The 61,734-nt window shown below is 43.7% G+C and overlaps 2 protein-coding genes and 1 long non-coding RNA gene across 3 annotated transcripts; all 3 read right to left on the bottom strand.

Annotated features, from left to right (window-relative positions):
- Positions 1–1,618: 1,618 nt before the first annotated feature.
- Positions 1,619–44,605, bottom strand: LRP11 (LDL receptor related protein 11). Its single transcript, XM_068551148.1, has 7 exons — positions 43,892–44,605; positions 38,042–38,199; positions 24,379–24,520; positions 19,897–20,022; positions 18,837–19,043; positions 6,139–6,234; positions 1,619–2,039 (listed from the first exon to the last, which is right to left on the bottom strand). Exons 1-7 carry the CDS (start codon positions 44,520–44,522, stop codon positions 1,885–1,887), a joined length of 1,515 nt encoding a protein of 504 aa, XP_068407249.1. The 5' UTR covers positions 44,523–44,605; the 3' UTR covers positions 1,619–1,884.
- Positions 44,606–49,425: 4,820 nt separating this feature from the next.
- On the bottom strand, positions 49,426–56,002 carry LOC137769264 (uncharacterized). The gene is made up of 3 exons (XR_011074933.1): positions 55,460–56,002; positions 51,577–51,717; positions 49,426–51,151 (listed from the first exon to the last, which is right to left on the bottom strand). It is a non-coding gene; the product is annotated as an uncharacterized lncRNA (long non-coding RNA).
- Positions 52,369–53,331, bottom strand: RAET1E (retinoic acid early transcript 1E). The gene is given in 3 exon segments (XM_068551723.1): positions 52,369–52,511; positions 52,514–52,676; positions 52,939–53,331. Coding segments are annotated over 3 exon segments (699 nt in total).
- Positions 56,003–61,734: the final 5,732 nt, after the last annotated feature.

The following is a 61,734-nucleotide window of genomic DNA, read 5'->3' as shown; positions in this document are numbered from 1 at the left end:
TTTGCACCATCATGAAGTAAAAAAAAAAAAAAATGTAAGTCGAAGCAACGTAAGTCAGGGACCATCTGTACTAGCAGCTATGATTGATTATATTAAAAGTTGTAAAAAAGGCTTAGGAATATAATAAAATTTATTAAAGAATATTGTACACATAGATATGGGACATCTTTTATCAAGTGCTTCAACACCATAGCAATACTAAATTGTGTTTAGTTTCTTCATGTATAAAAGATGTGCTGAAAGATGCATGCCTCATCAGTTTTTATTTTATTGGATATGGCTATAGGTGACATCCTTCTATATAAAAACAAACTGCACAGCATCACATATAGAGTACAGACATCTTAAGTTCATTCACACAGTCATTTCTCTAAACTCCTTAAGGAGAAATTTAAATCTTTGCTCAATTCTAAAATTCATGCTTGAGTTTCTTAGGAAATAAAAATAACCAATTTCTTTGTTTTCCTAGAACTAGCTATCATTTGTTAATGTATATCTCTGACCCAAATTAAGTCTTTGCTAAAGGAACAGCTTACATCAGGTCCAGTCTAAAAATAGTTTTCTAGAGGGTTTTCAAGTATTTTTAAAGATTTGCCACTTATGGTAAAAAAAACAAAAAACCTATTATGTGAATAGGAACATCACATTATACATTCCTCTCAGTAGAATAATTTCTAGAATGTGCATAGTCCCAGCATTAAGCAATGGTGGAAATAATATGCCTTTAAAATCCTACAGATTAAAAGGTAAAAGATGCTAAGCTAGACGCTGGTTTTCTGTAAAGATGAATTTGTGCAAAACTCCCTTATGCTCTGGGAGTACATAAGCCTGGCACTAGCTGTGTGCACATTATAACATTTTAGAGCATTAAATAAATAACGGAAAAACTGCATCACTCCACTGAATGGAAGAACCGCTGATACTTAAACACGTGACATTTTTACAAAAGCTGTACCCAGAAATCCATTCAGTGTTCTGTTTTTCAATTTGAATGCAGTTTTTTTCTTCCATCAACACATACTAATGCTGAAAACCAGTGACTATATAAATGAGCTGCTGTGTTCTGGACCATCGAGCAGTGTTGAGCAGATACAAGAACTAATCATCCTCCTTGCTCATTTTTCCCTCAGCTAGGTTTCTGTTAAAATTTTTGACCTGCCAGGTTCTCTGCTTCCATGACCATGTTAGAGCTATTTGTAATTCAAAGTCTGAGTCACTCTCCTTTTGGAGAATGAAGGAGTCACCTACATGACACGATGTCAGGCATTGGGAAGAACTCATATTCACCTTCCCTAGGCCTTATTGACCTGTTCATTGGGTTTATAACTTAGATATTCCTGCCGTGGATAACATCTCATTGAAGATGTACACTCACTTGAGCTCCATCCTCAGAAATAGGTTTTGAAGAGGAGAAGAAAAAGGAGAACACTGGAAGCTTAAAGTGAGAAATGGGAGGGCCACAGGACAAGGGAAGTGGGGTGGTATAAAGTGCCAATGGCTGGCTTCTAGAAAGTAAAGAGTTAACACTGCCTTTCTCAGGAACCTCTAGAGACTCTGAATTTTCTGCCTTGGCTAATTGCAAATTTCTGTTTTTAGGGATAGCTTATGTAAATCAGAATTAGATTTGTAAAAGTCTTTAATCATATGGACTCCTCTCTAAATTTCAAAATATTTCACATACTTCCCAAGGAAAATCAATAAATAAAAACAAAGGTTTAGTAGTTGCAGAATCTTCAGCGTTTTCAGTAGTTTCCTTAGTTAAACAGAAGAGGTTAAAACCAAAACAAAACAAAAAACAGAAGAGGTTATAAATATCAGAACCCAAAATATATACAAATTATAAGTGAAACATGTCCTTGCCCTCAGCTATTTAAATTACACTTCTTATAGATACATCCCATTTATGAGGTAGTCAGACTCCTCAGATGTAATGGGACGAGCCTTTTTAAGCTTCTGTTTCACCAGCCGTAGTCGACAAGCAACCATGAGAAGCAGCAAAGCAGTGATAGCCAAACCCAGGGCCAGGGGTAGCACTGCACCTGTGCAAAGGTCGGAAATGAACAGGGTAGGTCAGTGGTTAATACCAATAACAGCCACAATCCACTATATGATAAGCACTGTGCATGCACTGTTTTATTTAATCTGAACAACTCAAGTAGGTACTTACATTACCTCCCTTTTGCAGATTAACTGAGGTGCAGAAAGATTAAGTAATTGGCCTAAGAGCACATAGCTTGTAAGTTGCAGGTCTAGGTCTCAAACGAAGAGTTCCTTAAAACCAAATTGTGTACCCGGTTCCTATAAAATTTATATGCCATCAGCGGGTACAAACGTTGCAGTCAGATTACCCTTATATCCAACTGTAATAGACAACTGTAAAGACATTGTGACCATAGGAAATAATCTTCATTGCAGTCATAGCTTACATCTATGGATTCATACATGATCATTCACCATTAAAATAAGTATGGACTAACTCCTGATTTTTTGCTCTGGTTAGGGCTTTAAGAAATTTTTGTTTCCTAAATCCAGAGAACCTACTCTCAGCCAGTAGAACCATTATTGAAAACTTGAGGAAAAAAAATCTCTAGTTCTCCTTCATAGGTTTTCTTCCCTGTGGGATTGATCCTAGACACCTAGACTAAAAGCAGCTTTTACTCCTCCTTCAGGAGTCTGGAAGGAACAGTGTGTACCCCAGATCAGTCTTTCTTTCTTATCAGGCTCAGCAGGGTCTATTCTTAGTCTGATCTGCTCTGTAGTCAGGCCAGGCTTGGAGATGATATGGTGGAACTATTTTTAGCTACAGGGGTCTTGCCAACTGGTGGAACTACAGGAGCAAAAACCTCCATTGCATAAGCTGATTTCATAACATTTTCTTTCATTTACTTATTCATTTTGCATAAATTAACAGCCATGTGCCTGACACTGGTAATCAAAGATAATAAAGAGCGCTTTATAGATTAAGTAATTTAATTCTCACAACCACCACATGAGTTCGTACTTTTATTATCCCCATTTTACAAATGAGGGAACTAAGCACTGAGAATTAAGTGACTTGATTTCTCTCAGTATGGAAGAGTCAGGATATGGCCCCAGACAGTACTGTTCCAGAACTACTATGGTATACCACTTCTCCAAAAGTTAAATGAGATTGTTTTTTAATGACTTCAAGTCTGGGTAGACAGACATTTACATGAAAAGATACAATAAGGTATTACAGTTACTATGGTAGAATTATATACAAAGTACAGATATAAAAAGGAGTGGTCCATGTATCTCGTTCCTAGGATTTTTGCCCGAGTGACTTAGATGTATGATGGAGCTTGCTTGGGGTGGGTGAGGGAGATCATTTTTCGACAGTTTCAAATTGAGATGCCGACAGCCAACCCAGGTAGAATTTTCTCTAGGCTCTTCAATGATTTGGGCCTGAACATGTGGGGACCTTCAGCGTTAAGGTGATGGTTGCAGGGATGAAAGTGGGTGAGACCGCCAGAGAGGAAGGGAGAAGGGGGCCAGGGACAAGGCCCCAGGGAGCACCAACATTTCAGAGGGCGGACAAGGAGGAGAACCAAGGCACACAGGAAGAGCCAGGTCACAGAAATGGTCGGCAGCCAACAGAGAAGGGAGTCCTTCTCTGGAAGCAGAGGGACGAGGCTATTTCAAGAGGAAAGTGGTCAGCGGAATCAAATCCTAAGGAGAGGTCAAATGAGGTGAAGCCTGGAGAGGCCGCTGCACTTAGCAACTGGGAATTCATTTACAGGGAGATTGAAGGCTGAGGGATGCTGTTTTGTTTTTTGTATGTTTTTAGAGATCTGAATGCGTCTAGGGGAATGAACCAGTAGAGATTATAAACACTGGGAGTTAATGAATGATGGAGAAACAGGCGAGGAGATAAGGAGCTGCATCAAGGTCAGGGGGAGAGACTGACCTTGGAAAGAGGGGACACCTTTTCCTTCAAGTGCTGGAGGAAAAGAAGAGAGGGTGGGTACCGACAGGTGTTTACATTTGGGGGTAAGTAACTGATGAAGTTCACTCCTAATAGCTTTGATTTTCTGAGCTTAAAACCAGTCCCAGGTATAGCTGGCCTTCTCTCCAAGACAAGAGGGCCTGGAGCTGAGTACATACTAATGGCATTTCAACCTCTGGTTTATTTGTGGAATCCTAGGTAAAACTCCTGAAGAAGATTCTCAGGAACAGTCTGAGAGTTCAGTCTGGGTTCAGGAGGGTGGGATGAGGAAGTTGCATTAGTGACTCTTGGTACAAGACAAGTCTTTTGGGTGAGGCCAGTATTCCCATAGAGAATTATGAAAGATAAAAATCTGTGATAAGCCAACAGTCTATAATTTGATTCTAGAGCTGGCACATACATTCCAGTTTCCTAATGGCGACCTTGAGGAAAGAAGTTTTGAAAGGGCTAAGTTTGGACCTGAGGGTGCCAGTTCCCCCTGCATCTTCCTGTACTAGCCACAGAAGATGGATACGTTACAAAGGAATTGGGCAAAAAAAGAGACTTTGGTCAACCCCCAAAGAAACCCTGGGAACCCCAAACCATTTCTTACCAACTGGAACCCAATACCCAGCCCCAGTTCTGCTTGTTCAGGGTAGGAAAATGATTAGAGGCTGCCCTTCTAAGTGCGCGCAACTTGTTAAAAACACCAGCATTTAGGCTGCAGGGGAAGAGAGCTGTGGCTGAAGACCCCAGTCCCAAGTCTGGGGCTCAGAGGTAGCTATGGCAACAATAAAACCGCATACAATCTAGGGGAATTTTCTGTTTGCCAAAGTCAGATATGAGGTTGCTGAACTGTCAAATCTGATTCCTGATTAATGCTTTGATGACAAAGAAGATGAAGTCTCCCATAAAGTACTTGCTAGGATACTGAAAATTATTCTTGACTTTTAAATACTCAGTTGGCATAGTTTCTTCAGTGTTTTTAGTTTAGGTAATTTGAGATTTAAAATTTCCCAACCCCTTCTAAAACACATCACGATAGTTTTCTTAGAAACCAGCTAAGGGGATGAATTCGGCATTCTGTTCCTAAAACTGGGAGTGACACTCAAATATGTAACAATTAGGACAGGCACCGGGCAATCAGAACTGAGGCTCTCTGGATACATCTGGGCATGGGGGTAAGGGGCAGGCCCGGTTCTCTCTGTATGTCGACAGGGGATGGGTGTTTTTATTCAAACATCCTGGGACAGGCCAAGTCCAGCAGGCCAGCAGCCTGGGCAGCATCTAGGTACTTGATACCTGGGTTATTTTAGCCACCTATTATTTAAGAAGACTACTACTAGGGTAAAAAGAAAGTTTTCTCAATGTTTAGATCCATAGCTTAATAATCATATTTTGTTCTCCTAAATTTTCTTTTACTAATTAGCTTGTGAGATTTAGGATTAAAACTTACCTTTCTACAGGACTATCTTGAAAGTATTTTCTTTCTAGTTAAAAATAACCAAAATTATGAAATTACAGTGTTCTTCTTCCACTTACTAAATATCCCCTGTACCACCTACACCCTTTCCCCATTCCTGTTGTCTTCCGTCTTTGTCACTGGAGCACCTGGAGAGAGAACTGGGTACTCTAAGACCTCTGCCCTTGTTGATCACAAATAACAATCACAATAGCCATCATTTATATGGCTTATTGCATGAGCCAAGCAATATGCTAAATGTTCTATAATGACTGTCCCATTTATTCTCCCTAACAGCTCTGTGAGGCAGGTATAGTTATTATGTTCATCGACCAATGAGGAAATTGAGATCCAGAGAGAGAAGATAACCTGCCCAAGGTCATCGAGTTAGTGATGGACAAAGGATTTGAACCTTGGCATCTGGTTCTTAACCACTATGTCCTGAGTATCACTCGTTCCACACAATGTTACACCTGGAAGGGACTGTAGTGATTATCCAGTCCAATCAACTTATAGAAGAGGAAGCTGAGGTCCAAAGATGTGAAGATACTAGTTCAAGAGTCCCAGGATGAAGTATGATATAGGAGATGAGAATATACTAGTTCTTCTGACCTACAGATCCCTGTTCTTATCATAAACTCTTGCAGATTCATCTAATAACCTCAGCTACAGGATATGTGGTTCTGTAAATGTTTCTACTCTGCAATGAATTTCCAAGGTAAACGTTTACCTGCTTCTGGGGCTGGGTGTTCCCCTCCTCCTCGATTGCTCTTTGACTCAAAAATATAATTTTCCTCTTTTCTGTGCTTCCCTGAGGAACCACTATCTGTGGAAAATAAATAAAACATATTGAAGGTACATCAGAAACTTCAGGGAACAGACATGAAAATAGATCCTTATTTATTTTTTAAGGATGGACTTAAAACCACTGGACAGAGATGGGGGAAAAAGCACACTGTCCCAGAACTCCCTCCCCGACCCAGAGAAGGAAGGAAAGACTTCAGCTAGAGAAGTCAAGGGTAGTCTTGGACTTTATACCATGGAATGCAGAAACAGTCCAGAAACGTTTTTCTTTAGAAAATGAACGGTGAGCATACACAAGGCACTCAGACATGCTACTTCACTTTCTTACCTCAACGCTGCTTGGCAGGCATTAATAGCTGCATTTTTTTCTGGTCAGACTCAGAGAGGTTCAGCACTTACCCGGTTCATTCAAGTAGTCAGTGGATCATAGGGCTGAGATTTAAACTCAGGTGTGTCTAACTGCTTGTTGGTGGAAACCAGCACTTCTGATTTAATGACAGGCTGTTAATTGTTTAACTGTTCTATTCAGTTATACTACTGAGAGCAAATATAAAGAAAGATCAAATCTCAGGATTTTTATCTCAGGTTCTGAGGAGCCATGGCTGTGTCATTCTACTATTTGCCATCTAGGAATTCATGGCATTTGTGTGCTTATTATATTGACAGTATGGTAATTAAGGAGTTACCCTCAGGCTGTAGTTTAATTTCAAGTGAGATTTTTGCAAAATATGTTGCTTAATGGAAATGAACTGGAAGTGATCTGCTGACATGAGGAATTTTATGAAGAAACAAACAAAAAAATTAAAGCTTCTTTACTCATTTGGCATCAACAGAAATGTTCATAACACCTGCAACTAAAATAAGACTATTCAAAAGTAGTACCTAAAATTCCTTGGTACTTTGTAATAAGACGTATACATGAATTCACTAAGGATCACAAAATCAACTGCAAAATGGAAAACTGCGAAGTTATTCCAGATACCTACTAGAGCCAGAAAAAGCAATGATTTAAAATGATCATTGTAGTCACGTGTTAATGCTGTTAAACAGAAGGGGCTGTCAATACCTTTATTTCATTAAGGCATCCTTAATGCTCCTTTTCACTCAGCCCTTCATGCTATCAGTCACCACAGCAAGCAAACCTCTTCTCCGCCTCTGGGCCACACGCAGCCTTAGGTCTCCACCACCTATGCCTCGGGAACTGCCAGAGCCTCCTCCCTGGCCTTTCTGCTTTCAGACATTCCTACTGGAGTGTGTCTGCAAAGGCTACTCATCCCACTCACTCAGCATCAGTGCAGTTAGATCAGCCCATGTTTGCCTCTCTCGGCCAAGGCCACAGCAGGTTCACTGCATTCTACTGTGCCTCTAAAAGACCATGCGTGCCAGCCTAAATAGAGCCGATAATTTGGGCTTCCTTCGTAAACTCGAGCCCAACGAGGAGAGAGATGAGTAAGGCATAAGCAATTTCCTGTACGCTAGAGAACCAGATGTATCTTTCAAATTGAATTCTACCCTTGTCTACTTTACTGTAGTGGTGGAAACCCCACTCCCTCCCAAAGAGGGAGGGGAGGAAAAAGAAGAGGAACATCCAGGGTGAGACTGTAAAAGAAGACAGTGACCATCGAGGAACCAAAGGGGAAAGAGACAGCCAGGTAACTGCTATTAGTGGCTGGGCTTCTCAGTCCACGAAGGAAAGTGACTGTCACCTGAGGCTGTGGATACCTGTGTCCCAGTAAGATGGGGACAGGGAATATTGAATCTAAATGACAGGGCTGCTGTAGCACTGGGGCCATAGTAAAGTTAGGCTCTTGTCCACATGGCAAGGTGTTTTCAACACCTTCGGATTTTGTGGACCAATGAAAATTCCAAGTAATTTTGGGGGCCAATTTAGGGTTGTCAATTTTTAATTTTGCCAAGTAAAGACATTAAAAGAAATGACCATTTACTAAGGCTATCACCTTCACTTCATTGTAAAGTAAGGATATGTCTAAAAGCCCAAATCATGAAGGATTTAATACATAAAAAGGACAGTTCTTTAAACTGAATAAATTTAGCCTTATAAAAAACTCATTACATTGTGCTTACTTTTCTCATTTTGTCATGGGTGGATGAAAGCTTTATCATGGATGGTACTGTTCCTTCTCAACTAGCTTTGGGTACTGAAGTCGCTAAATTCTGTTATTATCCTTTTTGACTCAGCCTGTGCAAGAATCCTTGGTCAAATCGTCAAGGGTCTCCATGTTGCCTTCTCTTCCCGACAAGCACTCATCAGTTTGGGCAGCTGGGGTACCCTGCTTAAGCAATTTTCATTCCCAATTCCATGTGCTCACGCCATTAATTGAAACCTTGGCTTTCCACTTATTCAGGTTCTTTCTGCCCATACCTTGGAGCATGACTGAATGCCTACAACCATCACAAAGCCAGGGCTGACCTGTCCCCTAGGCACAATGGGCACAGAGCTCAGAGCCCATGGTACTTTTACATTTAGGGGCCCACAAAAAGGTTTTAATTTCTTTTCTTTCCTTTTTTTTTTTTTTTGGCCACGATGCAAGGCTTGCAGGATCTTAGTTCCCTGACCAGGTACTGAAGCCAGGCCACGGCAGTGAAAGTGCCGAGTTCTAACCATTGGATCGCCAGGGAATTCCCTTTAATTTCTTTTAAAATCACAAAAACCAGGAAAGTCCCTGGTAGTCCAGTGGTTAGGACTCTGCACTTTCACTGCCAAGGGCAGTGCAGCCAAAAAAAAAAAAAAAAAAAGAAAATCACAAAAAACAGGAATATAATAATAATAAATATATAATAGTGAATCCAGCCGGTGTCATATTCATCTCTATACCAACACAGTAATTTTACACACACACACACACACACATACATATACGTATATATGTGTGTGTGTGTGTTTATATATATATATATATATATTTTTTTTTTTTTTTTTAATGGAGGAAGGGGCCCATGAAGTGCCTAGGGCCCAGAAAGTCATAGTACAGCTCTACAAGTAGCCAACCCAACTACTCCAGTGCTCATGGATCTCTTTCTTCTGTGTTTCTAATGCCCTAACAGAAAGTACATACAAACAGGGCTCAATGGCGCTGTAGCTGCTTCCTGGCTCTGTAGCTAAGAGAGAAGGTCCTCGAGCACACAGCAAGGCTTGCTGCACAAGCCATCCTCCCGCTGGGGCTGGTATTAGACTGTTAAGTTAAATCCTGGCTTCATCATTTACTAGCTGTGTGACCTTGTCTGAGGTCTGAAACCCTCTGTGCCTCACTGTCTTCATCTCAAGATGTGGATAACGATCTGAACACATCACTAGGTTGCTGTAAAGACCACAGGAGTGCACAGTGACAGGCACTCAGTGAGTACTGTCACCAGTGATAAATTTGGAAGTGGAAAGATCACATGGCTGAGAACTCATGTCTAATTTTTTAAAAATAATGAGCCAGAAATAAAAACACCAAAATGTACCAGTCTCCAATTCTTTTCAGAAGATTAACTGGCTTGTCTTTCATCCAATGGAAAAATATAAAATACAATCATACCCCGAATATATTATGGGTTCAGTTCCAGACTACTGCAATAAACTGAGTCACATGAATTTTTTGGTTTCCTAGTGCATATAAAAGTTGTTTTTACACTATACTGTAGTCTATTAAGTGTATGAAAGCACATGTCTAAAAAATCAATGTACATACCTTAATAAAGAATACTTTATTGCTAAAAAATGCTAACCATCACCTGAGCCTTCAGTGAGTCGAAATCTTTTTGTGATAGTAACATCAAGATCACTGGCCGTATATACAGATGGCCAAGAGGCACATGAAAAGATGCTCAACATCGTTAATTATTAGAGAAATGCAAATCAAAACTACAATGAGGTACCAACTCACACCAGTCAGAATAGCCAACAAATAACAAATGCTGGAGAGGGTGTGGAGAAAAGGGAACCCTCCTACACTGTTGGTAGGAATGTAAGTTGGTGCAGCCACTATGGAAAACACTCTGGAGGTTCCTCAGAAAACTAAAAATAGAATTACCATATGATCCAGCAATCCCACTCCTGGGCATATATCCGGACAAAACTACAATTCAAAAAGATACATGCACCCCTATGTTCATAGCAGCACTATTCACAGTAGCCAAGACATGGAAGCAACGTATATGTCCATCGACAGATGAATGGATAAAGAAGATGTAGTACATATATACAACGGAATACTACTCAGCCATAAAAAAGAACAAAATAATGCCATCTGCAGCAACACGGATGCAACTAGAGATTATCACACTAAGTGAAGTAAGTCAGAAAGAGAAAGACAAATACCATATGATATTAGTTATATGTAGAATCTAAAATATGACACAAATGAACCTGTCTACGAAACAGAAAGAGAATCACGGACATAGAGAAAAGACTGGTGGTTGCCGAGGGGGAGGGGTTGGGGGAGGGATGGAGTGGGAGGTTGGGGTGAGCACATGTAAGCTCTTATATATATTGATAGAATGGATAAACAAGGTCCTACTGTATAGCACAGAGAACAATATTCAATATCCTTTGATAAACCATAATGGAAAAGAATATTTAAAAAAAGAATGTATTTATATGCATAACTGAGTCACTTTGCTGTATAGCAGAAGTTAACACAACATTGTAAATCAACTGTACTTCAACTAAAAAAAATGGATCACTGGTCACAGATCACCATAAATATAATAATAATGACAAAAAAGTCTGAAATATTGCAAGAGCTACCAGAACGTGACACAGAGACACCAAGTAAGCAAATGCTGTTGGAAAAATGGCACCAATAAACTTACTCAACGCAAAGTTGCCATGAACCATCAATTTGTACAAAATGCTGTATCTGCAAAGTGCAACAAAACGAGGTATGCCTATAACTGCATTCACAATTTCCCCCCTCTGTCTCTTTCCAATGGAGATGAGAGATCGTTCATCTTAATTCTGGAGAGGAACTCAGGACTGGGACCACCCCTACACTGTTTCCATTTTTGATTTGAATTAACGGTCTTATAGGCTCGTAGCTCTCTTGCCACTGGACTTGAATGTTCTAGCAAAAATTCATATAGCGCTAGCAGTTACTGAGAGACATAAATTATATTTACACATAATATCTCATGCAATCTTTGTAGCAACACTGTGAGAAGATATTATCCTCTTACAGGTAAGGAAATGAAGTTCAGTGATGTTAATTACCTGGTTGCTAATTCAGTGGTACTAGAATTAGAACCCAGGACTGATCCAAAGCAGGAGCTTTTCCACTGAACCATACTGCTCTCAAAGTCACAGCTCTGAGAACTGATAGTCGATACCATATTTATTTACTCATATCTTAGCAAACTAATACTCAAATCTAGGCAAAATCACAAATCTATGTTTCCTTAGGAAGGTCTGGGACAAGGCTCTACTAGGGATGCAGTAGAGAAATAGGTTAATTGTTCTTGGAAAGGAGACCTTGCCTCGGAGATGGGTTCATTTAAAAAACTATGCAAGTTCATTTTGAATCTTCAGTTGTCACATTTGAAAAGTATTTTCTTAAATGCCTTCATTCCCTGGGGAGAGAAAGCCAGTGATACAGGATCTGGGAGAAATCAGGTATTAGGGAGAGGGCAGTGCACACAGGAGACTTCAGAAGACACAACCATCATGGACTCTAGAATTTCCTAGGGGACTTTCCCTGCCCTCTTGGTATTTGAAATGTGAATTTCTGTTTTCTACATTTTTGAAGGAACTGACCATAATTTCCCAGACTGCCTGATTCACTCTTCCTAGACATCAGCATATGGAACGGCACAGAAAAATGCCTCACCTCCATACATCCTATCATAGGCTCTAACCAACGCAGCAGTCAGAACAAAACAAGAAAATTCCATCATTTACTTATGCAAATAATCCATTTTGGTAATGATCCTTTTAGAAGGGTTAGGAAATTATTTTTCCCCTCTTCTGAATGATCTATTGTGTTATGTTTATCATGCATAGCTACGCATTCACAGAGAGAGCTGGAAGCTGGATGGAAGTTATTTTAATTTCATTTTCAGTCACCATAGAACAGGCAGGCATGTTCCAGAGGGAAGTTGGAAAACCAACAGGGAAAGTGGCTACCATATGGGCCTGCCTTCCAGAATGTTCTATAGCTTCCTGTGACCCCTGCCAACTAACACAGACCACAGAATTGTCCTTTCTCACTATTCACTGGTAGACCACACTGCATGTGTGCAAAACAGGTAAGAGGAAGCTCTCTTCAGGAAATGCTCTGGATTGTCCTAGGACGAGATCACAGCTAACCAGTGACAGCTGGTCTGCTCATACTGGAAATGTTATTTAGGCCTCATTATAGTCATAAAACTCATTGGCATTCTCTTTGCTCGTTTTCATATTGTTTGTACTAGGCAGCCTTGAAAAAGCCTCTACAGCTTGCCAAAGATTAGTTTAAAGGAGTTCCAAGTTCATTCTTGGAGGCAGGCTAAGAAAACTATCAGTGTTTACGAACATATTTGTATTTGGCTGGAGGGTAATATTTTAATCCTAGCAGAATGCTGCAGGTATTCAACTAACTTCTAGATAAAATAAACCGTGTCATTTTGTTTAAAACCAAGTGGTTCCTTGGGACTGACCCAAGTGGGTCAGATGTCACAAAATAGAATTTACCGTATAAACCATCTATAGATTTCAAATAATAAAATTATGTAGTCCCCACTACAGTGACCAAAGCTTTTAGACTGATACCTCGTAGAAGGTAGGAGGTGCCTTTTCCAAGACCAATGTTTCTCTCAGTGCCCCAGAATACTTGGGTATGCTTAAAGGCATCTGCTGATTATAGCTCATTAGATGACATTGTCCAAAGAAGTGAGTAGGTCAACAAAAGAGGACGACTCCCTTCAAAATAAGTTTGTGGAAATAACCATCTGATTATCTTCATTTGTGATAAGTACATTTCCTTTAACTGGATTTCCATTCATTTGAGAATCCAGTTGATTCCTGCCACCATGTTGGAACATAATAGACTATTCAGCTGTGCTGCTTAATAGGCTTCAACACATTCAAACCACCTTCCCAGAAGTGTTGCTAGATAGTTTCAAAATGGTTTCTCAATTAGAATAAAGATAGTTCAACGGAATGAAAATATGAAATATGGGGCATGTGAAAAAATTCCTTTAAATATCCTTTGTGAGAATGTCCTCTCTGAATAAAATACTTTCCATAGTAACGCAAAGGTAGAAGTTGCTCGCTCATTACCTCCAGAGATAAGGCAAACAGCGAGGCTTTGGCATATTTAGCATGGGAATCCGAGAAAGTGCAGGCAGAAACCCTCACCTCTATACAGAACGTTGTGCGTTCTACTAAGTCCATGCCTTAATCTGGATCCTTAAAGAATCTGGCTAACCTGCTGGGCTGAACATGAATTCTCATTTCGAAAACAAAAACAAACAAACAAACAAAAAAGCAGATTCAGTGTGAATGTGGATACACTGCCAATTTTCTAGCACTCTGCAGAGCTGGAAACCAGATTTCTTTCCTTCGGCTGGGTCAGATACAAGGGGACAGACAGCCTTTGAATGGATGACTTGGGCCATGCAGGCAACAGGCCCTGTAACTGCAACCATCTTCAACAGCACAGCCGCTGTGCTATTGCATCCCAAGCAAGCGCAAGCCCCGCTGCAACGCTGTGATCCGCTCCGACGATTCTAAGAGGCCGGAGTGTGTGTTCACTGGTGGAACTGAATATTCGCACACACCCTTAACTTCATCCTTAGTAACATGCTTGGGATAAATTCCCAAGGGCAGGATAATTGGGTCAAGGCATACATACAAAGCTTCAGAAACTGCCCTCTGGAAGACTATACTAATTTGAATCCCACCAAAAGTATGTGAGACTTGTTTCTCTGTACTCTTTTCTTTAAAGACTTTTTTTTAAAGGTCAAGTCTTATTTATTTATTTATGGCTGCGTTGGGTCTTCGTTGCTGCGCGTGGGCCTTCTCTAGTTGCGGTGAGCGGGGTCCACTCTTCACTGCAGTGGGTGGGCCTCTCATTGTGGCGGCTTCTCTTGTTGCACAGCACGGGCTCTAGACGTGCGGGCCTCAGTAGCTGTGGCGCACGGGCTCAGCAGTTGTGGCACACGGGCCCAGTTGCTCCACAGAGTGTGGGATCCTCCCGGACCAGGGCTCGAACCCGTGTCCCCTGCATTGGCAGGCAGATTCTTAACCACTGCACCATCAGGGAAGTCCCGTACTCTTTCCTTTTTTAAAAAATATTTATTGGCTGCATCCGGTCTTAGTTGCACACGTGGTATCTTTTATTGCAGCGCATGGGCTCTTCATTGCAGTGCGCGGGCTTCTCTCTAGTTGTGGCTCGTGGGCTCAGTGGCCCCGTAGCATGTGGGATCTTAGTTCTCTGACCAGGGATCAAACCGGCATCCCCTGCATTGCAAGATGGATTCTTAACCACTGGACCACCAGTATCTCCCTCTCTGTACTCTTATAAGCATTATTATTATGTTTTCGCCTTTGCCAATGTGATACATGAAAAACTGCATCTCATTACTTTCTGTACACATTATTAGTATTAATCTTAGTATCTCTTTAGCGTCTCTTCAATGAGTTAAGTGTTATTTATCCTCACAAGTCTGCGGGGGAAGGAGGCAGCAGAAAAATTAACTTGTTCATATTTACTGTACTAGCTGATGATCCTTGTAAAACTCAGGCATAGGTCACGAACAATAATGCATTTTTAAGTCTACTATGTTATGCTGAATATAACATAATTTCAAATCACATGAAATTGGAGGCTGGGGATTCCAGTCTGGTGGTCTCAGGGATAACAGAAGAGGAGGGAGAAGGGGGATGCTGTCCAAACAGAAACCACATGTTGTGGGAGCCCTTTCTAACACTTTCAAGGTTCTGTTCTTTCCTTCCCACTTTCTTTACCCTGGACTTTTTTTTTTTTTTAATGTAATATTTTAGCTGTGCTGCACAGCATGCGGGATCTTAGTTCCCCGAACAGGGATCAAACCCGTGCCCCCTGCAGTGGAAGTGCAGAGTCCTAATCACTGGACCGCCAGGGAATTCCCACCCTGGACTTTCAAAATTTGTGTTTTTGATGGACATTTAATAACGTATAAAAATACTCACAAGTGAGAAAAATAAAAGTTTTGTAAAAATAATATCCTAATTTTGTTAAAAGTGAATAAATGTATGTGTGTATGTATATAAGTAAAAGTAACTGGAAGAAAATGCAACAAAATGTTAATGGTGAGTTTTGCTAGATGATTTAAATTTTCTTCTCTATAGTTTTCTATATTTTCCAAATTTTCTACAGTAAATACATATTACTTTAGTGATTAGGAAAAATAATACATAGTATAAATAATAACTGGATATTAATCTCTCTGCATCTGTGAAACTCCATTCTTTACATCTTCATAGCCCAAGTCAAAGGCTTATTATCAAAAAGAACAAAAATAGAGATGCAGGGACTTCCCTGGCGGTCCAGTGGTTAGGACTTCGCACTTCCACTGCAGGGGGCACGGGTTTGATCTCTGGTCAGGGAACTAAGATCCCGCATGCTGCTGCGCCATGTGGCAGGGCCAAAAAAATTTTTAAAAAATAGAAATGCAAAAATATTTTAGATTGGGTGTCAACTATCATTAACTGGTGGTGGCAGCCTGGAGCATTATTTGCAAAAGGGTCCTGAGGCTGAGTCCTCAACCCCCAGGAGATAAAGCTGGGATCACAGAGCAATATCTAGCACGGACAAGGGCTAATGGAGGCATGCGTGAGCGTCAGGCTTTTCATATTCCCCAAAACAGATACCAGGCTAGAAGGGCCTTAGGGGTCATCTGGTTGAAGCTTTTATTAACTGATGAGGAAACTGAGGTCCAGAGACATGAAGCAACTACTCAGGGTTCTAAAGGCAGAGCCATGACTAGAACCTAACAAAGGAGACTGGCCTTTGGTCTCCACTCTGCCTTCAGCTAATTCATTCAAGTTCATGTGTGCCTCTCGTCCACAGTGACGGAGCAAGAGTTCACCCATTGTGGCCTCCAAGAACTCAGTTCTCTCTGTCAACTTCATCCCTGCTGCCCAAAACACCAGGTCTCCCCTTACTCTGTTTCTTAGGTGACTGTCTTCTCCATACAAACATTCCATATGGAGAAAATGGATTCAAACAAATCCCAAGGTTTGGAGGGAGTGGCAAAATTCTCCCATTAGGTGGCAGTACCAGCAAGGAATAAACAAAAGCAGGCATCCGAAGGGCAATTAAACTAAACTGTCTGAAAGAAAAGCCTTTTGTAGGATATTTTGTAGACATATTTGTATCGAAGCACTTTAAAATCTACAAGGTCCGGGGGTGTGGTGGTGGTGGTGTGATGAATTGGGTGATTGGGATTGACATGTATACACTGATGTGTATAAAATTGATGACTAATAAGAACCTGCTGTATTAAAAAAAAAAAAAAAATTATTCAAGTCATCCAATGATGGAATGACCCAGTTGATTGTATGACTGATTTGACCAATAACAGAGTGATGTGAGTAACAAAGAGATCTGTAAGTCATTTTACTTATAGAAAATTTTTAAATTCTAAGAACTATTCTGAAGACTGATCATGAAGTTATCTTGCTTACTTGGTGAATTTAGATCTATTTTTAACAAATCACAAACCTGTATAGTGATAGTACACATTCTGAGGGCTTTAAAAAGATCTTTCTTATGTGATTATTTAGGTGATTTTTCCCTTTACTTACTGAACGTTTGTATGTGCATCTGTATGTTGTATGTGCATCTGTATGTTGTGTGTGCATCTGTATGTGAGCATGCACATGTGCTGGGAAATATAAGTAAGAATTTAATACATTTATTTTACAGGAAGCTTTGAAGAGACAGAGCATCTCAAGTTTTCCATTTCTAACATAAATACATTTTATAGATAATATATTGTTTCAGGGAGTAGAACAGATATTCTTCTTTGGTGATTACCTATTGATTTTCTTTTGTCTATAACAATTTAAAGTACTTTATTGCTTACATTTAAATAAATGCTAAATCAATAGTAAGTTATACAACCATATAGTGAATATATGTATAGAGATATTATCCAGAATACATGCCCTGGTCCGAATGGAGACTTGTAGAAATACTCACTTTAGATGACTCTTACAAGAGCAGAAATGTGAAGAAATAAAATTATCTTACATTTCATCCTCAATGCTCAATTTTTACAAGTCATTTTTGTGATCTAACTTTTAAATAGGACAACCTAAGGCAATTGTATTTTTTTCAAATTTTATAATGGATAACATTCATGGTCAAATTTTGAGATAGAGAATTAGTAATGTTAATGATGAGTCCTGACTCTGGTATTGACCTGTTTCTTTTTGAAAATTATTTGACCTTTCTGACTTTCAAAATTCAAAATAGAAATATGTCTGTTTTTGACCACATCATGATATGTAATTTAAATCAAACAAGACAAAATGCCTTGAGAACATAATATATATAGGAATGAAAATGTCTACTACTTGAGTGTTTTTAGAGTATCCTTCCTGATTTGGACAGAAACAGAATAGTTCCTAAAGAACAGAAATATCAGACCATATCTGATGGCTTTTCTTCCTTTTTATGTTTATGTGCATTTCATCTCTTTGAAAATCCCAGTGACTCTGATTCTTATTTTTCTCAGTGACTTTTATGCACAATAAAGGATGCTCTTTGTAAAGGGTGAAAAAAAATTTAAAAACTAAAAAAAAAAATCTACAAAGTAGATAAAAGATTGGAAGGAAATATACCAAAATATTAAAAGTTGTTATCAATAAAGGGGTGGTATTTTAAGTCATTTCCTTTTTAATTATTTGCAAACTCTGTATCTTCTATAATGAACAAAAAAGTTTCATAAAGTAGTTATTGAAATAGTGACAGATTATTTCAGTAAAATGTATGCAGAGTTTGAGTACTGAAAGACATTCACAAAAGCATACAGAAATGTGATAATCTATATTCTGTCTCCTATGTCATACAATCATGCAAATATAAATGTGTAAAAAATTTTTAAACAATAGAATCCTGTAATGCTTTAGGAGTATGCATGTATTTTAAAATATTATTAGCCATATTTTTAAAAAAGCAAAAGATGATAGATTTAGTTAAATTGGAGGCATAATACTGAGATACTAGCACATGCAACCATTTCAACATAATACAATATTTTCTTCACATTCACTTGCTTGGTGTGAAGAGGATTTACATAAATAGGTAGGGGTTATGCTGCTTCACCTCAAAATCACCTAAAATTTAACACTTAGGGCGTTAGTTTCCTTAACATAGGTGTTGAAACTTTTAAACTCTAACTTATTTACAAATAAATGTATTGATACCTCTGGAGTATGTATATATGTACGTATGTATGAACGTATTTGGTAGGTGTTCCTTACTATAAATAATCAGAGAAAATGTCATTTTTTTTCTTTTTGGCCAAATTCTTCATTTTAACTCCGTCCTTTCTTTTAAGATATTTCCTTAACACTCTTCAAATAGAACCTTATTTTGAGCCAAGTGTCATTATAGAAAATGAGACTCTTTGTGAAAATCTGCCTCAAGTCCTTACCTGGTATCCCAGGATCAATGAGACTCTCTGGTCCCCAAGAGGCGGAATGATTCCTCTTTTCTGTGGTTGATGACGCAGGTGGCTGTTTTGGGGCGGTGGCTTTCTGGGACTTTTCCCGCAAGGAGCCCCTGCCTGCATCTTTGCTTGGTCCGGTGGGTCTAGGCTGTGCCATAGCCGTGTGGGTCACCATCTTGCGGTCAAGGCTCACTGAGGGTGAAAGAGCTACTATCAGTTGTTGGGTTTCTTTTCTGAACTTTAGCTAAACTTTAGCTAAACCACTAAATTTGCAGTAGATTTAAAGTCATGGACATTTGGGAATGATAACCTATTCATCTACGATATATCAGAGCCCCATAAAGACTATTTGTTCTTGTTTTCAAATGAGTAATCAGGTCTCTTCTAATAATTAGCTTTCTGAAAGTTCACATAAAGAGACAAAGACACAACTTAAACCTAAGGTTTTGAGATTCGTCATCCTTGCTCAAACCAGTACTTTATTAAACTTTCCACAGCTCTTCGTTTCTTGCGGTGAGCGTTTATATACATGGCATTATAAGACTGATTTACAGCTCTGACTAACCACACCCTCCTGTCATACATTTTCTAAAAAAATCTATCAAAAGAAAACGTTAGCTCATTTCAGTTTTTTTTTTTTTTTCGTTTTGTTTTGTTTTGGCCGTGCAGCATGTGAAATCTTAGTTCCCTGACCAGGGTTTGAACCCGTACCCCCTGCATGGGAAGCACCGCATCCTAACCACTGGACCACCAGGGGAGTCCCTCATTTCAGTATTTAAAAAAAGCATGCGCTAAACAGCATTTTTAGGATGGGGAAGAATCTTTTAGAAAATTGAAAAGAATCTCTTAAAAACGTAAGTAATATCAAACTTTGACATCTGTAACGCGCGTTAAAGGCATAGTAAATGCTCATTTCATTTAAGGCGTAGCTCAGTCACATGAAGTTATACCTGAAACAAGGCAGAAAAAGAGCACTACTGAGTTTGCATTTATTGTGACAATACAGACATCCCTTCTACCCCAAAATGTGATGCGGTCAACTCACGATTTTGACAGAAAGCTTCATCAGACCCATCAGGACACCGCTCCACTCCATCGCAAGCCAGCGTGATGTCAATGCAACAGCCGTCATCACAGAAGAAGTGGTAGCGTGAGCAAACATTCGAGCATCCTGTTCGTAAACAAGTCTCAAGTCACAGGAGTGCAGGAAAGAAAGACTTCCACCGTGTCAAGATTAACAGAGACTATACATATGATGAAATGCATTTGGATAAAGAGATGCAGATAATGAGGGAACACCTAACAGTCTGTGCTGGAGCAATAGGTTCTGGGAAGGTTAGGGGGTTTCTTCTTGACCTTCCTGACTTAATTCTTAGGAATCACCGTGGACTCTTCGGCTTTTTTTTTTTTTTTTTTCCCCCAGCCTATTTATTTATTTATTATTATTATTTTTAAACATCTTTATTGGAGTATAATTGCTTCACAATGGTGTGTTGGTTTCTGCTTTATAACAAAGTGAATCAGCTATACGTATACATACGGCCCCATATCTCCTCCCTCCTGCGTCTCCCTCCCACCCTCCCTATCCCACCCCTCTAGGTGGTCACAGAGCACCGAGCTGATCTCCCTGTGCTGTGTGGCTGCTTCCCACTAGCTAGCTATTTTACATTTGGTAGTGTATATATGTCCATGCCACTCTCTCACTTCGTCCCAGCTCACCCTTCCCCCTCCCCGGCTCTTCGTCTTAGGGCCCTTCTCTAAGCCAATGATACTTAAGAGGTGAGAACAGAGAAGCAGCAGCTCTGGTCTTCCCCATCCAGCCCTGGGTTTCCTCCCTCAGGTGACCCACTCTGCATTCATTCGTTCGTCCATCAGCTCCTCAGCAGGCCACCTAACACCGGTTCACCCCTTGCACAGTACTTGGCTGGCTGACTGTGTTTTATCAGAGACACCACTTTCTACATGCTATTCTTGCATTCACGTTTCCTAAGTAATAATTTTTACTGAGATCCACTTTCTACTATTGAACCCTGTTTGCTGGCCACCATAGATCTATGGTGCTGTAAAGAATAAACAGAATCTTTAGCTACTAGCTGGTGAGAATTTATTTTCTACAAATAATGAAATTCCCTTCATTTTGGAGCTCTTAAGAGTTTTTAACCCTCAGAGCTACATGTATTTTCTTGAAAGGCATTCCCTGCACCCCCCAACTCCAGATTAAGCCAACTTTACTTTACAGTTGTTAGCTACATAACAACTGCTGACACTAGTGATGTAGACTAAAGGTATCAGGCTAAAAGTAGGTCTTAAGGATTCTGTAATTCTCCAGGGACAGATGGACTAGACAATTGTCTCAGCTCATGGGAGAGTGGTACCTGATGATGTTTCTGAGACAAATGGCTGAGCATAGTATACACACCCAAGAGAGTCTTGGAAACGTTCTACTGGAAAGAAGTTCAATTAAAATGCTGGGAGAGGAGTCCATCTGCGTGGAAGGCAATTCGAAGATACCTTGATTATGGAGGAAGAAGAGGTAAAGAAAAGAAATGGTGGCAGAAAGAAGAGGACACAGGAAACCAGCAGTTATGGCTGAGAACTTGGGCCTAGAAAGGAGAATCTGCTTCGGACACAGGGAAGGGGTTGGGAGGAAAAGTAAAGGGAAACTCTGTGGACACCAAGCAGGATACAGCCTCTGCTTACATTTCTTAAACTCATGACATGAAAATCCTAACTATCTCGAGGCTTTCCTGACTCCTTGGTAGTTTTGGAGCTAGATCCATATTAGTAATTTAGCCATCTATTTCTAGATTAGTGGTCTCCAAACCTTTTTGACTATACTTATCTCCAATCTATAAATCATATGCATGTGCCACCATATTAACATATTTTACATCTTATAAAATAGATTGAAAATTTAAAGAAGATTAAAAATTAATAAAAATATAAGTTCTGGGGCTTCCCTGGTGGCGCAGTGGTTAAGAATCCGCCTGCCAATGCAGGGGACACAGGTTCGAGCCCTGGTCCGGGAAGATCCCACATGCCGCGGAGCAACTAAGCCCGTGCGCCACAACTACTGAGCCTGTGCTCCAGAGCCCGCGAGCCACAACTACTGAGCCCACGTGCCGCAACTACTGAAGCCTGCACGCCTAAAGCCCGTGCTCCGCAACAAGAGAAGCCACCGCATTGAGAAGCCCATGCACTGCAACAAAGAGTAGCCCCCGCTCACCGCAACTAGAGAAGGCCACGCGCAGCAACGAAGACCCAACGCAGCCAAAAATAAATAAATAAATAACTAAAATACATAAGTTCTGGTATTTTCTTTTCTGTCTTAAAAATGTCTTGACAGTCTGTTTGGGATTCTCTACGGAGACCACACATCTGGATCATCTTAGAGGTGTTTGTTGGCTTGTTCTGCGAATAGCTTATTTTTTGCAAAGCTGGAAAACATGCAGCCTCTATATCCAAAACTGAAACAACTTATCACAGAAGCAGGGGTGTGTGCTTGTCTGTTTACCCCAGAAAGTGTCACCCTTGGTTATCATGAAAGCTAGTCATTAACTACAAGATCCGTATATATAATAGAGGGAACAGAAACCCTCTTAATCCCCACCTCTTGTTTTCCATGTGTCGATGTAGTATCTTATTAACTTTAATTCATAGTTGGTTATTCCAGTCTAACCAGTGAGTGATTCCAGACAGCAGTTAATACAATAGCATTCTTTTTATTTTCTGTAAAGTTACATACGTAAGACCTATACCCAACTGGCCTTTCAGTAACCAAAGGTGAATCACATCACTCACTCTCTGCATCTTCAAATACACTATATCGTCATCTTGAGAAAGGCCGGAAATGTACAACTGGCAACTGGCCTTGGGAGCCCCAGAAAACTGGCCTGAGTAAGTAAACCAGAGCAACAGGCAGCTGGTGAGGTGTCAGCCCTTTGCCTCCATTAGCTCAGGCCGTTTCTCCCTCCGATGCACCTCAGTTGTACAAAAACAACCCTTTTCTAATTTCTGCAGGGGTGACAGCTTCCCAGGAGCACTTTTCTCCCAGAACCAGCAGCTGACTTGGTCCTTGCCCAGGGAGCCCTGTTCCCAGGAGCACAGCCCTCGGGGCCCAGGAGTTTTCCACTGCTGATGATTTCAGCTGTTTGCAGCGGCCCTGGCACATGGTCAGCTTTCCAAGGTATGTTCTGGGTAACTGGCTCTTCTGTGCAGCTGCAATGAATCAGCAAGCAGGGACTGCCTGAATGTGGGCTGTGCTGCAGGGCTGGCTCACTCCCCGTGGCTGACTCACGGTGCTGCGGTGAGTGGACTGGAGTTCGGGGTCTGGCCTGTCCGTTGGCGGTCACCCCTCCTTCCTCATGGTCAGCTTAAACCTTGGCTGGACGGGAGTCAGCCAACCTAATTGTGAATGTTCCTAATGCGCTGTATCCTTGTGGAAGGCACATTATCAAGGTGGCGGAGTTCTTAGGATTCTAAAGTCTCCTTCCTCATGTCCAATATGCACACTGACCCATGTCTTTGACGGAAGATCAGTCAAAGTACAAGTAAATCCAATCTTTTTATTCTTACTCTCCCGACTGCTGGCTTGATTACCATCCAAATACTGAGGAATCAAGGACGTAGGAGACAGGCTACAAGTCTGCCAGAGCCACGGCTAGTGAAGGGTCCCCACACAAGGCCAGGGATCAGGTCTGTGGAGCGCAGTACCCACGCCCACTGCCTTGCACACAGTTCCCGTTCACTGCAGATGCTGGGAAGGTGTCCGCTGACCGAGTGACAGGACCCTCACACATACACTATCTCAGCACTTCTCCAGAGTGAATTGGGGGTGGGTTCCCTCTGCCATACCCCTGTATCTTTAGTGCTGCTGAGTTCCATGTAAGTTTTTTTTTTAACTTGATGAGCTAATCTTAGAAATGTAGATGTTTGGGAAAGTAAGAAACAGGTAAATGAGAGAAATGAGTTTACACTGGGCAACAGAAGGTGAGAAGCATTACATATATGTCGAGCTATGTTATCAACGTATCTGTGCATCTGTGTAAAGTGTCCATGAAAGTTTTTAAACAGTCCTTTTAAATTGACACATGCCCTGCATATATTTTAACTTGTTTTAAATGTACTCCTTGGCTGCATTCTTTGAACGTACATATCAAATAGACCACCCTCCTTTAAACAAGATCCTCTCCTGGAAAAGCCAGATGTCTTTTCCGAAACTGAGTCACGGAAAGACGGAGCATCTCTCGGGTCCCGTGGCTCACACAGCCTACTCTCAACCCCTGGGGTGTGGAGTGCTACCCCCCACCCCAGTTCAGCAGTCTCACTTAGCCCAAAATATAATGCAGCCTATTTTTGCAATCATATTTGTAGTAAAGGTTTCCCCATTCAACAACAGCCAAAATAAAATGAAAGGGCTCCTGTAATGCACAGTCAGAATATAAAATGCCAATTTAGTACCATCCTTTCGTCGATAACCCGGTTTCTGTCGGCCACTGTGAATGTGAGGGAAGGACTTTCTTCTCACCTCCTGTGGAGAAGACCACGGGAAGCACGGTCACCGAGACGTTGTCAGAGCTCCTCTGCCCAGCAGTGTCCATCACCGTCAGCTGAAAGGTGTATGTCCCTTCCTGTAGGTGGGACAGCTTCAGGGTTCCGGACTGAGGCACCTGATACCCAAACAGGAAACATCGTATTTAGTTAAGAACCTGAGGCACAGAGTCCAGCATCATCCTGAACTGGAAATCGGTGTCATCCTTGGAGCAGTCCCATGACCCACTTTTCCACTCCTGGTCCAAGGTTGCAGAATACTAATCACACACAATTCTGGCAGATTGGTCAGAAGACTTGAGCTCCGGTGGGACTGGGGTCTGACACCCCCTTTCTCCTGGAAACTTCCCCTCTCACGCCCATCCACATGGTTGCATTGGAAGGGTCAGTTATGACCTCTCCTTTGGCCGCGGGGGTGCCAGGCTAAGCTGAGGGGAGCCGGTGGCCGTGCAGGTGCTAAAGCATGGATCTGCCTAAGTGGAGGTGGCAGGGCGGGCTCTCACTTTCTCCACCTCTGGCTCAGAATCAGGCAGGCTGTGCGAGGTGGCAGCTATGCGACAGGTGACACCACTGTTTATCGCTTCTTGGCACTTAAGACAGGAATGCCTGGGAACATGGGAGCAGATGATGACCACACTGGAGCGTGCTGACGTGAAGCCCTGCAGCCTTGAGCAGGGTGGTGTGAGAGAGCAGCTCTGTCCTCTGTCCCAGCTGGTCTGCCAGAACATAGACCTAAGACTGCCGAAGGCCAGCAGCCTTGGGGTTTGCTGCCCTGGATGTATGAGAGGAGAGGGTAGATTGTAGGACTGAGTCAGAGTAGGGATTTAAGGTGGGTGCGACAGGGGGATGCTGAGTGGGGCCATAGGAGTGAGGTTGAGATGAAGTTAATGAAGATTTTAAGAGACCAGGGAAGCCTTGAGGCTGGAGGCTGGGGGGGCCATCCACACAAGACACATCCTCACCCAGGCCCCAGTAACATCTCTGGGAAGGCGAGTAAGGTACTGGGCTTCTGGGTGTCAACACTCAGCATGCCAGTGTCAAACTAAACCTCTGCGGGCCGAGCCTTCCCTGGGAAGCCTCTTTCCAACGCTGGGGCTGGAAGGACGGAGCACCCCTCGACTAAGGGGCCAGTCCCTCCACCTGGGCTTTGGATGCCTCCCTCTAGCCTTCCTAGGTACCTCTTCTCTGACGCAGGAAACACCGTATCCAGATCCAGACCATGGTAATCACCTTCAACATCTTGGGTGCACTCAAATTTAGGTCTTTTCAAATTAAATATCCCCTCCCTGGTGCCTTTTTTTGTGGGGGGGGGGGAGTTGGTTGATGATCTTTATTAAATGGCCACTCTGGTCGTCCTTATTCATTTGGCAGAATTAATATGGTTTCCAAAGAGCCAAATTTCCACCTGGCCCTTGTGGGGCAAAAGCACTCTAACAAGTATAGCCGAGGTGTGTAGAAGTTTGTCTCAAAAACTTTTTAAGATAAATAGAGTTTGAAAAATCTGCTTATAGGGGAAGGATAGCTCTGTCAGATTTTGCGGCTCAGCTATCGAAGGGTGTAATGACGATCAACTGTCTCGATGGGAAAGCTCTGAGAGCTGTTGGATTTGGACACCAACAGAAAAGGGAGATGCTGACAACTGCTGACAGAGAATGGATCTTGCCCGAAGGGCCTCCAAAGAGGGCTTTGCGTTCGGCACCGCCACATCTGCAGGCCTTGCCTCTATGAGCAGAAACTAAGTACAGTAACTTAATACCAAGGTCTTTGTTTGAGGCTTATTTTGATAACTGAGAAAGTCAATAAGATCCTATTAATCTCCTGTGAAATTTCTTCTACAAAAGGCTCCCCTCCCCTTCTTCTGCAGTAACTTGTTTAAAGCTTTTGCTGTTTCACCTTAAGTCTCCCACAGCCAGTGAGAAAAGGAAGTAAACACTTTGATTTTTGGATTTCGTCATTTCAAGATATTTTTTTCCCTCTGTGTTTTTACTTCCTGGATGCAGAAAACTCTTTCAGGTTTTGAAGCCATAAGAGATAAAACATTAATCTGATTTGATTTTTTAATCCCTTTCATAACACAGCTTGGCATGTCCTTTTTTTTTTTTTTAAATTGAGGTATAGTTGATTTACAATTTCAAGTTAAGTTTCAGGTGTACAACATAGTGACTCAAATAATTTTTAAAGGTTATACTCCATTTATAGTTATTATAAAATGTTGGGTATATTCCCTGTGCTGTACCATATATCCTTGTAGCTTATTTATTTCAAACATAGTAATTTGCACTTTTAATTCCCTGGCCCTTTTTAGTTTAGTTATTTGGCTAACAAAGGCTATCTTTCCTCAAAATCAGGTATTAGAATATATAGAACTGTAAGGTGGACGTTTTCCCTTTAAGCACCCAGGTCATCTTTTTGAACATCTCCTCACATTTATATGACACTGGAAAGGATTTAAAGTATTTTACAAACATTTCCCAAGTGTCAGGATAAAAAATACACACACACACACACACACATAAATGTATATGCAACATACCCAATTTGTAACTTGGAGAGAGATATTACCTTTAATAAAACAAAGAGCTTCTAACCTCTGCCCAAGATCTCCTATTCAGCAGTAACAGAGCCTTTGATGGCTGGCCTCTGGCTAAATCAATGTATAACTCACTCTGCTATTCTGGCTCAACTGCACGTCCCTAAAATAGTAATTTAGTGGCGAGGAGTACACGTTTGGGTTTATTTATATACCACACACACACATACACACATGATTTTATATATACTGAGTTACAAAATGAGTACTGCCTGTCTATTCCCCTACCCACACAGTTGCTTCTAAAGTATATAAGGCATTGGGCATATGTCAGTTACAAAGTAGTGACAAGATAACGTGGTACAAAATATTTCAGTAAGAAACTCCATTGAACCAATGAACCCAAACGCATTCTAGCCTTCTGCCTCGTGTCAACTAATCCAACTTGCAAAACCGGATGAGAGCTCTATAGTGATTTGAAGGCCATTACGATTCTTGTTATAATCCAACGCCATCTCCCTGCACACATACAGAGTGAAGGAGACACACGGGGCAGCTGTCCTGATCAGCAGAGGCCAGAACATAAACTGGCACCACAACTGTCTAGAAACTTCAGGTGAACATGCTTAGGTTCTGTTCTTCAGTTATATGTTCCTTTTTCTATTTACTTTTCATCATGAATATGACCCAAAGTTCCATAGAAAAAGAAGCAAAATGAATTCAACTGTCTGTACTTTCCTAGTTATATATGCTCAAATGAATGCAGTTAGATCATAGTCACAAAAAACTCTGATGTGCCCATCTTTCCCAATTGTGCAGGAAGGTGATTTTAAGAGTGTTTCCTCAAGAGTTGGGGATTTCTCTTATCCTCACCAGAGGAGGATCATTCTCAAAAGAACAGAACCAAAAAGGCAGTAATTAAGACAGAATTACATTGCTTATCTTGAGGTTTCAGGAATCAAAGGGAGAAATATTTTTGGACTGGGGCTTTTCTCCTACTTTTCAAATTCTCTCAAAATGTTATGTAAATCGTGCTCCACTTATAAAACTAGCCATGATTAGAAGCCTCTAGAAGTAGAGTACAGAGAGGAAAAAGGAACTTATTCTTCCTGTTACAACCCAATTTTACCTCTGTGTTATTCATTTTTTTTTCTTTTTCATTATGCATTTCTTTTTTTTATAAATTTATTTATTTTATTTATTTATTATCTTTGGCTGAGTTGAGTCTTCGTTGCTGTGTACGGGCTTTCTCTAGTTGCAGCGAGCGAGGGCTATTCTTTGTTGCGGTGCATGGGCTTCTCATTGCAGTGGCTTCTCTTGTTGCGGAGCACGGGCTCTAGGCACGCAGGCTTCAGTAGTTGTGGCTCACGGTCTTCAGTAGTTGTGGCGCACGGGCTTCGTTGCTCCACGGCATGTGGGATCTTCCCGGACCAGGGCTTGAACCCGGGTCCCCTGCATTGGCAAGTGGATTCTTAAACACTGCGCCACCAGGGAAGTCCTATTCCTCTTCTTACCTCCAGCAGTCTTAGAACCTAAGTTCTAAGACTAGAAACTTAGTGAATATTTGATGAATGAATGAACGAAAGAGTGAACAGAATGGCAAATAACATAAAAGATGAGAGAGAGCTGGAACAAGAGCAGAGAAAGAGAGTAACACTAAAGTTCCCATCCTTCCCACCAAGAGCAGGACATTCCCTGAGAGCGTGAGCCAATCTTCTTGCACCTGGCCATGTGCAGTTTCTACAGACAAAAGATCAGCACTGCTGCCCTCTTGCTTCTTCTCCTACTGCCCTTCCCTTCTTTCCAAACCAAGGAAGTTTGTAGAAGTATGTTATTGCACAGACCACTGGGCAAATGGGCAACTGTCCTCCAGGGAAAGCCATACCTGATTCTCATTTTAAAAGGATACTGATTTTCATGGTCCTAGGTTACTGTAATCAGAGGATATACATTGAACTTGAAAGCCCTCACACATGTTCAAAATTTTTGCACTATAGAATGTGGCTCTTTTCAATCCGAAATTTTCACGTCAATATAATTATGAGTCCTATTGTCAAAATATTAAGAGTACAGAGACATGTACCACAGGGCTCGCATCTGCAAAGTCTTCTCTGATGTCCCTCAGCTAGATTATCATCTCTCCCTCCCTCTGAATTCCAGGGGCACTTTATCTACATTCTCTTTTGGCCTTGCCACCTTCTATTTGGTATTATCGTTAATTAGGGGCACATCTAATCTCCTCAATGGGAGGCAGCTCCCTGAGGGCAAAATACCCTACAAATTCTTCACAGGGCCTTACTCCCTGGCTCCTTGCCAGTAGAAGGCTCTCATAATTTTTGTTTGTTTATATACAAATGAGTAAATTTATTCTGACTGTAGTTCAGTTAAACTATTGGTCAAAGAGACCCCACAAATAGTTTACATCCCAAGATGTTTAGAATTAGCTATAATAGTTACCTCTCCACGAGTGCTCATTCTGTGCTGTGCAATGTGCTAAGCACTTTACTTGCATTTTCCCATTTTAACCCCCAGTGGAACACTCTCAGGTAGTATTATTTTCTGTACAATTGAGGAAGCTGAGGCTTAAAGAATGAAGTAATTTTCCCAAGTTCACCCCATGACGGAATTGGCAAAACTGGGTTTGAACCCAGGCCATATGATTCCAAATTCCATGCTCGTAGCCACTGTAGAATTCTACCTCCGAGTTAGCAGAGCTCTAGGCCTTCCAGGTCCTTATTCCAAGAATCATTTCCTAGAAAGCACTGAGTCACAGCTTATACACAAACCAGCTAGCTGTTGTGGTCTGAAAAAGCAAGATACTTCCTCATACACACACACAAAGTCCTTCAAAACCTCTAAGAGCGCTTCTCCCACCCACATCCCCACCCCATTACCCACCCCCAAATACAAGTGCCAGGACCTTTGAAGGGACAGTGACAGGAAGTCAGGTTTAAACCCAAGGGGACCTGGAAGCCCAGATTGACTGCAGATTCCTGTGATGCCGGAAGCCTATTGTGCTATAAATTTATTGTCTGGGAAGCTGAGTGTTTCTGAACAGGAAAAAGACTTCAAAGCTTCTGTTGCTATTGGAATAGAGCTTTCACAACTCAATTTACCCAGATTTATTTTTCATGAGGTACGTACTTTTTTTCCCCAGGGAGATTATTTTTCATCATTTCCTTATAAGTAGTTTTCTTAAAGAAAAAAATGCAGTTAAACATTCAAGGCCCTGAGCTATTGCGTAAAAGGAATTCATGCTTAAAGGGCAGTCTACATCAAGGCTCACGGTTAATTCTGAAACACAACTGGTATGAATTATTCATCTATTATGCTCTCATGTGTCTTCCTGCTTAATTGGAGCAGTAAGTCCTAGGATTTGCTGTTGTTTTTTTTTTTTTTTCCTGACTAATAACACCCTTCATTCTTTTTTCTTTATACTTTTTTTTTTAAAATTATTTTTATTTATTTATTTGGCTGCGTTGGGTCTTCGTTGCGGTGCGCGGACTTCTCATTGTGGTGGCTTCTCTTGTTGAGGAGCATGGGCTCTAAGCGCGTGGGGTCAGTAGTTGTGGCTTGCGGGCTCTAGAGTGCAGGCTCAGTAGTTGCGGCACACGGCCTTAGTTGCTCCGCAGCATGTGGGATCTTCCTGGACCATGGCTCGAACCCGCATCCCCTGCACTGGTAGGCGGATTCTTAACCACGGCACCACCAGGGAAGTCCACACCCTTCACTCTTGAAGCAAGATACAAAGAAATACTTAAGGCCACAACGGAATATTCATTCGTATGCACCAACTTTTTTTTTTTTTCCAAAATAAATTTATTTATTTATTTTTGGCTGCATTGGGTCTTCGTTGCTGCGTGCGGGCTTTCTCTAGTCGCGGTCTTCGTTGCGGCGTGTGGGCTTCTCATTGCGGTGGCTTCTCTTGTTTCGGAGCACGGTCTCTAGGCGCGCTGGCTTCAGTAGTTGTGGCACGTGGGCTCAGTAGTTGTGGCACACGGGCTTAGTTGCTCCGTGGCATGTGGCATCTTCCCGGACCAGGGCTCGAACCCACGTCCCCTGCACTGGCAGGCGGATTCTTAACCACTGCGCCACCAAGGAAGCCCCATATGCACCAACTTATCCCCAGATATTACTCAGGAAATTTGCAGCCTTGATAATCTTCTGTGTCTCAAAAATGTTCTGTGGGCTGCCATAACTTTTTTGTCCTTTATTCAAAGCTTCAGGTGAATAAAATAACTGACGGGCAGTGATGCAGGTGAAATTTTGCAGAGGTTCAGATTTGTTTTGGTGCCCTGGGGTATGGTGTTTTTTTGCTTCTCCTGCTCTCCTTCTGCTCTCACCTCCGGGAAACAACTAGACCCTCTGGCTTTTCAGTGTCAAAAAAATACATTTTTTTAAAAAGTCCTTTTTTTGACTCAGACCAGACTCTGAAGGGTTTCCTCTGTAGGCACTGGAGGAGTGAGGGTTTTTTCCCTATTAAAGGCCCTCTGGGCACTGGGGAGCACATGGATAAGTATTTGGGGTCTGGGGTTCCTTGGGAGAATCTTTAAGAGAACATTACACAGGCACCAACATAGCCTGCCTGGGTGCAAGACAAGGCTACCAGGGACCGCATGGACACCATCAAAGGAAAGATGATCTCAGAATAAACTGAATGATAACGTACTTTTTTACTGTTTACTATGTGCTGCTCACTGTTCCAGGGGTCTTATTTGCATTACCTCCTTTTATCCCAGTAATAACACCCTGAGAGGAGGGCTTTGGTTATTCTCATCTTGCACAGAGGAGGTGGTGAGGCGAGGATTCAAAAACCAAAGCAAAGTAGAAGCTGTGCTGGAAGAATTACCTATTTGATCTCTTTCATTCACTGTTAAACTGACTCACTGAGGGAGGAAGGAAATAGTTGAAATGTGATACGAAGCTTTCTCACTTATCATTTTTCTTCCTTTTTAAAATTTACAAACAGTCTACACCCTCCCTCCTCCACCCCACCCCATGGCCTCGAATATCTAGGATAAATTTTATTGAAGGAATTTACATTTTGTTTTCATGAAGACTATATATTGTCCAATAGCCAAGAAAAAATAATAGGTGACATGTGTCTAGGATCTCCCTTGATGAGATGCAAAGTCACTGTTAGACAACACTTAGCAGCTCTTCCTAACATCAGTATGAGGCCAGAGTGTGGAAAAATGTTGTCCTGCCCACGCTGCTAGGAAGGATGATAAAAATTTGAGGCTTAGAAGGGCACTTTTTGAAAGGTTAGCAAAATAGTCAATCCCTTTTTTAAAAAAGGAACCAATCAATTTAGCAAGTATTATTAGAATCCTAGTGAGTACAAAGTACAGTTCTAGGCTTTAGGAGAGAAAGGGAAAAAATATCAAGAAAGGAAGAAAGAAAGAAGAGAGGGAGGAGGAAGGAAAGAAGGAAGAGAGGAATGGGAGAAGGAAGTGAGGCGCGAGAGGAGGGAAAGAGGTGGCGGGGGTTGGGGGGAGAAATCCTGACAGCATCCCAGACAATTGAAATCCCTTTTCCACCCATCACTCAGTCCCCCGCTGAAAATAATTCTAAAGAAATCCTTCATAATCCTTAAAAATTCTGTTGTGATATTATAAATTTTACATGTATCTTTGACCTGTTATCAACAAACACAGGTGAAAAACAGGAGACAGATGCAGTTAGCCTTTAATCTTCAAAGATCACCGTAGGTACTTTGTGTATTGGTTAAATAACCTGGCTGCCTTGAAAATCCTGCTTACTAAATTTTTATAAAGTCTTTCAATACGTTTTTTAATCATCTCCTTAACGTATATGATTCTTTCATTTTGTAGGCATTTTCAGTATTGACCCAAATTATATCCAGGGAAACTGACTGAGGAGGAGTAAATGACAAAATATCTCCTACGTAAGACAGAAGGCAGTTTGAAATTCAACATTGGTTTTGCGTTCTCTTTCCCTATGACAAATAGCCAATATTCTTCTTTCTATTTATGTTCCTTGCCCAGAAAACCTTTTCTCTAAGGCTCAGTTTTAATATACTATGTTAATGCGTTGAGGGTGGTCTAAAAATGAGACTAATGGGGAGACGAAATATAGACCACCCAGTCTCGTGGAACTTGGGTTTTATCAAGGACTCATGTTTCTGTTTGCTCAAGACAGTCTCAGTTTATCTCTGTGGTTCTGGTGTAATTATTAATACCACCTCCTCTCACTCCCAAACATGTTTCAGTGTGGATGATAATACACCTATCTGTTTTTAAAAATTAAGTGTGTACAGCAGGCACACCAATGTGCAACTGGTTTTAATAATGAAGTTATTGGTGTAAACAATATCCATCCTTTAGTAAGCTTCCATTACACATGGTATTCTAAAACAGTTTAGTTAAATTTTCCACATCTGATGAATGGAAATCAATCGACAGATTTATGAATTTCAAATCTCCCTGAACGTCCTCATACTCTGTTATCACGTTCCTAAATGTCATATTTTACATTCTGACTTCAGATTTAAATGTATTATGTTATGAAACTCAGTGACATCTAATGGACTACCTGAAAAATGTGTCTTCTTACATTTAAGAATGTATTATAGATTAATACCCAGTTAAATAGATGTAGAATATCCTGTTAGAGGGCAGAAAATATATGACTTTAAAATCAGAACCTCTTGGGAATTCCCTGGTGGTCTAGTAGTTAGGACTCGGCGCTTTCACTCGGAGGCCCGGGTTCAATCTCTGGTTGGCGAGCTAAGACAGAGCAAGCTGCTGGGTGTGGCCAAAAAAAAAAAAAAAAAAAAAAAATCAGAACCTCTTGGTTCTGACCAATCATCTCTCTTATTCATTTTCTTCATAAATGAGGAAACCAAGTCAGAACATGAGCTTTCCCATATGTTTAGTCGATTTAAAGTGCTTGGTACTGGGACTTCCCTGGCGGTCCAGTGGCTAAGGCTCTGCGCTGCCAATGCAGGGGGTGCAGGTTAGATCCCTGGTCTGGGAACTAAGACCCCACATGCCACGTGGCCAAAAAATTAAAAAAAAAAAGTGCTTAGTACGGTACTGGACACACACTAGATGCTAAAGAAGGTTAGCAATTAATTTTATCATAATTAAGCTGGCAGCGTAATTCCTCTTAGGATGAGAACCTCATTTATTTTTGTTTTTTGAATACCTGATGGGTCATTTGGATGTGAAAGGATAGTCCTACAACCTGGTCTTAAAGTATCCCAAAACAAAGGGAGGGCTGACTATTCTACCACCAAAGATGAGAGGAGGGGGTGAGGACCCTGCAGACAGTGGAGAAAAGGGGAGAGGAGAGGGGAGGGCTCAAGAAGGGGTTGGGATAGGCACTCAGCGGAAAGCCTGACCAATGAGAGTTGAGTTAACTTTGGGGGCATTCATGAATGTACACCATTATAAGACAGTTGCAGTTTGATAGCAAATGACTCCTCTATTGCAGACTTTGTCACTTAGATGTTGGCTTTATAGCTTTAGGTCTATCTGCCATCGCCGTTATACACTTGGCTGGGGAATTAGTCCACACTTTCCTCCTTTTTTTTTTTTCCCCCTCGGCCCCGCCAGTTGGCATGCAGGATCTTAGTTCCTCCGACCAAGGATCGAACTCCTGCCCCCTGAAGTGGAAGTGCGGAGTCTTAACCACTGGACCACCAGGGAAGTCCCACACATTTTCCTCTTGATGGCATCATAGTCAGCCCTAAAAGTCTATAAGAAATGCCTAATCTTGTTACTTCTTTATAAATATCTTCAATAAAATAAATACTGAATCATCAGCATTATTTTTATTCAGCATTTATATACATAATTCATTGTTTACAGAGTAAAGCCTTTAGTAGCAACTACGAAAAGCTAGATGATAATAGAGACAGATTTGCAGCTGCCTGAACAAATATCTCCCACGAGTGCCAATTAATTGTCAGTGTCATCTCAAGGGAACTCTCATAGCAGGCTGACCAATGGCTTGCCCATGCACCTTTCCTGATCAATCTCAGTTCTCAGAGATTTCAGTAAAGATACATTAATTCTGCAGCTGACACAACGCACAGAAGAATAATAAATATGATGGATGACACTCAAAGTTCAAAATTATTTCTGTTGTAGCTGAAAACCCAAACACTGAGATATAAAAAGGGTAAACATAAAGTCTTGCACTCAGGTTCAGTAAATCAATTATACAAACACAGGATGGGGGAGGCCATCAGGACAGCAGTTCATGTAGAAAGATGAAGCAGGTTTTAGGTGATCCTGCTAATGGAAAACTCAACATGAACCTATGGTGTGAAGCAGCTACTAAAATAGTTTATGTAAATGAATCTTCATTAATAGAAGTGAGACAATGTCTGGATCACAGGATGTAATAGTCTGTGTCAGGAAGAACCACGGTTTATGCATGGGTTTCAATTAGGGGTGTCAGATTTTAAGAAGGGCATGGATGAATCTGAGAAAATCCAAAAAAGGCTGGATGGTGGACAGTCTAAAAATCAATTCATATGAGGAACATCTGAAAGAACTGAGAGTGTTTAGTTCTGAGAAGACCATCCCAAGTGGTGACATTCATTTAAAAAAAAAACCAAAAACCTTTAATGGCTGATACACAGAAAAAAAGATGTGTTCAGTGCTTTTCCAAAAAGAAGATTCAACACCAATGCATAGAAGGAACACCCCACTGGCCCAACAATTAGAGCTGATTAAAGATGTCATGCGACGTGATGTGAAATAATGAGCTTTCATCTCTGGAAATACCAGGCAGAGACTGGATGACCACTGGAAGGGATGTGAAAGCAGGAGCTCTTGTATGGATAGGAGGCTGGGTAAGATGCTGATCGAGGGTCTGGTCCAGTTCTAAGACTGTCTAATCGTTGGGTAAGTCAGTGTGTTTAAATTAGTCTTGAGGGACTAGCTGGTTATCGTTCTTGCCTTTGTCCCAAGAAAACAGAAGTCAGTGCTTCCGCACGGAGGGAAAAGCCTGTGAAGACATAGGCAGGAGAAGACAGCCAACTACAAGCCAAGGAGGGAGGCCTTAGAAGAAACCAACCCTGCTGCCACCTTGATCTTGGACTTCTAGCCTCCAGAACTGTGAGAAATTTCTGTTGTTTAAGCCACCCAGTCTGTGGTACTTTGTTATGGCAGCCCTGGCAAACCAACACAGATTTTCCCCACCTCCTCTGACTGAAGTGATTTGGATGAAGTTTATCTGCCTAAGCCAGGAAATACTACAAAGGGTCCTGGCAGGGTTAATAAAAAGCCACTTTCCTCACGACTCAAGACTCCCTGTGTTGATACAGCAATTCCACTTCCGGGTATTTATCCAAAGGAAACAAAAACACTAATTCGAAAAGATATATGCACTCCCATGTTCAATGCAGCCTTATTTACAATAGCCAAGATATGGCAACAACCTAAATGTCTATCAACGGATAAATGGATAAAGAAAATATGGTGTGTAAAGAGAAGGAAATCTTGCCATTTGCAACAGCATGGATGGACCATGAGGGCATTATGCTAAGTGAAATAAGCCAGACAGAGAAAGACAAATACTGTATGATCTTATGCTTATTATGGAATCTAAGAAAACAAAAATACCCAAAAAAACCGAGCTCATAGGTACAGAGAACAGATTGGTGGTTGTCAGAGGCATGGGGTAAGGGACAGGTGAAAGAGGTCAAAAGTTACAAATTTCCAGTTATAAAATAAATAAGTCATGGGATATGATGTACAGCATGGTGATTACAGTTAATAACACTGTTTTGTATATTTGAAAGTTGCTAAGAGAGTAGATCTTAACAGTTCTCATCACAAGAAAAAAAACTGTAACTCTGTGTGGTGACAGATGTGGACTAGACTTACTCTGGTGATCACGTCACCATATGTACATATATCAAGTCACTGTGCTGTACACCTGAAACTCACATAATGTTACACGTCAATTGTGTCTTAATTGTGTACAGGCAGCCACTGGGTAAGTGGCACATTCCCATCGGCAGCAATTCCAGCCCAGATAAGCCTGATGAAAATCAGTGAGGAGCGCTTGAATAGGAGCCCTTGACTCCAAACCCCACCTCACTTAATTAACTCAACTATCTCAGGCAGGCCTAACGCGAGGTAAGATGGTTGCTTTCTGGATCATGTGAAGAGTAAGTTCATTCTATTGTTATTTTCCTCTTTTTTTTTTTTTTTTTATGTGTCTGGTGCTTTTTATGGTGTTTTTTTTTTTTTTTTCTGTTTTTTGTTTTTATTTATTTATTTATTTATTTATTTATGGCTGTGTTGGGTCTTCGTTTCTGTGCGAGGGCTTTCTCTAGTTGCGGCGAGCGGGGGCCACTCTTCATCGCGGTGCGCAGGCCTCTCACTATCGCGGCCTCTCTTGTTGCGGAGCACAGGCTCCAGACGCGCAGGCTCAGCAATTGTGGCTCACGGGCCCAGTTGCTCCGCGGCATGTGGGATCTTCCCAGACCAGGGCTCGAACCCGTGTCCCCTGCATTAGCAGGCGGATTCTCAGCCACTGCGCCACCAGGGAAGCCCTGTTATTTTCCTCTTTATGTTCCTTTGTATTTTTCAAATTTCCTACTTGGATTTTAACTCAAAAAAGAAGACAGAAAAAAATTTTTTTAAGTAATCTGAGTCAACAAAACAAAGCATGAGTCCTTTTCCTTGAAGCATTTTTGCGTTCTGGAGGAGTCAACAAAAAAGCAGCAAGAACGAGGGTAAGCTTCAAACCACATGGTCAGGGAATTCCCTGGTGGTCCAGTGGTTAGGACTCCATGCACTCACCGCCCAGGGCCCAGGTTCGATCCCTGGTTGGGGAACTAAGATCCCACAAGCCACGAGGCTCAGCCAAAAGATAAATAAATAAATAAAAACAAAGCACGTGGTCAGGATCACTCTTTACTCAGTAGAAAAGTAAATTCATATAGTAACATTTTTTTTCAACAATCATTTTTATGCTTTCTCCATTTTACACTTCTGCCAACTTACAGACATTTGGGGAACATGAGTAGAAAGACCACTGATGGTCTAATGAAACTAATGAAAGTTTCTAATGAAACTAAAACTAATGAAACGTTAGTTTTCATTACAATTACGACATGAATTACCTTCATGTCCACTGACGGGTCACCCTGCAGCAGCGTCCACTCATACTGGACGATGGCGTGGTCATCTGTGCTCTCACGGCCATCCAGAATCACTCCATCTGCGGGCAGGTGCAAAACAACATCTTGCCCGGCCTTGCTAAGCGGAGGCTCGTCCTTCTCTGTGAAAGAAAATAAATAATTCACAAGACATGTGTTCCCTATCTTTTTTCTAACTTATTAAGAGAGGTAACTTGTTTGCTAGAATAGATGTAGTCCAGCAAAGAACTGCCAAGAGGATGTATAGCAACTGAAAGTTATTTTCTTATTTTCATTGTAACGTAATAAATTAAATTTGGAAAGTTAAGGCAAGTTCTTGGAGTCACATAAAACTCACACAGAAATTTTCTGGAACCCAATTTTTCATCTAGGAAGACACAAGAGGTTCGCAGCTTCTAACTAGTTTTTATAAGAGAAGCCAGCACAGAGTTTGAGATATCCTAAAATAGCGAACAAGTATGTATTTACCTTTTGTTCTTCATGGTACTAAATTTAAGGCTCACTGTGTTCACTAAATATTAATATGTGACTGACAGCTGCTCCAGTGGTGACTGATAGAAGCCATTAGCTATAGAAAATATTTCTAAGAGCAGAATTGTGAATATTTTAATGGATTTAAGCATCTTATAAGTAAGCTTACGCAAATGCACATATATTTTAAAGAAACTTAGTAATTTAGCTGGGAAAAAAACCCTACAGGTTTTTGTAATACATCTTTTTTGGCATCCACTATTTCCTCCCTCCTCCAGCTCCAAAACTTGGTCCAAATTCTGGCCTGGACTTCCTTAGCTTATTCTGAATGATGTTGCTAAGACATTGCTCTCTTTCTGCGCAGTCGAAGTTGTCTCCCAAGTAAACTTCTAAGGGCCAATCCAGATGTCCAGTGCCTGAGGTTTGGGGCTAGCAGCAATCCTATTAGCTTCTCATTAGGCAACAAAGGGTGGTTACTGCAGCTGGAAGGACTCTTCCGGAATGCTAACCTGATTGGGTCATTTCCTTGCTTCAGGGGATGTTCAGAGACCTACCTGACCTACCTGTGTAGCTCTATCTTCTCATCTATCGTTCCTCTCAACGCCCAGCAACAGAGGACATGAGGGGCTTGCGGGTCTTAGAGCTGTGGCTTTTCTGAATGAGAATGCTTCTGCGAGCCTCCAAGAGAGATGACTTTTTTTTTCATGAGCTAGTTTACAAGGAATAAGCACACTGGCTATTGCCAAAGGGTACATGTGTCCACTGAGAAGATGAGTCCCATTTTTAGTCATTTAAAACAATGAGGACTAGTAACTGAATTAAATAAGCCACATAAGCAAACCCTGCCTTAGAAGACATTTGATCTGCTTTTTTCCACCTGAGCAAAGATCCAGTGCCTGTTGACTTTATTCTGCTCCTCCCAGGTAAGGAGAGAGATGACAACTGCATTACTAATAGGCCCTTTTATAGTTTTATAGAGTATTTCCTTTGCTTCTGGAAGGTTCATCACTTTCCATACAATGTTTTACCACTTTATAATTCTGGAACCTTTTTTTTTTTTTTTTGGCTGCGCTGTGCAGCTGGTGGATCTTAGTTCCCTGACCAGGGATTGAACCCATGGCCTCTGCAGCAAAAGCACAGAGTCTTAACCACTGGACAGCCAGAGAAGTCCCATAATTCTGGAATCCTATAATTCAGCAGTAATACATTATAATTAGCAGCTATTTGCTTTAAAATTTATGTTAAAATACCATTTTAAGTAAACAAACTAAAATACACCTATCTGATATAAACAGCAGTGATACTAATAATATATTTTTAGGCCCTCAAAGATTTTTTTTTAAACGTTGCTTTTAATTTTTTTTTTTTGACCTTCCACTAAGGTTTCACACTCTCTTCTCTTTTTTAAATTTTTTAATTAAAAAAAAACTTTTTTGGCTGCGCCGTGCAGCATGCAGGATCTTAGTTCCCCGATCAGGGATTGAACCTGCCCCCCTGCAGTGGGAGTGCGGAATCCTGACCACTGGACCGCCAGTGAAGTCCTAGGCCCTCAAAGATTTAACCAAGAAAGATTTAAGATGGAAAAATCAGGTAAGCTCTGAAATATCCCATATACTATAAAACTAATTAATCCTGGCCCTCCTGGAAGAAAAAAAATAATCGCGTTAGTCATTTATTGATACTTTTCTTTAGGTAAGCTTAAAAGATATGATTTATGAACACAGTGAAATCCTCATATCCTCTAAATTGGTCATTGTATTTGAAATAATAGAGCTGTATTTCCTCCTCAGTTCAAGTCCAGACAAAGCTGGCTTAAGCCAGAAAGAGGTCTTAAAAATAAACAAATGACGAGAAGAGGAAAGGAGTATGCTATCATTCAAAAAATTTGACTTGCCGATGAAGAACAAGATTAAATGTAACTTGGAATTTTTGTTATAAAAATGTAACAAGCCAATGTTAAGTACTATGGAAACACTGATTTCTTTTGAAGACTAAGCACACTTGGTAAGATCCACAGAGGCGAAATAAAACTCATACCAATTTTAATGGAGCATATCAAGGCGGCATTTTATACAGAGAAGTATACCATTAGCTACGCTGATTTACAACACGCTGCTCTGACCAACGCCTTAACGACAAGGAAGAGGTCTGGCATCTGGGTCTTGCTGCGTGGGTGCAAATGATACAGCCGAGGCTGAGGATATGGAAGTAGGGCCAGACTAAGGGAAGAGGCTTAGATACTACAGGTCAAAATCCATCTTGAGTTTTCTGTTGGCTTTTGTGGTCTTTTTTTCTTCCATTGTGTGTTTTTCTCAATTGCAACACGTTAGGAAAAAATGATTCACAACCCCAATATGATTATCATCATTTCTGGTGTGTACTCTTTGTCTTTCTCCATCTGAGCTGCTGATAATAATAATTAATAGTTACCATTTCTTGGGTGATTTCTTTGTACCAGGCACCATGCTTAGTGTTTCGAGCCGTAAAGTCACTCAACTTTCACAAGGCTCTGAGGTAGTGTTGTCATCTGCGTCATACTCATGAGGAAACCAGGGTCAGATTGGCTAACTTAGTTGCCTAAGACCACACAAGTGATAAGTTTGTCAGTTCAGATGTCAGCCCAGATCTGTCAAACTGAAAGGCTCTGTCCTTCCCACCATACTTTGGGGGCACTGGATGTGTATTCTGGTTACAGTAAATATAAAGTTACATCCTGAATTTAACCTACTAATTTATTTTCTATTTTTGATATTTATTCATATATCCTACCATTGCCTGTGTCACTACACAAACTTCACAGTTGTCATTTTGATTCTCTAACCTCTACTATTGGACATTTTATTTTGTTACCAATTTTTTTCACCATCATAAATAATGCTATAATAAACTTTTTTGCTCATACTTTTTCTTTAGCATGGATCATTTTCCTAAAAAAATGGCACCTTTATAATTCACAAAGCATGTCCAGCCTTGATCGTCACGACAGCCCGGCTGGAAGGCAAGGCAAGCACTCAAGTCCCAAGAGGATGAGCAGGGACCCTCAGGTAGAAGAGCTGGCTCTCAAACCCAGGTTTCAGGACCTCAAGTCCCCAGCCCTGACCTTTGCATGCAACTGCAGGCAGATTCTGTCATTTCAACACACCTCTCTAAGCGTCCTCCACTCCTTCGCACATTCTTCCATGATCCCCTGCAGCCACCTCGTCAGTCCCACCCTGGAAACCCAACCAAGGGCATCTCTGCTTCCAGGTGGCCCGATGCTGCTGGAGAAAAACATGCCAGCTGACCCAGAACACAGCTCATAACGCACAGCTCCACAACTGAGGTGCTATGAGACCCTCGGGCAGGTTACTTTCTCTCACCAAGCCTTCCAGTACGCTGGGGATTATGAAAGAACCTAGATTTGGGGTGCTGTGAGGACAGAGTGAGTTCACTTGTCTAAGGAGCTTGTTAATAGTGCTTCCCATCAAACAATAAACATCAGCAACAAACAGGGCTGATGGGGTCCGCTATAAATGTGTGCTGTCCCATCCCACCTGGCCCTCCACCATTTCTTCATGCTCTTCTTATTCACCTCAAATGCACCCCTAACAAATTCTCTGCAAGAGCTTCTCTAAACCATTTTCATGCTCCTTTAGCCTTAAACTACACATGCTCACAAGATTCAGAAACACAAAAAACACTCAAGAAGGAAAAACTTAGTCTCAGAAGCACAGAGAACTTCAGGAGGTTAAGAATCTGGGCAGGGAAAACACAGGACATTTGGGTAGGGTAACGTTTGCCCTACCTGCAGACAGCTTCTTGGCGCACTGGGCTAAGAAGCACCCTTCCATGTGTCCATACTACTGGAGATCCAAAGAACTGTGAGCAAGGCAGTTCTTTTCCAGAATAAGGACCAAGCCCAGTGGTCATCTGTGTGTACCTCTGAACATCTACAAAACTGAATTCCTAGACGAACTTGCCCCAGGGAAGGGAAGGCCAAAAAAACGAAGTAGAAGAAAAAATGATTCAGAAACCTCTACAGTAAACTAAAGTTTCTTTCCCCCATGGGCATATTCTTTCCTTTTTTAATGTCCTTTTGGTTTCCCCTGGCTTATAAGAAAGCTCTCCTTGGCAATGTTTGTTTCTTCCAGATGTGCAGTGAGAAAAAGGGAAAGGGATTTTGTTTCTTCGGTGCTGGGATCTTTGAGTCCCTGCTTGGGCAGAGGACGGATGTGTGTGTAACACCCACGGGCGGGCTCAGAGATGCTGGTGAGGGTCCAGGTGAAAGTGCCTCCTGCCTCCACTTCAGGGAGAAAACTTTGGGGTCCTTCCCAGTGTCTGCCTCAAGGCTGAGCAGTTGCAGGGTGAACTTTGATGTTTATTCCCCTGGAGGTGGGAAGGGAGGTGGGCCATTGTGGACACAGATTTCCAGACCCTTCTCTTTGGACCTGAAGGTCATGAAGACTCCAGAGGCTACGCCCCTCTAATCTTGCTATGGTTTCACTCTTGTGTTATCATAAAGCAAACAGCAACAGAGTGCAATCAAACACACTGAGCCGACCACAGGCAGGCTCAATCAAGGTTTTATTCCCTCAGGGACCTTAATGTCCAACTGCTACAATTTTTTTTCCCCCCCGTTTGGGTCTTCTCATTCTGAGCATCCCCAGAAAGTAAAACCATCAAATGAAAAGCATCACTTTTAGCTCCTTTTCAAAGAGAGGTGCCTTAAACTTTGTTTTCAACAAATCAAGTCCCTTCTTTTCCCTCTTTAAAAAAGAGAACCATAGTTCATGGGAATCAGTTGGACCCACTTCAAAATAACCTGACACATTTCCCTTCCTATTTTTATCTGATGAAAGCAACTTTAGGTGGAATCATGAATCCTGAGAGCCAAGCTAGGAAATAAGGGTGCGCTATGAGCAATCCGGCAGCTAATTAGATTTTGCTCTTGTAATTACCTGACACACACCATGCCTTCCTTATAAGAACCTCTGAGATTAAAATAGACTTTTTTCCCCCTGAACTTTTCTCCTCCATTAAATCGAATTTCTGTGACTCTTTTCAGATAAGCATTCCTCCCTAAGCTTAGAAAAATTCCACAAGCAGCCCATCGTGCCCGCTTCTGATCAATCTACTGGGGTTTCTCAGAAACCATCCCTAGGACTGGGAAATCAAAGCCACTCTTCTGGATGCCCGCAACTAAGTTACATTAATTTGGATCCAGGGTGTTTCATTTCTGACTTGACTGAGAAGGGCGCAGCGGCCCTGCCTAGGCGGGTCTCCCAGCTGCAGCCACCAACAGGTGCAAGGGCAGCGACAGCAGGACCCAAGCGGCCCGGCCCCGGCCTCCAGGGGCGTGCTTACCCGGCCGCGGCGAGGCCCGGGCGGTGGCTGGGGCGCCAGCTTCCAGGCCTTCCTGCTCGCCCTCTCGGGCGCGGCTGAGGCTGTAGCTGCTGTAGCCGCGGTGCAGTGCGAACTTGCAGACGCTGCGGCCGCGCGCCGTGCAGTTGAAGAGGTAGCAGCCGAGCGCGGCGGCCCGGGGCGCGGGCCGGCGGGGCAGCTCCACCACGGCCACGGAGCAGCGCGGCTCGAGGCAGCAGGCCTCCAGGCACTGCCGCCAGTCCCGCACGGCAGCCGGCGCGCTCAGGAAGCTGGCGCCGGCCGCGATGGAGTCCTTGGTGCGGATGATGGCGTCCGGCATGGCGCTGTAGCCGCCGCCGCCGCCTGGGCAGCCTTCCTGGGGGCCGCCGCCCGCGCGCAGTTCCAGCTCCAGCGCCTCCTGCGGCCGTTCCTGCTGCAGCTGCCGGCGGAACTCCTCCAGCAGCTGCTCCACTCCCGAGAGCTGCGCGTGCAGCTCGGACAGCGGCGCGGAGGGCGACCCCACCGCCCGGCCGCTGGGCAGCCACAAGCACAGGAGCAGCAGCCCGCGCAGCGCCGGGAGCCGTGGCGGCGGCCTGAGCCCGGAGCCCGCGCTCTCCCGGGCGGCGGAGGCCATGGCGGTCGGCGGCGGAGGAAGCGAGCCGAAGCGGGGCCGCAGAGAGCGAGGGAGGCGGGGGAGCTAGGCCCCAGCGCCTCAAAGCCTGGCCTCCCCGGGGCCCAGCTGCGCCCCCGAGGCCGCGGGCGCTCGGTCGCCGGCAGGGGCCGCAGCAGCTGGAGGCACTGCCGGCCCGGCCCGGCCCCGCTCCTCGTCCTTTCCCGGGGCTTCTGGGCGCCCCGGCTACTCTCTTGCCCCGAGCCGCCGCGAGCTCCGCGAGGACGAGGCGGCCTGGACGAGGATCACCAGCCGGGGATGAAAAGCGGCCGCGGGGGCGGGGCGCGTCAAGCCCCGCCCAGGCCCGCCCCGCCCGGCCCCCCCTTCGCTCGCAGGGACCCCGCCCACACCCGCCTGTTTTGCAGACCCGGAAAGTATCCTGGTAGTGGGGTAGCGGTCCCTGAGCTGGGCTCTGCGCCCGGGGCCCCCTGCATCTGCGCGGGGCTCGTGTCTAAGCGCGCCAGGCTTTATTAATCAGCTGGACCTGCTCAGTTGTCAGCTCCAAGGGATACGGACACCTGGGGAGAAGGGGAGGAGGGGTCTCCACAAATCCGTGTGACCTCAGGGCCGGCTCTAGCGAAGGGACATGCTCAACTGGGGAACCACCAGGCACCATGTTCAGTCCTTCACCTCCGGCGCCCCTGATTGTTTCCATCTTAGGTCCCCAAAATGCACTTGGGTAACAGAAGGCGGGCAGTGCTGTGGGAAAATACACAACTAGTAGTCCCATTCACTCAGTTTTCCACAAACTTACCTAGAAATCTGAACATAGTCGCTTATGGGGACCTGATGAGTTCACTCTACAGCGTGAGCAGAGGCCTTCAGCTGAGGTCTTGTAAGATCTAGAGGAATCGTGTTTTACGTGACTTAATAAGGTATACGAAAACGTCCAATCCAGGGAAGGCTGCACCTGAGAGTTCTAGCTACCCGTGAGCAGCTTCTGCATCTTGTTTATTTCTGGGTCTGTTTCTATTGATTCGTTTTTCTCACGATTATGAATCACATTTCCTTCTTTTTAGCACATCCAGAATTTTTTTTTTTTTAGAAACTCGAACATTGTGAATTTTACATTTAAAAATGTCTGTAATTTGTAGGAGGGTAAGAATAAATAACTGGATTGGAAAATGGCAGTCTCTCCTGTACCTTTTATTTTCACAGATGACGTTTAGGAACCCATTGTTTTCAGGTCCAGAACAGAGTAGGAGGTGAAATTAGAAAGTAAAAATAGAAAAAAAAAAAAAATCTAGTATTTCTTGCCATTCCACGAAAAGGAGAAATTTTAAAGTTTCTGTGGGTGAAACTTTAAAATTTCTGGGTGGGTATTGCTTTTTTTGCAAAAGCAATAGCTGGAAACACCCTGAATCTACACAAGTGAGAGCTGGTTAAATAAATTTTGGTATAATCATGCTGTGGAATACTTTGCATTGTGTATCTCCCAGATACATCATTAAGTGACACACGGAAGAGGCAGCAATGTATGCACAGTGGAATCCCATTTGTTAAAAATATATACTCTCCTTCCTTTTTTTAAGGGAAAATTGCATTTCTATAACCTATATTAAGTTTGTTTTTCTATTTATGGTGGGAAATACATACGTTTGAAAACCACAATGGAAGGAAAGACTGATTTGCAGGTACCCCTATTTTTAGAAACTATTATACATATGCAAACAGGGATTGCAAAGGAAACAGTGAAAAGAGTTCTGGCAAAGATGGACAGTGTAGTAAGGTAATGGAGAATGTAAAATACAACCGATTGTGTTTAACAACTAAAGAAATTTTAAGTGTTATTTACTTGCTAATTTTTAAAAGATATTAAAAATTTTATCCAATCTAGCTTAGGGATGAGAGAAAAGGTGACCAGAAAAAACATTTCCAGGGGAGGGGTAAATTAGAAGTATGGGATTAACAGATACAAACTACTATATATATATATAAAATAAATAAGCAACAGGAATTTACTCTATAGCACAGGGAACTACATTCAATATCTTGTAATAACCTATAATGGAAAGTAATCTGAAAAACCATATATATAAAAAACTAAATATAACTATATATACATTATATATAACTATATATACATTATATATATATATATAATGTATATATAGCTTTTCAGATTATTTTCCATTATAGGTTATTGTATGTTATATAAATATATATATACTTAACTGAATCACTTTGCTGTACATCTGAAACTAATACAATATTGTAAATCAACTTTACTTCAATTAAAAAAAATATTTCCAGAGTTCCCTGGCGGCCTAGTGGTTAGGAACCCGTGCTTTCACTGCCGTGGCCCGTGTCCAAACCCTGGTCAGTAACTGAGATCCCGCAAGCCACGTGGCACAACGAATAAAAAAAAAAAAAAATTCCTATGTCTCTTTTATGTTGAGCTCAGAGTTTCCATTTAAAATGTAAGCTATTACATATACATGCTACTATATATAAAATAGATAAACAATAAGGACCTACTGTACAGCACAGGGAACTCTACTCAATATTTTGTAATAATCTATATGGTATATAGATTGGTATATGGTATATATATACATATAATCTATATGGTATATAGATTGGTATATGGTATATATACATATATATATAATACATAACTGAATCACTTATTCAGTGATTCACCTAAAACTAACAAAACATTGTAAATCAACTATACTTCAATAAAATTTTTAATTAAAAAAATAAAATAAAATATAAGCTACTATTAGCACAAAGAAACAGTGCATTGTGTTACCATGTGCATATTTAGTATTTTAAAATATGATATTTATAATAATGTATTTCAAGTCCACCAAGAAGAAACAGCACCAAGGTGAATAAAGAAAAAAAAATAGTGAAGGAAAGGAAATCAGAATTTCTGTAAAGGGAGAGATTTGGGGTTCTCTAGTCAGAAGAGGGAGTAGAGGGCTTCTCTCTGGGGGTTCATGGAGATTTTAAAAGTAACTGAAGCCTTCCCCAATCAATGAAGAGAACTGATATTTGTTGAGCATCTTCTGGGTACCAAGTGCTTTGCAAATGTGATCTCACTTTTTCCTCACTGCTTAGTCAGAGTGTCCTGCTTCTCTCCCTGAGCGACTGACGAGGAAACTGAGGTTAAGGGAGGCTGCCAACTTACCCAGGTCACAATCAGAAAGGAGTGGTGAGGGGAGGGATGGGCACCTCTGACTGTGGCTCGGTTTTTATTTCAGTAAAATGGTTATTTACTTTGCAGCTCTGGAAGACAGTATGACATGTAATGTAGGTAGGAAGTGAAGTCACTGTTGTGGATGAGTGCGGATGAGCACCAGCAGAGAGAGTGAAGTTGGGGATGATTCAGGGAGAAATCTCTCTGGACACCCTGGAAGCTCCGGATGGGCCCAGTGGAGCAGCTGTGACAGGTCAAGCCGCAGCCTGACTGCGCCCAGCTCGCCTGGCCGATGGCGCCCTCTGACATTAGCTTGGGGTATGCAGCTCCTCTTGGTCTTAGGGGAGAGAGCAGTGGCTAGAAGCCAAGGCCCTCAGCTATTAGGGGCACAAGTGACTCACACCAGTTGTGTGTTGCTTCCTGTTGGTGCCTCAAAGCTGAGGCAACCTGGGTCAGATCGTGACATGGTTGGCCCGTTCCAAGTCTCTCCACATCTCAGACCACACCCCACAGCTCCTTGTAAGGAGCTCAGCTGAGCTGGGAGACGTTCCAGCTGATTAAAGCGACAAGCCTAAAATGAAAGAGTTAAGCCTTTGATCATTTACTGTGAGAGCACAGCCAGAGTCTGAACCCAGAGGCAGTGCCAACTCCTCTATTCCATTTTCCCCAATGGAATGGCCTGCGTAGGGTCGCCTCACTGTTCAGAGACCAGAGTGAAAGGCTCCAGCAGCTTTATGGACCCTGAGGTGGAGGCAGGGGAAGGACTCAGAGGAGAGAGACCTGGGTCTGAGTCAGAGGGGGAACAAGGGTCTTCAAGGTTTCTCCGTCCTCTTCATTTAAGGAGGCCTCAGCAGAAGCACCAGAAGAGAACCTTGGCCCAGGGCCTAAGAAAATAAGACCTAGGAAGGAGGGCTCTGGGGCTGGGAGTGTGAATATTTGAAGAGCATGACGGGCATGGGCCCTGAGAGAGACTGCAATGCCCGGCTGTCACCAGTCTGGGGTGGGAGGGCAGCTCTCCACGTGAGGCTGTGAGGCCGGCCAGAGAGACCACAGAGGTTTTCAGCCCAGAGCCGGGCTCTTCACCTCTTCAGGGAGAGAGTCACTTCTTTTGTTTTCCCATCACCTCTCTGTTCACTGACTTGTACCATCTTTCTCTTCCATTCCATCAAGAGTTAATTCCAGTCCCTGCCAAAAGTTTTTTTTTTTTTTAATATTATTTATGTATTTACTTGGCTGCGCTGGGTCTTAGTTGCGGCCCATGGGATCTTTGTTGCTGCGTGCGGGCTCTTAGTTGCGGCATGCAGGATCTAGTTCCCTGACCAGGGATCGAACCTGGGCCCCCTGAATTGGCAGAGCGGAGTCTTAACCACTGGACCACCATGGAAGTCCCCGCTGCCAAAAGTTTTGGGAGTTCAGGCAAAGTAGCAGTCACACAATCTCCTCCCCTTTCTCAGGCTCTGAAGACCAGGGAGACCTATTGGGGAACCCACACCAGGAACAGGGATCTTCCAGCTTTAGGTAAGGTCCCAGGCTCACATTTTCAGTTCCCTGTTGTAGGCACTCTTGAGCTGTCTCCACCCTTCCCTACCCTACCAACCCAGCTCAGCCGTGGACACCACTTCATCATCATCTTAGCGCCACCTCTCTCTGGAGCCAGTCCTGCTGTAAACTGGTTCACTCAGAGCCCTGTAGGAGGGGTCAGGAAAGAGGCTCGCTGCCAGGAATGCAGCACCAGGGATGAGCCAGGAACTGTGGACACCCTTAACATTTTTTTGTGTGTGATAAAATATGCATAACAGAATTTACCGTCTTAGCTATTTTTAAGTATACAGTTCAGTGATATTAAATACATTCACATTGCTGTGCAATCATTACCCCCCATCCTTCTCCATAGATCTTATCACTGTAAAATTGTAACTCTGTACCCATTAAACATTAACTCCCATTTCCCCCTCCCCTTAACCCCTGGAAACAACCTTTCTATTTTCATAAAATCTATTTTATGATTTTGCCTACTCTCAAATTTCATGAAGTTCAATTTGTCTATTTTCTTCTTTTGTTGCCTGCGTCTTTGGTGTCATGTCCAAGAAATCATAGCCAAGTCGAATGTCGTGAAGCTTTTGTCCCATGTTTTTTTCACTTATATGAGTAGTATATCTCCTATAAGTGGAATCACACAGTATTTGTCTTTTTGTGACTGGCTTATTTCACTTAGCAGAATGTCCTCAAGGTTCATCCCTGTTGTAGCATGTCAGAATTTTCTTCTTCTTTTCTTTATTTTTAGAATCTTTTTCTTTTTAGGGCTGAAAAATATTCCATTGTGTCTACATAACACATTATTCTTATTCATTCATCCATTAGTGGACACTTGGGTTGCTGCCACATTTTACCTATTGTGAATAATGCTGCTATGAACATAGGTGTACAGATATCTCTTTGAGACCCTGCTTTCAATTCTTTTGGGTACATACCCAGAAGTGGAATTGCTGGATCATATGGCAATTCTAGTTTTAATTTTTTGAAGAACTGCCATATTGTTTTCCATAGCAGCTATATCATTTTACATCCCCATCAAAAAATGCACAGTTTCCAATTTCTCCACAACCTCGTTATGTTCTTTGCTATTTTCTCTTTTTTTAATGGAAGCCATCCTAATGGGTGTGAGGGGGAATCTCACTGCAGTTTTGATTTCTATTTCCCTAATGATTAGTGATGTTGAGCAATTTTCATGTGCCTACGGTATATCTTCTTTGGAGAAATGTCTGTTCAAGTCTTTTGCCCATTTTTCAATCAGCTTGTTTGTGTTTTTGTTGTTGAGTTTTAGGAGTTTTCTATATATTCTGGATATTAATCCCTTATCAGATATATGATTCACAAACATTTCCTCCCTTTCAGTGGGTTGCCTTTTTACTCTTTCGATACTGTCTTTCCATGTGCAAAATTTTTAAATTTCATGAAGTTCAGTTTATCTATTTTCTTCTTTTGTTGCCTGCGTCTTTGGCGTCATGTCCAAGAAATCATAGCCAAATCGAATGTCGTGAAGCTTTTGTCCTATGTTTTCTTCTAAGATTTTATAGTTTTAGGTCTTATATTTAAGTCTTTTGTCCACTCTGAATGAATTTTTGTGTACTGTGTTAGGTAACGGTCCAATACAGCTGGGCACACAGAGCTCTCTTTTATTTCAGGTGCTGGTCCTCCCTTTGACGGGAAGGCCTATGAGACACAGTGGAGAGGCTCCTCCCAAAGGTACAGGAAGGTGGTTGGACACGTTTCCTTTTCACTTAACTCCTGCAGTAAGAGCTCATCAACAGCCGTGGAAAGCAAGGGGTTCTTTACCTTCTTGGTAAACCCACCTCTGAGTAGAAGATAATATATTAGATCAGCAGCCAGACTGTCATCAAGGGTCAGTTTTTTCCACCAAGGGTTGGTCTAACATTTCCACCTTCTCCTGGTCCAGGGAAGAAACATCAGATGATGGAACGGCTGTTAGAACACCAGGTAAATTGTTGAACTAAATCACTCTATCATCAGAGGATGGGGGAACCCTGGGTACCGTCTCAGCAAGACAACACCCCCGCCCAGCCTTTTGAGATCTTAGACCCTGCCCGCCCCCTCCCCCCACAGGAGTGGATGCCTGGTTTCCCCTCCCCTCACTGCACTGTCCTGCTGCCCATACCAGCCTCTTCTACCCCAACAGCCGGGTAATCCCCAGCCCTACTGGGAAGTGCGGGGGCCCAAGACTGAGAAAGTGCAGCATTTCTAGGTAGAGATGGGTCAGTGGGCAGGCGCTTGGGTGAGACCCGTGGCTCACCTCTCCCAAGTCCCTACCAGAACATGACAGGCCCAGGAGCCAGAGGCCAGCCTGAATCTCACCTGCTGTGGTCCCTGATTTCTTCGTAAGTTTCACGACGACGAAGCCAATTAGGACGAAGCAGGTGAAAATCAATGGGATGATTCATTCAATTAATTGGATGGATGCAGACTGGTCATTACCTGGGGCATTTAATGGTGGTTCTAAAACAAACAATAAAGCAAAAGCCGTGTGAAACCTAAGAATACACCTTCCTCAGCAGCTACTGTCCCCAGACAGCACATGTCCCCCCCGCAAAGTTACTGACCCATTATGTGAAACCACTGGGGTAGGAAGATGAACAGGGGTTGTGTCCTGTCCTCATGGAGCTCACATTACTGCTGAGGGAGACAGCACGTGTCCATCTGATTATCATGCAGGTGGCCCTGTTTACTGTGGGGAGTCCTTTTTGAGGAGGACACATCTGGGGGTGCTGAACTCTGTCTGGGGAGGGGTGAGGGCTTCATTAAGTGACATCTGAGCTGGTTAAAGGATCACTACAACAGGAAGGAGAGAAGGCCTGGAAGCACAATATGTATACAGATCTGGGGACCATCTAGCAGTGCCGGGGGACTGGGTCATTGGTTAACGGGGAAGGGGGCTCCTTCCTGTGCTGAGGGAGGTGGGCTAGGAGAGGAGGATGCTGGGAAATCCTATGCTATGCCCGTCACTGATTCTCCAGACAGGAAGTCCACCAAGAGATCAATCACTCCATCCATCCATCATATTTTCAATCGCACACACATATGTGCTCACATCCACACAGGGAAGGCACTAGACCTTTGAAGAGAGCTACCATCTCCTCCACAGCCTGCTCAGTTACCCGTGGGCTCTGGTTCCAGCATGTTCTCCCAGTGTGCTAGGAATTCTCTAAACCAGTGACTGCAGTCTCCTGTTGAGATCTTCCTAGAACACTCTGCCACTTCCTGGTTCTCCCACTCCTCCTTGACCCCTGTGGCTCAGGATTGACGACTGTCCAGTTCACGTTCATCGCGTCAAGGAGGGCTGTGTGTCTGTTGATGCTGAAGACCAAGGATGCACTAGTGCATCGCTCTGCTTCGCGCTGACAACACAGCTTGACCTGCAGGGTGGGCGGATCTGTGCCCCTACACAAAGAAGCATCCTGGACTGTCCACAGCCCGTCCTCCCCCCATAGCTCAAGTGTGTCTCTGCACATCTAGAGGCCTGTGCGCTTCTGTCCGTGACTTGCCCTCTCCTGCCCATCAGGTCCACCAGGTCTCTCAGGTTGGACCGTGTTCCGTTCTTTCACACGAAGCTCCTTCCCTGCACGTGCTCTGCTCCTTCCCCTCTCTTGCTGACTGTCTCCAGCTACCCACCCCCTTCCCGTACTTACCCCTGGTCTCCCTTTTGTCCAGTGTGATGACAGGCAGGACCATCCTGAGCTCTCGCCCCACTTCTCCCAGCATTTGGCTCAATTCTGTCTATGCTTTGGTGGCATTTACCTCCTCCCCCAGGAGACCCAAAGGTTTGACCTTGTTTCTGTCACTGTCATACTGGAGGAAAGGCTTTGTGTCCACTGAGCCCTGGACTTCACACCAGGGCTGCCCAGGTCTGGACTGAGATCTGACAGTGAGGTCGAGGCAGAGAGAGGGAGCATCCACGAGAGAAAAACACAGGTGTGTCCCCGGAGATTCCCCATGAGGGGCCTGGCTGCAGAGGGAGGGGCCTCCATCCCAGACCCCCTCCATCTGCTGCGTCCTTAGTCCTGCCTCACCTTTAACTGTCTGAGGTTTAATTAAACACTTTGATGCCACCATGGACCCCTTGGGTGCACATAGGAGGATTTATCTGACAATCTTTTTAGCATCATGTACCAACTGTTGAGGTACCAAAAATACAAGACAGTGTCTGTACTCCAGGGACTTAAAATCTATCTGAACAGGAGCGTGCGGCGCCCGAGCGAAAAAAAAAAAAAAAATCTATCTGAACAGACAGGACTTTCAAAAAAAGGGAAAAAAGACACCATAGGATGACACATGCCACATTCATGATGGGTCCCGGGTCATCAGGAAAGGCTTCCTGGAGTAGGAGGTGGGACTTGGCAGGAGAGGGAGAGCTGCCACACGAGCACAGGTCAGGCACCCTGCCTTAGGCTGGGGTCCCCACACCTCCGGGGCAGCCAGTCCAGCTAAACCACACCCTCACCATCCTAAGAGCACTGTGGACAGGTGCCTACCACTGTGGAGCCCCTTCCATTCCTGCCCGCCTCCCATCCTGCCCCTCCCCAGCCAGGTCTCCAGATCCCAGGACACTCACTGCCCAGAGTCTTCCTGGGTTCTATCAGCAGCAGTATCAGCAAAAGAAGACCTGTAGTGTGAGCCAGAGGCATTCCTCCCGGCAGTTTTAGGAGAGTAACCCGCAAAAGGTAGCCTAGCGTGTATCTGTACCTCCACCCCTGAGCACCGCCCAAAGTCTTTAGTCCAAGACTGAGGAAGCCCTATTGAAAAACAATGCAGGGGGCTTCCCTGGTGGCGCAGTGGTTGAGAATCTGCCTGCCAATGCAGGGGACACGGGTTCGAGCCCTGGTCTGGGAAGATCCCACATGCCGCGGAGCAGCTAGGCCCGTGAGCCACAGTTACTGAGCCTGCGCCTCTGGAGCCTGTGCTCCGCAACAAGAGAGGCCACGATAGTGAGAGGCCCGCACACTGCTATGAAGAGTGGCCCCCCCTTGCCACAACTAGAGAAAGCCCTCGCACAGAGGCGAAGACCCAACACAGCCATAAATAAATAAACAAATAAATAAACACCATTTAAAAAACAAAAAACAATGCAAAAACAACTACACCAAGGGAGCATTTTGCAAGTATTCGAAATGTAATTCTTTTTTTTTTTAAGTGATGATATTAAAAAAAAAAAAAAAAAAATTTCACTTTAGGACTTCCCTGGTGGCGCAGTGGTTAAGAATCCGCCTGCCAATGCAGGGAACACGGGTTCGAGCCCTGGTCCGGGAAGATCCCACATGCCACAGAGCAACTAAGGCCTAGCGCCACAACTACTGAAGCCCGTGCGCCTAGAGCCCGTGCTCCGCAACAAGAGAAGTCACCACAATGAGAAGCCCGCGAACCTCAACGAAGGGAAGAGTAGCCCCCGCTCGCCGCAACTAGAGAAAGCCCGTGCGCAGCAACGAAGACACAACGCAGCCAAAAATAAATAAATAATTAAATAAATTTTAAAAAAAAATTCACTTTAAATGACCTACCCCCCTTCACCCCCCCAAAAACCCCGTTTTGTGGCGTGAGCAAAACTGCTGGGGGTTATGATCTCCTCTTCCCTCATTCCACCAACCACTTCCTCCTCTCACCTTCCAACGAACTTCCTCTCCCCCTTCTCCCCGCTGCCTCTTTTGCCTCCCTTTCCCATCTCTCCCTCCCTCGTCCCATATTTTCTCCCACCTCCAGTCTCCATCCTAACCTCTCCAACTTTCTCTTTAATGATTAAGATTCACTCTCACCAAGTGCACGCCAGTGTTAATCAAGCTAGCTGCAGGCAGGGCGCACCTGGTCTATCACCGAAGGCGGGTGCGCAATAGAGTCCAACCGTCCTGTTGGAGCCGAGACTCGAGAAAAGCTGGGACGTTATCACTAGCTTCTGTTCTTTGCACGTTGCAAACTCCTCCAAGGCCACTGGAGGAGCAAGCTCAGAGCAAGGGTGTAGGAATTCCATTCCTTTCCTATCAACCAGCAGCCCCCAGCCTCTCCTGCCTGGCAGTTCCCCTCGTCCTCCGCAACTCTCCCCTCACCCCACCCTCTTCGCCCCGGCCATCCCCCGCGCGGTTGGCTAAACACAGCGGTCTCAGGGGCGGTGGCTTGGGGATGGCGGGATAGGACTGAACCCTTGGGGGACCCGCCGTGGGGTCCACTCGCCGCGCACTCCTTCCCTTCTCACCCGTCTCCGGGGCCGAGCGCCTGCGATCGGTGGGGCGCGGTCCTCGCCTGCCAGGTCCACCCAACGCTGCTTTCCCAGCTTGAGGCTGTCGCTGTTTGCAAGCACAAGAGAAGTTCCGAAAACTCTCTCCTCGGGGTTTTCAGTTTGAATCCCTCAGTCTTCTCTCGAATGTCCGTCTCCCCGACGTCCCGCCGGCCCGGCTCGGCCAGAGCTCGGCCGGCTGCGTCCCGAGCGGCGTCGGGGGGAGCGGGACCCGCCGCGGCTACAAAGAGGAGCCCAGGCCGAGGTCCCGCGCTCCGGGGAGGCTCGCGGGGCCGGGAACAAACAGCCTCTGGGCGACGTGGGAGGACCCGGGCCGCGGTGCCGGGTGAGTGAGGTCTCTGCGCCGAGAAGGGACGGGGACGCGGGGCGACCACGAGCTTCCTTCCTCTTGCCAACCTGGGCGGGATCTGGGGACCCGGGACTGGAGACCGAGAGCTACTTCTCGCCAATTACTCTCCACGAGCAGCTCAGGGAGAACAGGTTACAACTTCACTGCGCGTTTCCCACGGAAGCCAGCTGACTTCCGGGTCGGCTCCGCCCTATTTCCCAGAACTCTGGCCCCGCCCCCCACGCTTCCTAATCAGACGTTCCTCCCCACCCACCTGGCAGCGGCCACAGGGCAGTCGTTCTTGGGTGGCGTTCACCGTAAGTACAGCTAAAGAAATAGATACAATAAATAAATAAAAGTCTATGGCACCGGACATCTAATTTATTCTTCCGACTGCCCCTCCCCGCTTTCGGTTCCATGAATCTCACCGCCCTTCTAGGTCGTCTGTGATCAAGGCCAGGACAAGTCAGAGGGGTCAGGGCACCACCCACTTTCTCTAGCAACATTCCCTCCCTGCTCGTCATCCACAGTGGTCCCCACATTCATCTTGAACCTCCAGGGTCCCAGGCGCACGGGTCTATCCCAGCGCACGCGCACCCCTCACTTCGCACTGACGCTGTGTATTGGTTTGATGCAAGAATGAAGTAAGATGTGACAGAGTGTCGTCTAACCGGCTGTGGTTCATCAGCACTTTTTAGCTCATCTGCCGTGGGGCTCCGCTGGTGACTTGTCATGAGAACATGTGGAGAAGCCACCATGGCAAAGGGACAGTTAGACTATAAATACCGAGAATTTGCGAGGAGTATCCCAGAGTTCCAGTCTGGGCAAAAGCTACCCTTTGGTGATCTAGCTTTTCCTTAAATTGTCTGTTTCCATGAGAAGTCTAGCAGAATCAGTGGTTCTGCTTTCACTCTTCCTCCATGTTTTGTAATGTTTTGATATTTGTATATATTGTGAAATGAAAACCATAACCGTTTAGGTAACAACCATCACCACACGTAGTTAAAATTTTTTTCTTTTGGTGAAAACTTATGAGATCTACTCTCTTAGTTAGCACTTTTCAAATATATTGATACAATCCAGTTGTCCCTCGGTATCCACTGGGGATTGGTTCCAGGACCCTGGGATACCAAAATCCTCTGGTGCTCAGGTCCCATAGGCAGCCCTCTGTATCCGCGATTCCTCATTGGAGGATTCAACCAACCCCGGACTCAACCAACGGCAGATCGAGTAGTACTGCATTTATTGAAAACAATCCGAGTTAAAGTGGTCCCACAAAGTTCAAACCTGTGTTGTTCAGGGGTCAACTGTACAGTCTGATTAACTATACTCACCATGCTGTACATTACATCCACAGGACTTATTTATTTTATAGCTGGAAGTTTGTACTTTTTACTGTCTTCACCCCTTTCTCCCATCCTCCCCAATCCCCACCTCTGACAATCACCACCACTATGTTCTATCTATGAGGTTTTTTAAAAAATTCTTTTTTGGTTCCACAATCACGATAATACGATATTTGTCTTTCTCTTTCTGGTTTCTTTCACTTGGCCTAATGCCCTCAAGGTCCTTCCATGTTGTCACAAATGACAAGATTTCCTTCTCTGTTATGGAGGAATACTATTCTGTTATGTGAATATATATATCACCTTCGTTCACCACTCATCCATCAGTGGACACTAGGTTGCTCCACGTCTAGGCTGCTGTAAGTAGTGCTGCTCTCACCCAAATTTGCCTGTTGCTCATGCCTTGTGTTCCGCTGTCTCCACACCACCCCCACATGGGCCCCTCCCAAAGGGAGAAGCTGGCTTGCCTCAGGCCTGATTTTGCAAAATCCCTTTAAGCATCAACAGGCCATAAAACTTGGTGTGGGCTTCTGTCCTTTCCCAGAGGCTTTTGACGGTTTTGAGGAGTTATCAGAACTCAAAGCTGAGCTTGCCTAAGTAACTGTGTTCAAGCAGTATGAAACCTTTGTCCTGGTTAATTTTATGTGTCAACTTGACTAAGCTAAGGGATACCCTTAGAGCTGGTAAAACATGATTTCTGGGTTTGTCTGTGAGGGTGTTTCTGGAAGACATTAGCATTAGAATCTTCACAGAGAGAGAGTTGTTCTGTATGTAGTTGTACTTGAGGTGTGTTCATGGGAAAGGGGAGCTCAGGGCTTCCTATTCGGCCATCTTGATCTTGCTTTTGTGTGATCGATGATCTTTGATGTTACCACAGTAGTTGTTTTGGGGAGCCAGGAACTGTGCCCATATCAGATGGCAAACTTAAGCGATATATGTTGGGTGTGTTCTGACTGCTCCACTGACCTTCCCTTCCCTCACCTCTCTCCCTCTCCTCAGACCTCCTGAGTCCCTGAGACACAACAATATTGAAATTAGGCCCATTAATAACCTTACAGTAGCCTCTCAGTGTCCAAGTGAAAGGGAGAATCATGCGTCTCTCACTTTAAATCCAAAGGTAGAAATGGTTAAGCTTTTGAAGAAGGCATGTCAAAAGCCAAGGCAGGCCAGCAGCTAGGCCTCTTGTGCCAGTCAGTCAAGTTGTGACTGCAAAGGAAAAGTTCTTAAAGCAAATCAAAAGTGCTACTCCAGTGAACACACAAATGATAAGAAAGCAAAACAGCCTTACTGCTGGTACGAAAAAAGTTTTACTGGTCTGAATAGAAGATCAAACGAGCCACAACATTGCCTTAAGCCAAAGTCTAATCCAGAACAAAGCCCTAACTCTCCTCAATTCTATGAAGGCTGAGGGAGGTGAAGGAGCTGCAGAAGAAAAGTGTGAAGCTGGCAGAGGTTGGTTCATGAGGTTGAAGGAACGAAGCCCTCTCCATCACATAAAAGTGCAGAGTGAAGCAGCAAGGACTGATGTCAATTTGCAGACATAGAGAATGGACTTGAGGACACGAGGAGGGGGAAGGGTAAGCTGGGACGAAGTGAGAGAGTGGCATGGACATATATACACTACCAAATGTAAAATAGCTAGTGGGAAGCAGCCGCATAGCACAGGGAGATCAGCTCGGTGCTTTGTGTCCCCCTAGAGGGGTGGGATAGGGAAGGTGGGAGGGAGACGCAAGAGGGAGGGGATATGGGGATATATGTGTACGTATAGCTGATTCACTTTGTGATACAGCAGAAACTAACACACCATTGTAAAGCAATTATACTCCGATAAAGATGTTAAAATAAATAAGTAAATAAATAAAATGCTGTCAATTATATGAATGTGTAAGGTTATCCCAGTGTTTTCTTTTTGTCATGTTGGTTATTTGGGATATGTTCAGTCTCTTCACAGGCTTACTCACCATCTGTGAACTACTCAAGCATTTGCCCAAAACTTAGGAGAGTTTAACTTACTCTTATTTATTGGTAGGAGTTCATTATTTATTCTGAATATGATCCTCTACCCATGGGGAAATAAAACAACTTTTCGAAGTAGACGTGTTTGTGCTGTGAAGACTGACTTCTCCCTGGAGAAAGGGAGGTCAAGGCGGAGGAATCACAGGAGAGTCACCGCTGAGGGGGACGGGGATCTGGGCACAATCGAAAGAAATCTCATTGTTTAGATTCCAGAATATACATTTGCATCCAGGGTATGTGGATAATGTCTGAGACAGACAGCTGGACTGCATGTTACTTTAAGAGCAATCCTTGCATTCTCTGTTTCCACGAGAAATGTAGCAGAATCACCGGTTATATTTAATCCTATAACACAGAGAATGGTGAAATGCCATGAATTCTCTCCCGGATTATAAAACAGAAATCTGAAGTAATTAAGTTTTTTGCAATAAAGAGATATTGATTTAAATATCAGTATAGTGTAATAAATTACTAAGGGAAACAGTCATAAATAAAATTTTGTTCTTTTTTTTAAATTCGAGTATAATTGCTTTACAATGCTGTGTTAGTTTGTGCTGTACAATGAAGTGAATAAGCTATATGTATACATATGTCCCTTCCCTCCTGGACCTCCCCTCCCCGCCGCCTCCCCGCCATCCCACCCCTCTAGGTCATCACAGAGCACCAAGCTGATCTCCCTGTACTATACAGCAGGTTCCCACTAGCTATCTATTTTACACATGGTCGTGGATGTCAATCCCAATCTCCCGATTCATCCCACCCTCCCCTTCCCCCCTGTGTCCGCACGTCTGTTCTCTGCCTCTGCATTTCTATTCCTGCCCTGCAAATAGGTTCATCTGTACCATTTTTCTAGATTCCACATATATGCGTTAATATACGACATTTATTTTTCTCTTTCTGACTTACTTCACTCTGCTGATAATACACTGAGGTTGCTTCTCTGGACATAGAAAGAACCCCTGAGGTCCTGTAATAGCAGATGATATTTTTCTTGCAATATCATCATTTGCAAGAACGAGGTCATGATGCAGAGAAGAGTCTGATTTTGCACAAACTAGAAGAAGATGGAAAGTGTCCTGTTTGTGGAGATTTCTTGTTCAAGCAGTTGAACGTTTCAGTGCAGGGATTCCATCACTTAGCACCAAGAGAAAGTGGCAAAATATGTTCGAAAAAAAAAGATGCTGAGTAAGATGTTCACCAAATGTGATAAAGGCCACGAGATGGTGCTTCTGCCGTGTCATCGGGATGGGACGGCAGACTCGGGATTCATAGGGTCTGATCTCCTGGGGTCTAAGGCAGGAACAGCAGGAGATCAAAGGTGGCCAAGCAAAGGCCAAGTCCCTGAGGGAGACAGAGCACCTGTCTGAAGGCTTTGGGGCACCGTCAGCCTTCAGAAAAGAAACAGGTGTTGGTCCACAGGGCGGAGGCAATCCTTCCTGGGGCTGCCCCTCCCCAGTCCCTCCCCACCTCCAGCCCCGCCCTCACTGAGGGGCATGTATGTCCTCCGCCCCCCACCTCCACCCTGGGTCCGGCAGCTTGTTCTCACCTCTTTCCTTTCCTGCATCACAGTCAGCCCCAGGCCCTGCTACCACCTACTTAGGCTCAAGACTGAAGCCAGTAAGGACTCAATCTGCTCACTTTACTCAGGTCCTGATCCTCCCTGAAGGAGGGCCTAAAGGACCCAGTGGCAGTTCCCGTGGAAGAGGGGCCTTGCGTCCTCATGGCCTTGGGGAGGGCTGCAGGCAAACCTCCTTCTTTTCCCTCCTCTCCAGGCCTCTTAGCCAGCAGCACACCCAGCTCTCAGTATGAGGGTCCCAGCTGCACTCCATCTTTTCCTGGGAGCGTCCACCCCAGCTCAGTCCCACCCATCTCCCGAGTCACCTCTGCTCTAGGCAGGGGCCGCTCAGTGACTGGGGCTCTGGGGTCCGCAGGAGGCTGGGGCCACGTGTGAGCAACGGGCTGAGCCAGAATTCCCGCCGCTCCGCGGAGCACCGGCCCCTCCTAGTTCTGTCCTGCACGGTCTCTACTGTTGGCCTTGTGTCTTGCCTGCTGTGACCCAAGCGACTTCCTGTGAGAACAGGCCTTCGGAGTTGGGTCTGCAAAGGCCTTCCCGCCCCTTCCACCTGGGATGAGACCCCGGCCCCTCTCCTCTTAGCCCCCTGGATGCGTCCCCTTTGCTTTGACGCATCACGTGGAGCCGCCATGCTGCTCTCACCCAATGTGAGTCCTGCCCACACTGTGTGTGCCTGCTGTCCCCTCACCACCTACCACTGGGCCCTGCCAAACCGGTGTCTGTGTTGAGTCAGGCAGACTTTGCTAAACTCTTTTATCAGCAACAGGCCCTAAGCCTTCGTGGGGGCCTCTCCCCCTTCCCACTGTCATCTGACAGTGAGGAGCTATCGGAACTCAGGGCTGAGCTCGTCCGAGTGATTGCTCTCGAGCGATATGAGGTCTTATTCACCTGGCTTCATTTCCAGCGTGAGGAGGTTCAGTGAGGGGCAGGGGTTGGGCTGGGATTCACCTTCTCCCATCCTCACACCAGG

Source organism: Eschrichtius robustus, chromosome 9 (genome assembly GCF_028021215.1).
Source record: "Eschrichtius robustus isolate mEscRob2 chromosome 9, mEscRob2.pri, whole genome shotgun sequence".
NCBI classification, from domain to species: domain Eukaryota; kingdom Metazoa; phylum Chordata; class Mammalia; order Artiodactyla; family Eschrichtiidae; genus Eschrichtius; species Eschrichtius robustus.
This window is presented reverse-complemented; position numbering and strand designations above follow the sequence as displayed.

Coding starts and splice junctions, on each gene's coding strand:
- LRP11 (XM_068551148.1), bottom strand. CDS start 44,522: ATGGCCTCCGCCGCCCGGGAGAGCGCGGGCTCCGGGCTCAGGCCGCCG. Junction 20,023..24,378: donor CGTGGTCTTCTCCACAGGAG/GTGAGAAGAAAG, acceptor GTTTACGAACAG/GATGCTCGAATGTTTGCTCA. Junction 19,044..19,896: donor TGAAGCTTTCTGTCAAAATC/GTGAGTTGACCG, acceptor TTTCACCCTCAG/TGAGCCTTGACCGCAAGATG.